This window comes from Heteronotia binoei, chromosome 8 (genome assembly GCF_032191835.1).
Source record: "Heteronotia binoei isolate CCM8104 ecotype False Entrance Well chromosome 8, APGP_CSIRO_Hbin_v1, whole genome shotgun sequence".
In the NCBI taxonomy this organism is placed as follows: domain Eukaryota; kingdom Metazoa; phylum Chordata; class Lepidosauria; order Squamata; family Gekkonidae; genus Heteronotia; species Heteronotia binoei.
The window spans coordinates 67961076-68033164 of record NC_083230.1 but is presented as its reverse complement, the minus strand read 5'-3'; the positions used below and the strand labels follow the sequence as shown (position 1 = coordinate 68033164).

The 72089-nt window shown below is 42.5% G+C and overlaps 1 protein-coding gene across 1 annotated transcript; it reads left to right on the top strand.

The window, feature by feature from the left end:
- Window positions 1-15429: 15429 nt before the first annotated feature.
- On the top strand, window positions 15430-68487 carry EPYC (epiphycan). Its single transcript, XM_060245170.1, has 7 exons — window positions 15430-15579; window positions 20530-20711; window positions 50777-50930; window positions 59025-59183; window positions 59464-59666; window positions 63965-64060; window positions 67671-68487. Exons 2-7 carry the CDS (start codon window positions 20544-20546, stop codon window positions 67839-67841), a joined length of 951 nt encoding a protein of 316 aa, XP_060101153.1. The 5' UTR covers window positions 15430-15579; window positions 20530-20543; the 3' UTR covers window positions 67842-68487.
- The last annotated feature ends 3602 nt before the right edge of the window (window positions 68488-72089 follow it).

Sequence of the window (72089 nt, the reverse complement as noted above, 5' to 3'; positions counted from 1 at the left end):
CGCCATGTGGTCCCTTCGATCCCCCCCCCATCATGGTGGGTGTTAACGGTTGTTTGTGCAAGGTTTGGAGATATGGGACACCTTCCTTGAGGGGTTTTGAGACTGTTTTGTTTGCGCAAGGATATGAAGGGGAGGCTGACCTGCAGATACCCTCAGATTATGATGATCGCTCGGTATTGGGTTTTTCTGGGGGCACCAGTGCGCCGGTCGGCGGCACCAGGACGAGCGGGACAGTGGGTTTCTCAGGAACTTAACAATTTTGGAGTTCTTTCCTATTGTTATGGCGGTAGGGATCTGGGGTGAGCAGCTGGTTAAGAAGTCGTACATTTTGGTGATAACTGGCTGGTGGTGAACGTTGTTACTCAGTGATATTAAGTCCATGCCAGTAATGAATGTGGTAAGGGCTTTACGCTACGGTGCCTTTCAGTTAAATGTGTTGTGTTTGAATAAGCGCGTACCTCATGTTTGTAATGGGGCGTCGGACGCCCTGTCTAGTTGATGGATGAGCGTGTCACCTGCTGGCCTCGGAGGTAAATTTTCTGCTGCAACAAATGCTCTAGGACTTGTTGCACTTTGGTAGGCCGTAGCGGCAGGGCGATTACTTTAGCATTGTCCCCGAGCACATGGAAAGGGTATGAGCGTGTCGCTTGGCAATTTAGAATGTGTAGACATTTTGCTTTGGGGGTTAGCCGGCCCATTCTGCGGTTGCATGGATGCAGTTCTGAGTGCATCCAAAAGATATGGGGCCTAAGGGTTAAGTTTATCCGGGAGCAGTTGGCTGCCTTAGCTTCTGTAGCAAGGCGCTTGGGTTTTTTCCAGCCGCAGTTCAGGATTTAGGTCTAAGATGCTGGAAGGTCGGTCACGCGAGTGGGGTGTGGGAGGATGCCCAGCAACCCATCTCGCCCTTCCATGCTTAGGGGGTCGGGCCGTGTTTTACCTGAAGTGGGTGGCTATGTCTAGGAGATGGCACTATTTTGTGCGGACATACTGATTCCTTTTTCAGGCGCCCTTCGGGTAGGAGAATCGACTGGCTTCCACGGAACGACTAGTTGGTAGGGGGCGTCGCAGGATAGCGATGTCAAATTTATGGGAAGAGATGTTGGGCTGCATGTATGGTGATCCAAACGGATCAGTGGTGTTGCAGCTCTTGTATGCAATTGGTCCCTGAGCAGTGGCCGGTGTTGCTGGTGCAAGCGTTTAGCGCTATGAGGCAGTAGGGCGGAGTGCCCTGGGCCCCTCGGGGCCACAAGGAGGGCCCTATCCCCTCACTAAGTTTCAAATTTGAGCACTTACGGCTTTGGCCCGGGATAAGCGGGGATGGGCTGGATTCAAGTTTGGCAACCATTCTTGTGAATTGGGGCCGCATCCACTGCTGCACCACGTGCTATCCAGGCCTGATGATCGAAAGGTGCTGTGTCTCACCTAGGGAGGTTGCCCACTCGGCTGCGCGAGCAGTTTGATATGGGGAGGCCCATTATGCAAGGAGATCGCCAACGGCACCCTTAGGGCTGAGCGAGTGGGCTGTGGCGGAATGGCAGGGGTGCCGGGGGGCCTAATTTGGCCAGGGCTCTAGCCATTGTCGTGCGGAGGGGCCGGTTCCCCGTCCCATGGTCATACACCCTGGTGGGAATGATCGGGGATATGTAAGGGAAGCCCCCCCTTTCATTGCAGGCGGTTGGCGGAGCTCCAGACCATAGTGCGGGGGTGGCCTGGAGTCCGACTAAGCTCGCTGCTATCCTATCGTAAAGTGCCTAGCTGGCTGCTGGGGACCCGGCTCGGGTCGAGCAGGCCAGACGGATGGCTAATCTGGCCCTGTGGCGGCCTTGGCTGATGGTCTGGGTACCTACCTTCTTCATCATTCCCCTTGGGGGGAGTGATTGGGGCTGTGTAAGGAAAAGCCCCCTTTCATTGCAGGCAGTGGCGGAGCTCCGAGCCATCATGCGGAGGTGGCCTGGAGTCCGACTAATCTGCCCAACATCTTATTGTGAAGAGTTTGGCTGTCTGCTTGAGACCCGGCTTGGGTCGGGCAGGCCAGACAGAATGGCTTAGCTGGCCCTGCAGTGGCCTTGGCGGATGGTCTGGGTACCTTCCTTCTTTATCCCGGAATTAGGAGGGGGGCATGGGGAATCAGTACCGGCCGGATGTGAGCCATCTGCCGAAGTGGGTAATAGGGCCTTCTTCAACATTCGGCAAGGGCTTCGGGTGGCCTTGGCTGCTCGGTGGGGCGCTAATGCCTAAGCAGAGGCTTGGCATTGGCAGTGGCAGAAGGAGCAAGGGGTTTATACCTTGCAGGTGAGCACCCAGGCATCTGCACCTGTTAGTGCAGTCGACACACAGGAGCAGCAGATGGGCTTTACGGCTCAATGCTGTATAATGCGGATCGTAGTCATGCCTCCTCCTAAATTCGCCTCCTTCTGGGTATCAAGGCGAAAGTTTAGGGGAGGGTTTTTGGCCTGGCCAACCCGGCATTAGCCATAGTCTTATGGCTCATGCTGGGGGCAGGGTGACTTGCCCTTTGTGGGACTTGGCGGGGTCTGAGGAAGACCCCAGGGCTCGTCCCATTGCAGATTGCCCTTGCCATGTTAATTGTGTTAATTAAATAAAGTGGTCCGTTTCCCAATATTCTGTGTCAGCCTCTTTATTCCAACTAGGGGGGCAATTCGGCCCCGCTCAGGCCGCGCTGCAAAGTGGCTGCGCGCCGCGGGGCCGCTCTTTGCCTCCCCAGAAGGAGGAGAGGCTGCTGGAGAGCTTCCTGCCCATCCGGGTATTGCAAAGCGTCAGGGCTATTTGTAGTTTCGCCCCCGCCCTCCTGGCAGTCCAGATTCTGCTCTCGGCCCACCCACCCACCCACCCTGTGCAGTACAGGTTTGACCGGTCGTCTTATTAGGGGCCAGGTAGGAATTTTTCATCTCACCTGATTGGCCTGAGGTGGGGTGTTTTTTCGCCTACCTTGTACTGCTAACAGTGGTGTGGAATTTAGGTAAGGGGGGGGGGTTAGTTTGGTCACTTGGCAGAAGGAGCAAGGGGTTTATACCTTGCAGGTGAGCACCTAGGCATCTGCACCTGTTAGTGCAGTTGATACGCAGGAGCGGCAAATGGGCTTTATGGCTCAATGCAGTATAATGCGGATCGTAGTCATGCCTCCTCCTAAATTCGCCTCCTTCTGGGTATCGAGGCGGAAGTTTAGGGGAGGGTTTTTGGCCTGGCCGGCCCGGCTTTAGCCATAATCTTATGGCTCATGCTGGGGGCAGGGTGACTCGCCCTTGTGGGACTTGGCGGGGTCTGAGGAAGACCCCAGGGCTCGTCCCATTGCAGATTGCCCTTGCCATGTTAATTGTGTTAATTAAATAAAGTGGCCCATTTCCCAATATTCTGTGTCAGCCTCTTTATTCCGACTGGGGGGGGGGGCAAGTGAGGGTAGCACTAGAGACCAAGAAAGTATCTGTGAACAGTAGCCTGGCAACAGAGGTGTAGAACTGCCTGATGTGAGAGAGAAGGCAGCATACAATGTTTCCTAAAATAGCTGAGGTGGTATCTGTTGAGATGCAGATAAGAGCTGAAATGCGACTGTCTAAATGTGAATTAGACATTCCTTAAAAAAAAAAAAAAAGCTGAGTCCAAGTTCCCTGGATGCAATTCTCTCTCCCTGCAGCCATGTACAAGTTGCAGGGACTGTGAGAAAATAAAGGAGAGCTTGAATGGATTAGGTCCAGGTGAGCAGCTGTGTTTGCTTGCTTGCACACGAACCCTCATACCTTGATTAAATTTTTGTTTATTTTAAACACTGATTCTGCACTAGCCTTTGTCCTGGTCTCATTCTCAGCTCTCAAGTTTGTGTGGGGCAGGGAGGAAGCAGGGAGCATGCAACCCTGCCCCAGAAATGCCAATGCAAGGTCTGGAAATAAGAGCCACAGAAGGGAGGAAAGTGCTAAATGCAGAATCAGTCTCAGTTCTCTCCCCAATTCTCTACATTTGCAATATATCTGATTTTCTCTCTTTCACTGTCACTACCCATATGTCCAGCACCCCATAGTTCTCTTCAAAAGAGAGCTTAGCTGGCATTGCCACCCTATAGCTAGATAACTGCTAACTTTCAGCCTTAAAGCAACATTCTATCTGCTCTTATTGGTTGCACTTTGAGAGAGGCAGAATAGAACCTGTTCAGTGCAGCATGTTTCATGCTTGTTTTGCTCCTGCCATTTTAGCACTTAGCACTTTTCTAATTCATTTTAACATCTCCTGATGTGTATACTATGTCAACAGCTGCATAACTGCTTTAAGTCGAAAGTGAAATACTTTACTTTAAACCACCCATAGGTGGCAAAGGAACCATGCAGAGGCTTATGCTCATGTGGGATCACAGGTCTTGTCATTCCAGGGCTGGGAAAGGTTTCATCTGTCCACAGGCAGGTCGCCCAATGTCTGGATCTGTATCCTATGTCATTTCAATGTTCAAGCAGCTGTAATCAATAAAACTGTGGCCTGTTTCACTTCAAGTTGGTTGTAGCATGTATGCTTTCTCTACCCTGTCTTCTCCCCCACCCCACCTGCCCTTAGGACCACAAGTATTAAACATAGCACATTAAGCAGTAACTGGTATTACAGAAATAAAAATACAATGCACTGAGAAAGAGATAATGCATAAAGCAAGGGATAACACAACATACATAGTAGTAAATTCCACAGATTTCCTGAACCATTCCATTATACTATAGTACTATTGCTTGAACTATATTATTTTACATGGTTTGCAGAATGCCAGAACTGTGGGAACCTTCCTGGCTTCCTCAGACAGGCCATTCCACCACAACAGATAAGATATTTATACAGACAGTTGCTGATCTTATTGTATGTATGTATGTGGATGATTGCTGATCTTGCCACAGTACCTGCAGAAGGCACTACTTAGGGCAGCAAAGTTGCTGCAGTGGAGCATAAGAAGAGAGGCAGTCCTGATGACATGAGAGATCAAGGTATGGTTGCCATGTGCCTGCTGGGGGTGAGAGGCCTCCTGCCCACAGAGGGCCTTGTCCACTGGCACTCCAGTAGGCTTCCTAATCCCCAGGTCCCAGTGGGGGATCCCCTGGTTTTTCAGGTTTCCCCCCACCCCCAGCCAGCTGGCCGGTGGGGGAAGTCCCGCCCCCACAGCCACCATGCAGCTCTAGAGCTTGTGCAGGTTTAGAAACCTGAAAACAGGTCTGTTTCAAAATGTGTGTGTGTGCCTTTAAAGTTGAGCAGGAAGTACTTCATGGGAAGGGTCAGCAACACAGTTTTACTTTCATTTCAGAGCAACTAAATGTGTGTGTATATGTGTGTGTGTGTGTGTGTGTGTGTGAGAGAGAGAGAGAGAGAGAGAGCACAGCATAGCCCCTGTTCTTTTCAGATGTCATTGTGGAGGAACCAAACCCAGTAAGTGTGTGTGTGTGTGTGAGAGAGAGAGAGAGAGAGGGAGGGTTGCCAATCCCCAGGTTTGGGGGCCCTCCCCCCCCCACTTTAGGGTCATCAGAAAGCAGCAGGGGGGCCGGGAGAGGGAAATGTCTACTGGGCAATTATTCCCTTTGGAGAATGATTCCCATAGGGACTAATGGGGAATTGATCCACGGGTATCGGGGGCTCTGGGGGGTGGCTGTTTTTTGAGGTAGAGGAACCAAATTTTTAGTATAGCATTTAGTGCCTCTCCCCAAAATACCTCCCAAGTTCAAAACGATTGGACCAGGGGGTCCAATTCTATGAGCCCCAAAAGAAGGTGCCCTTATCCTTCATTATTTCCTATTGAAGGAAGGCATTTAAAAAGGTGTGCTGTCCATTTAAACATAATGGCCAGAACTCCCTTGGAGTTCATTTATGCTTGTCACACCCTTGCTCCTGGCTCCGCCCCCAATGTCTCCTGGCGCCACCCTCAAAGTCCCCAGATATTTCTTGAATTGGTGGCTGGCAAAAAAAAAATTCTTTACACCATCATAGAGTGGTGTGGTATTCTTACTGGGCTTTCCCAGAAGTGCTGTCACCTTATTGCTGACAGCCCCCCCACCATGTTCCTGCTCCACTCAGTCTCCTGGTCATTATCAAGGCCAGTGCTGGCAACCCTAGTCCAAGGCCATGAAGGGTTTTATACAGGGGTGGAATTCTAGCAGGAGCTCCTTTGCATATTAGGCCACACACCCTTGATGTAGCCAGTCCTCCAAGAGCTTACAAAAAAGAGCTCTTGGAGGACTGGCTACATCAGGTGGTGTGACCTGATACGCAAAGGAGCTCCTGCTAGAATTTCACCCTTCGTTTTATATGTGATGGCCAGTAAGGTGAATTGAACCCAGTTGTTGATGGAGTGATTGCAGAATGGGTATAATATGTACAATTTGCCTAGCTGCTGATAATAATTGAGCAGTGGAATTCTACAACAGGTTGAGACTCTGAGTTGACTTTGAGAGAATATCTATGTAGTCTAGTCTCAATGTTATTGTGTCACATTGGCAGGGGACCAGGAAGGGCCTTCTACTGGCTGTTAAGGGTTTGTCAGGAAGGGCTCAGAGCACCATCCAACCTGTGTCTTCCTTCTTAACAAAACACCTATTAATGACCAACAAGATGTGAGGACCCAAGTGGTATAACAATAATAAGTTCATTGTAAGTGATTGAAACAAACAAGTGGTTTTAATTATTAATGTAATAGTGAAAGTGGAAAAACAGTAAAAGGTGGTGCAAAGCAAAAATAAAAGCCGTAATGCAACTAGCTATATGTTCCCTTCTTCTAATTCCAACAGACCCACCATTCCTTGGGTGAGGGAATCCTCCTGCTGCAGCCTTTCTCGAGAGAACCCTCCTTACTGTAGCCTCTCCAGAGAGAATGCCTTCCCTTTCCATCAAGGCCTATTTATACCTTCTTCACAGGTCCCCACCCCTCTGTTCTTCACTAGGCAAGTTTCCCTCCTAAATCTCTGCCACCCAATCAGAGGGACAGAAGGAATCCTGGGAAATGTAGGCCCTGTAGCTACTCTTATACAGACGTCCCTGGAGCCTGTAGGTCTCACTTGGTCTAGGAATCCTAAGAATCCTCATTAAGCTAGGAACATGATACCGTGGCATAGATCTAAATGGCCTGATCAGCCAAGTCAAGGTAGAGGGCCATCTTCCATACTAAACTAAGTTGGAAGAAAGCATTTTTTTTTGGGGGGGGAGGGGGTGGCAGCATTAACTTGCTTCTCCAGCAATCATGCTGGGCCCATTATAATCCCACCTTGTAAACCCTATTTGGGTGGAAATGTGACATAAAAATGTTTTAAATAAATTTAAAATGAAACTGAAGACCACACTGAAAGTGGGAAGCACAATATCCTTCAAGATCTCATGCTTCCAAGGCAGCATTACCTCTGTCTTATCAGGATTCAGTTTCAATTGCCCATGATGTTTGGCTGGTTGGAATATTTATCTGCTTGTGCAAATAGTTTATCAGGGCACCATGCACACAAACACTAATTGAGGGGAGACAGACTTCAGCACACAGGAGGACTTCTGGAATACCCTGAAGCAGAGCCAAAGTTCTCTTTAGAAAAAGGTTGGGTCATTCTCTGTGTTCATGACAATTCTATCAAACCAGTCCTATATTTCATATAGAGTTGTTGTACAAGGGCCTTACTCTGAAGCAATTAGCAGCATTTTATTATACTATATTTTATCCGTTTGATTTGTAAGTAACCTTAAGTACATTATCCACAAAATGGTGGCCTAGGATTATCTTAAAAATTAATAAATGAATGTAAGAATAAATAAATAAAATGTGTAAAGGAACCCCACTTAGCAGTTGCCATTTGTGATTACCATATTTTTGCTGTTAATTACCACATTCATGACAGTTTAAAAGTATACATCATATGTGAAGTGTACTATGTCAGGTTTAGTTATTACAATAATTTGTCCCCGCCCCAGCCAGGCTGCGAAAGTGGCTATGCACCGCGGGGACGTTCTTTGCCTCACCAGAAGGATGTGAGGCTAGAGAGAGTTTCCCGGGCATCCGGGTGCTGCCAGTGGGCGGAGGGTTGAAGCTATATATAGCCTCGGCCCCGCCCAAACTGCACAGTTTCTTTTGGCTCTCGGCCAGGTCGAAGGCATGCCAGGCTTCCGAGGCTGAGAGTGGGGGCAACGATTTGGTCGGGCCTGTGGCCCGGGCAGACAAATGGGCGGAGGCAGCAGCGGGCTGCAGAGCGGCATTGGGGAGCATCATTGATATGCTACGGGTCTGTGGCCCGGACGGGCAAGCGTGAGGCGGCAGCAATGACCCATGGTGCAGTGACAGGGAGCATCTTCGGTAGTGCAAGGCTGCAAGTGCTTGCAACAAGCCCCTGGAGGGGCAGTAGTAAAGAGCGGGAGCGGGGGGCTGTCTGGGAGCAGCTGCCCCTGCGTTGCTTTATTGGGGGGTGAAGAGGGGATGATTAGCCTGGTGTGGGGTGGAGCAGGAACAGTGGGAGGTGGTGTGGGGGAGAGTGGCCTTTGTGCAGGTTTGCTCACACGGCCCGCTCTCTCCCCCCAACCCCCCACATATATAGAAAATAGTGATTGAACCACTAGTGGTGTTGGGGGTTCATTGGGGCGGGTAAGTGAGTTAACTGCTTCTGCCCCCCACGCATTTTCTTCGGCTGGCAGTAGGCCTCTGGGACTATGGTTGTAATGGGTCCAAAGAGGGGGAGCGGGGGGCTTTCTGGGAGCGGTGGCTGCTGCATTGCTTTATTGGGGGGTGAAGAGGGGGTGATTAGCTTGGTTTGGGGTGGAGCAGGAATAGCGGGAGGTGGTGTGGGGGCCAGTGGCCTTTGTGCAGGTTTGCACACACGGCCCTCTCCCCCCCACACATATATAGAAAATAGTGATTGAACCACTAGTGGTGTTGGGGGTTCATTGGGGCGGGTGAGGGAGTTAACTGCTACCGCCCCCCCACGCATTTTCTTCGGCTGGGGGTAGGCCTCTGGGACTATGGCTGCAATGGGTCCAAAGAAGAGGCAGGGCCCTTCTAAGGGCAAACAGCCCACTAAAGGTCCCAAAAAACGGGTTCACCTGGGTACTCCGGGGGAGGACCAGTTGGATGGTAGCGAGATGCGCCATGCAATAATGGATCTTTTGGGCACCTTAGAGAGAGAGTGGGGTGCAGCTGGGGTATCCACAGTTTGGCCAGGCATCGCAGTGCCACAGGGAGGTCGGGCCCCTTTACTTTTGAAAGGGAGGACTTGGCAAGACTCTCTGCATTGCAGGAAGGTATGAGTTCGAGGACAGCGCTGGATCGAAGCCAGGTGGCAGGGACAAGCAAGGATGCATTGACGGGCGATGAAATTGAGGAGGAGGAGGTCGTGGAGGAGAGGCAACAACCAGCTCAACCAGTTGCGGTGGCTGTGATGCCGGCAGGTGTCGAAGGTAAGATGATATTGACACAGCATGCACCCACATGGCCATGGGGAACATGGGGTCACAGCATTTTGCCTGGGCCTGGTGGGGCGGGGCATGTTACTACACAGACAGAGCAAGGTGGACACTGGATTTTTCCGGCTCAGCCTGGGCCATCATGGGCATCAGGGAGTTCAGTTGCGAGGTGGGTACAGGGCACCCCAGTGGGTTTGTGCCAGCCGCCCCCTGATTTGTTGGGGGCGGAGCCCGCCCAGGGGTCGTCTGCATCGTCACCATCGATGGGGGTGCTCCCATGGGGGGGCCCAGTGCACCTTGGAATGCTTGGAGTTATCCCCCAAATCCTTACGGGTCTGTGCCTTTTCTGGCACTCCCCTTTGGAGATACGGCAATGCCATTGGGGGATCATTTGACCCCCGCGACATGGGAAAAAATTCTGAGGGGAGAATACGTCGATGTATTCAGTCTCCTTTATAGGGAGTTAGAGAAGAAGAGTAAGGAGGAAATGGACGAGAAGGAGAAAGAGAAGCTGCGGCGTAGGAAGGTGGACAGGACCTGGGCCAACTGGCTGCCGGGTTTTCTTATATACACAGGAGTGCTTGCTAGGGCATAGCCATGTAGGGCTGCGCCTTTGTTTCAGTATTGTGACATTATTGTGACATTATTGTGACGCATTTTCGGCTTGCAGTAAAGCCAAGCAAAAAGGGGGGACAAAATGCACCGGAGGAGGGGGCAATTCTCAGATGCCTGGAAAAGGGGCCCAGTCCCATTCAACTGAGAGTACTTAGGCGTTTCTTGGAAGGTTATCCCAGGGTCGCTGACAGAGTATATTTGTGGGAAGGGTTCTCCTTGGGGTTTCGGATCCCATTCCAGGGGCCTAGGTCGCCCTGTAGGGCATATAGTGATTTCGTGGGAGCTGCCTGGTTGCAATACGACGAGACTTTCCGGATGAGGGCAGCAATTAATCTGATGTTGCCATGGGACCAAATTAATCAGCAGTTATGGCTACAGCTGATGGCCCCGGCAAAACCCAATGCAGGTGACAGGGCAGATAGTGGTCATTTGGTGCATAGGCACCCAAGTGCCTCAGTAGCCCGCTCTATGGCAGGCCAGTTGGTTCAACCCCGACTGCTATGCTGGGAGTTCACATCTCAAGGAGTGTGATCACGAAAAGTATGTAAGTTCAGGCATGTGTGCCCATTATGCGGTGGGTCACACGCATTTTCGGCTTGCAGTAAAGCCAAGCAAAAAGGGGGGACAAAGTGCCCCGGAGGAGGGGGCAATTCTCAGATGCCTGGAAAAGGAACCCAGTCCCATTCGACTGAGAGTACTTAGGCATTTCTTGGAAAGTTATCCCAGGGTCGCTGACAGAGTATATTTGTGGGAAGGGTTCACCTTGGGGTTTCGGATCCCATTCCAGGGGCCTAGGGTGCCCTGTAGGGCATCCAACTTGCGTTCCGTTGTTGGGCTGGAGCAAATGGTTAGAGCTAAGATAGCGAAGGAGTGCATGGAGGGGCGGGTCATTGGTCCTTTTGAGGCCCCCCCAGTTCCATGTTTATGGGTTTCCCCATTAGGAGTGGTGCCCAAGAAGGCAGAGGGTGAATATAGGCTGATTCATCACCTTTCATACCCCAGTGGTGGGTCGGTGAATGACAGAATTCCCGACCACCTTTCTTCAGTTAGGTACACCTCCTTTGACCAAGCGGTCAAGGTTGTGAGAGGGTGCAGGCTGGGTGCAGAAATGGCCAAATGCGACATCAAGTCAGCATTTTGCCTATTACCAGTGCACCCTGAGGATTTCGAGTTATTGGGGTTTAAATTTGAGGGAAAGTACTATATGGATAGAGCCCTGCCTATGGGGTGTTCGGTATCCTGCGTGGCCTTTGAGAGGTTCAGTTCCTTTTTGGAATGGCTGCTGAAGGATAGATCGGAGCATATGGAGATGGTTCATTACCTGGATGATTTTTTGTTTGTGGGTGCTGCAGGGACCGGGCAGTGTGCCAAGCTTTTGGAGCTTTTTATGGAACTGGCAGCAGAGCTTGGAGTGCCGCTGGCACATGAAAAGATGGAGGGGCCAGGTACACAGCTTACATATTTGGGTATCAAGTTGGATACCTTTAGGCAGGCTTCTCAGCTGCCGGAGGAAAAGGTTCGGCAGCTGAGAGATAGGCTGGCAGCTCTAAAGCAGAAATGCAAGGTGTCGTGCTGGAGCAGCTCGTGGGGCATCTCAATTTTGCCTGCAGAGTGATAGCACCAGGTAGGACACATTCCTTTTGCACCATGGGGTCCCTGCGCTTACCTCATCATAGAGCGCGCATAACGGCTAATAGTGATTTGGAGGTGTGGGAGAACTTTCTGGAATCATTTAATGGCGTTTCCTTTTGGCAGGAGGATATGAAGGTTGAAGCCGACCTACAGATATCCTTGGACACAGCGGATTCTACTGGCGTTGGGGTTTTCTTTCAGGGGCACTGGTGTGCGGAGAAGTAGCCTACGGATTGGCAAGTAGGAACTTAACATTTGTAGGAACTTAACATTTTTGGAGTTTTTTCCAATTGTTGTGGCAGTGTGGATTTGGGGGGAGCAGTTGGCCAACCAAGTTGTGCACTTTTGGTGTGACAACTTGTCAGTGGTGCACGTCAACAACTCCTTGTCCTCTAGGTCTATACCAGTTATGAACCTGGTAAGGCCGTTCATGCTATGTTGCTTGCGATTAAACATGTTGTTTTTAGCAAAGCACGTGCCCGGAGTTAATAACGGGGTGGCGGACACTCTGTTTCGCCGACAGATGGAGCACTTTCGCCAGTTGGCCCCGAAGGCTGATCTTCAGCCGGCTCGAATGCCTCTGGACCTGTGGCAGCTTGACAGGTGGAAGCTGGTAGGGCAATTATTTTAGCATTGGCCCTGAGTACCCGGAAAGCATATGAGCATGCCACCTTACAGTTTAGTATATTCAGGAGTTCTGCTGATTTGGGGGATAGCTGGCCCATTCTGGTCTCCCACCTTATGCAGTTTTGCGTGCATCAGAAGGGGAGGGGCCTAGCGATTAAATCCATTCGGGGCCAGTTGTCCAACTTAGCTTTTATAAGAAAGGCACAGGGGTTCCCGGCAGCTGTGGAGGATTTTAGAGTGAAAAAGATGCTTGAAGGCTGGTCTGGGGAACGGGGGGTGAGGGCAGACACCCGACAGCCCATATCCCCTTCCATACTTCGGGGGTTGAGCCAGGTTTGGCCCGAGGTGTGTAGTTTGGATTACGAAATTGCTCTGTTCCACGCAGCTGCACTGATGGCATTTTTCGGGGCCTTAAGGGTCTGTGAGTTGGTGCAGCTGTCACGGAATGACCAATCAGATTGGGCATTGCAGAGCAGCGATGTGAAATATGAGGGTAAACACGTTGTGCTGCAAATGAGGCGGTCCAAAACAGACCAAGGGCATAAGGGTACCAAGGTTACTCTTGGTCCCTGTAAGGAGACTGGTTTATGTCCAGTGCAAGCATTGCAGCAGTACGTGGCGGCTAGGGGGGATGCCCGAGGGCCGCTTTTTTGCCATAAAGCGGGGGCCCCTCTCACTAAGTATCAGTTTTGGATGGTTACGTCACAGGCATTGGATAGGTTAGGTTTCGAGAAGTTTAAATTTGGGACACATTCCTTTCTAATTGAGGCCTCATCGACTGCTGCTGCAATGGGCTATCCAGAACCGGCCATACAATGGGTTGGCCGTTGGCACTCAGCTGCTTACCAAGCCTACGTTCGCCCATTGGTGTTTCCCTAAAGGGTTAGGGGTGGACTGGGTGTGTTATGTTTGTTTGAAGTGGGCACAGCATGATATTCTGGGCTGTCCATTATGCAAAGAGATCGCCAGTCAGTTCCCAGTTGGGGATGAGCGAGTGGGCTGCTGTTGAATGGCAGGGGCAACGGGGGCTTAGGTGGCCAGGGCTGCTGCCATTGTTGTTTTCAGGAAGGGCCGGTCCTCCGCCTCACATACTTGTCATTCACCTTGGTGGGAATGACTTGGGGATAATGAAGGGGAAGGCCCTTTCCTTGCAGGTGGTGGCAGATCTTCGGGCAATCGTGAGGAGGTGGCCGGGGGTCTGCCTGATTTGGTCTGCCATCTTACCTTGTAGAGTCTGGTGGGCCGCCTGGGACCCTGCGGGTATTGAGCAGACCAGACGAAAGATGAATCAGGCCCTGCGGAAGGCCTTAGAAGGGGGTCTGGGTACCTTCCTTCCTCACCCAGGTATTAGGGTGGATATGGTAGAGTTGTACCGACCAGATAGGGTCCATCTGTCTGACGTGGGTAATCGGGCTTTTTTAAGTGAACTGCGGCAAGGGCTTCGGGCAGCTCTGGGCCGTCCGGGGGGTGCTAATGCCTAAGCAGAGCCTTGGCATTGCCGGTGGCAGAAGGAGCAAGGGGTTTATATCTTGCAGGTGAGCACCCAGGCCTCTGCACTTGTTTAGTGTAGTCGATCCACAGGAACGGCAGATGGGCTTTGTGGCTCAATGCTGTATAATGCGGATCGTGTTTATGCCTCCCCCAAATTCGCCTCCTTCTGGTGATCGGGGCTGAAGCTGAAGGGAAGGGCTGTTTGGCCTGGCCTGTCCGGCATAAACCACATTCATGTGGATCATGCTGGGGGCAGGGTGGCTCGCCCATTTTGGACTAGGTGGGGTCAGAGGAAGACCCCAGGGCTGGTTCAGATGTAGGTTCCCCTTGCCGCGTAAGTTGTTAATTTAATAAAGTAGCCCATATCCCAACAATTTGTGTCAGCCTCTTTATTCCGACTGGGGGGGGGGGGCAATTCGTCCCCACTCTGGCCAGGTCGCGAAAGTGGCTACGCACCGTGGGGACATCCTTTGCCTCAAAGGAAGGATGTGAGGCTGGAGAGAGCTTCCCGGGCATCCGGGTGCTGCCAGTGGGTGGAGGGTTGAGGTTATATTTAGCCTCGGCCCCGCCCAAACTGCAGTTTCTTTTGGCTCTCGGCCCGCCCACCCACCTTGCAGTAATACAGGTCTGACCGGTCATCTTATTGGGGGCCAGGTAGGAATTTTTTCACTCTCACCTGATTGGCTGGTGGTGAGGTGTTTTTCGCCTACCTTGTACTGTGGGCAGTGGTGTGGTAGTTAGGTAGGGAGTGTTTAGTTCGGTCGCTTGGCAGAAAGAGCAAGGGGTTTATACCTTGCAGGTGAGCACCCAGGCCTCTGCACTTGTTTAGTGCAGTTGATCCACAGGAATGGCAGATGGGCTTTACGGCTCAATGCTGTATAATGCGGATCGTGTTTATGCCTCCCCCAGATTTGCCTCCTTCTGGTGATCAGGGCTGAAGTTGAAGGGGAGGGCTGTTTGGCCTGGCCAACCCGGCATAAACCACATTCATGTGGATCATGCTGAGGGCAGGATGGCTCGCCCATTTTGGACTAGGTGGGGTTGGAGGAAGACCCCAGGGCTGGTCCAGATGTAGGTTCCCCTTGCTGCATTAGTTGTTAATTTAATAAAGTGGCTCATTTCCCAACAATTTGTGTCAGCCTCTTTATTCTGACTGCGGGGGGGGGGGGGGGGCGGGGCAATTAGCAAAGAGGAAAAATTCTGTGGCCATTAGACAAAACCTTGTTGTAATTTTTAGCTATGGATAATTGGGTTCAAATGGTTTAGCTGTGAGCTCTTTGGATGGCCTTCAGCAAGTCATTTTCTCTTAGCCTCAAATGAGAATATTAACCTTTCTCACAGAGTTTTCATCCAGATGGATGAGCAAATTACTGTAAAACACTTTATAAAGTCACACTGACATGATAACATAACGAATAATAATTTTATAAACAACAAAGCACTATCTTGTATACAATTTATGAAGTGAATGTAGACATTTCTACCTTATTCTGGTTTAAAACCTTTTCTTGTATGTGCAAGCTCTGAAAATGATGTATTGGCTGATGAAGTCATGGGTTTTATTTATTTATTTTTTAAAAATACATCCTTCAAAAATGAATTGCACCCAGTTGCAGCACTAGCTTGGGCATTCAGATGCCTTTCAGCATATGTGATATGAAGGTGTTTAAGCAGCAAGAAATTTCTCAGGATTAGAGCTTCCTGTTCCACCCTCCCACCAAGCCAGCATCCCACTACCATTGGTTAGGGTCAAATACCAGAGTCTCTGCATTCAGAATAACTCTGTGCCATTTGAGAAAGCAGGAGCCAAAGGTAAGTTTTCTGTTACTTTCTCCCTCATTAATTAGTAAACTGGAATTTTGGAAATGGTTAATGCTTAAATCATGTTTTAATATTTATAACAGAATGGTACCATAATTACAAAGCTTGACGTTGCTATTTGTTTTTTACTTGCTTTTCTAAGAGCATTCCTGTGAAAAGTACATAAACCTCCATCAAAATATTTGACAGCTCTTGGAGATGCCAATATAATTACAGTCTGTTCCAATATCTTGCATATAAAATAAGAACATAAAATTCACAGGTTTCACAAGTAGGTTTTAGAAGAGCAAGAAGATTTAAAGACATATATAAAAGGTTATAATGTTTATAGCTAGATACAGATGTATGGCACTGTCGTTTAAGCTGAAGACTTTTCCAGCCAGATATATTTCAAAATTATATTTCTGTGACAAAAACATCATTAATTCCCATGAATATCTTCAGTTCATACTACTATAATAATAACTGTTGATAATTTAGTGCCATTTCCTAATATGTTTTTTATCCTGTATAGTCCCATATTTCTCTTTTTCTAGTGAAGCAAGATGTTATCATTCAGCAAACTAGTACAATGGAGTTGGGTCTGGGAAACCCAGATCTAGTTCTCTGTCAAGTCATGCATTCATGGCACAGTCTCGCAGTGTCACCTTTCCATTTGTACCACTAGTTCAGTAATGAGCTACCTTAGAAATGCTTTGTGAAAATGTCAAGATAAATGTTGTCCAGAGACTTGGATAAGTCCCAGGCAACATGAGTAATAGTAATAAGAGTACTAGCCATGATATGCCTTACACTTTGGAAATATATAATATCAGTTTAGAATTGTTTTCTAAGTATTCCAACAATGAGCGTATATATGTGTCAAGCCATTGACTGGTGTGTGTACTCTAATTTATCCACATGATATCAGTAATGTTTTAGGCAAAACCAAAAACTTTAAATTTTGTTGAAGATTAATGAGTGCTGTGAAGGTGCAATACAATTAACCCTTGGTTAAAGGGAAAGAGGGCTGCCTGGAGTGTCTGTGTGCTAGCTATTTTTTTTTTTTAAGAAAAAGAAACCCTATATAAGAGAAAAATGAGAGCCTTGTGCTATTCACCATTCCCACTGGAATTTCATGCCTCCATGTGTAAACCTACTTCACAAAGGCCTTCTTTCAAGAGGCAAAATATCAGTTTGTCTCAGTCTAGGCAGTCTCAAAAGGAAAAGCCTCTCATGAATTTCTAATATCAGGCACAGTGTGTTGCTCTTGAAGCACATTTTGTACATAAATAAAACCATGTGTGAAATCCTCAGTATTTAATCCTTCAGTTGTTGTCTTTAGCACATCTTCTCCCATCCATGACCCCAGTGTTCATCAGGGGAAGTTATCTGCAAGTAAAGATTTAATGAAAAGCAATAACTGGATTCTGTATAGGAATATATAAAAACTGGGAAGGGTTGTTTAAAAATCAGGATACGCCAAAGCTCATTAAAAAATTAAAGGGACATTTCTAAATCCCATTGAGTGCAATTAAAATTATAGACACAAACTGAACCAATCCAGCATGCAAAATAGTTGCTTGGCGTAGCAAAAGAAATGTGTGGGCCAGATCATATAAACCTGCAACCAGGAGTCCCCTCTCTCCAATTACTCAATGTGTCAAAGATATGCTAACTGAGCTCTCATGCAGTTATTTCCATAAGTTATTTAGCATCCTGGTTGCGCACTAGGGATGGACATGAACCGAAACACAAAGCATGATCTGTGCTAAAAATGGCTGATTCGTAGTTTGTTCCAAATTGGTTCATCTGATCCCATCCCACCTGAATACGAAACAAACTGGTTTTTTTTTTTTGGCATGTTGTTTAGTTCATGTTTGCACTGGCAAGTGCACTTCTGAAACTGACTAGAAGCAGCAGCTGTGCTCTCCCCAGTGGCCTGCACTTCCACTGAAACTGACTACACTGCAACTCTGCTCTACCCACCCCCTCTACTTCTAGTCAGTTTCCAGTGAAACTGACTAGATGCTGCAGCTCTGCTCTCCCTGCCCCCTGCAGTGTCTAGCCAGTTTCACAGGAAACTGGGGCCGGGAGAGCAGAGCTGTGGTGTCTGGTCAGTTTCCGAGCTTCCTGGGATGAAACTGACTGGAAGCTACAGGGTGGCCACTGGCCTCCCTTTCTTTCCCCAGCTCCTAAGACAGCACCTGGAGGTACCTGCTTTAGGGGCTTGTAGCTCAGCCCTTCAAAATCCAATTCACATCAAACCAGGAAACCAGGTAGAGGAGAGCCTGCTGAAGAGTTTGCTGCATCTCTAGCCCATTCAGGAGCTGTTCTATGCCTTTCCAAAATGAACAAACCAATGAACCATGATTTATTCAGGATTTTTTTTTAAAAAAAGGAACAAACCAAACCACCAATTTGGGTAACCCAACGAACCACGAAAAGAAATGAACCACTATTTTCACATTCCATATCCATCTATATCCCACACATGCACAAGTTACTCTACTTTAAGCCATATGTAATATATAGCTGATTCATATTCATAATTCCACAACTTCTTGTCCTGATGTCCATCCCTGAATGGTCTATACTCTAATTGCCTTCAATAAGCAGAGTTCCTAAACAGCAATGACTCTGAATTTTGTGCTGCCTGCAGAGAAGTACATTGTCCCTTATATTAACTTTTCCATAAAGCTTATAAGTAGCATATTTCGTACTTCTTTAACAGAGTTAAGAGGACATTAGTCATATCTATCAATTCCTTTTCTTATAAAGAATTCAAATTATATATTCTAAATCAGAGACAAATAATAGAAACTAGGGTTTCCAGTCTTGAAAGGCATATATCTGGAAAAGAGCAGAGCCTACCAGTATCTGAAAAGGAACAGAGTTCATACAAGTACATATGCTGTTCACCTTGCCACACCTGGGCTACCCCTGCAAGAGGCAAGACTCTCCAGTGTGCAAGACAGGACTCTCCATACCTTACCCAGGCCAGCTCCCCATCAATCTTTGCCACCACCTAGCCCTTTCTCCTTTGATGGCATGGCCAGGGACTGATGTGGTCATCTAGGGGGCATGTTCTTTTCCAAGGCCATTTTACCTTCCCATTCTGTCCCTGCGCCTGGGGCATAGCCAGAGGGACAAAGGTGTACAGACCATGTGCACAAGTGAATTAGTGAAGTGTTAAAGGGAGAACCCAATGGAAAACACTCTATCAGTTAAAACACATGGCAATTCTATGTGCTTATAAGGTCCCCAAATGATACATAAAAAAAGGTAAAGGTAGTCCCCTGTGCAAGCACCAGTCATTTCCGACTCTGGAATGACGTTGCTTTCACAACGTTTTCACGGCAGACTTTTTACGGGGTGGTTTGCCATTGCCTTCCCCAGTCATCTACACTTTCCCCCAGCAAGTTGGGTACTCATTTTACTAACCTTGGAAGGATGGAAGCCTGAGTCAACCTGAGCCAGCTACCTGAATCCAGCTTCTGCAGGGATCAAACTCAGGTCGTGAACAGAACTTAGGACTGCAGTACTGCAGCTTTACCACTCTGTGCCATGGTGCTTTTCAAATGATACATAGATACATGCTAACAGCCAAGAAATATAACCCTATTTCAAGGCCACAGCTTGAGTTTAAAATTCATGTAACTCAAACAGGCAAGAGCACTTTCATTGACATTGAATAACTGAAAAAGGTTCAGAAGACATCAACTAAATGATTCTGGGACAGGAGGACTTTTCCAATAAGGAAGGGTAAAGAGTCTGAAACCTATGCATTTGTGGCTAGAAGTGTCACTATAATGCTTTAAGTTTTCATCCAAATATATTTATTACAAAGGTGAAAAAAATGACAAATTTTCCAAGAACAAGGAGTTCTGTCTCATCTTAGAGATTAAAGCATTTTTTGTAACAGGAGTTCACAGAGAAGGACCCATTTTTTCAGATACAAGGTTGCCAATTTAGAAGGGGGTAGCCTAGTTGAAGAGGTCATTCTTGGAATACAGATTCCCAGGTTAACAGCATTTCTGAGAAAGATCTGTAGTTGAGATCCAGAAACCCACTGCCATTTAGGATCAGGCTAAATGAACCAAAGGAGTCACTTAGTAAAGCTGCTTCATATATTCAAGTCTTCAGTCCTATCCATAGTTACATGGGAATAAGCCTCATTATACCTAGAATTTATTTCCAAACAAATGATCAGTAAACATTCAGGGGGTTATTGGGTTTGAAAAGCTTTTTAACTGAAATAGCAAATCATAGTTTAAAATAACTCCCCCTATATTCTTACCTGCCAGGCAACACATAAGTTTGCCAGCCTCCAGGTGAGGCCCATATATCTTGTAAAATTAAAACTGATCTCCAGTTCCCCTGGAGAAAATGGGTGCTTTGGAAGGTGGATTCTATGGTGTTCTATTGGAAGGTGGATTCTATATCCCAAGGAGGTCACTCCTCTCCCAAAACTCAGCCCACCCTGGCCCCATTCCCAAATATCCAGGAGTTTCCCAACCCAGAGTTGGCAGCCTCTCATTTACTCGCACAATTAGGAGGGGGTTCATCTGGCTCCTGACCAGAAGCAGCAATATTCATCCCTGGTGGTAGGAAACAGGGTCAATCAAGTTGACCATTCTAGTAAGAACATAATTTGGAAAGAGATTACTGCACTTGGATAAATGAGGCCTACTACAGCTTGTTTATGTTGTTTTTTTCACAGCAGGTAGAAAGCTTTCTCCTTTGTCTTTTTCCTGCTTTTCATCTGTCAGTTTGAATGACTGGTTGTGCTGTAGGTGAAAATATAATTACTTTTTACTCTCTGATTACTAATTACTTTCTCCTTTACTTTTTGCCATCTACTTATCAAACTTCTAGTTAACATTGTTAAATATTGAATATCTAAAATTACATATTTACCACTAGATTTTAATGACTTTTTTCTCCTGTTTTTTTTACTAGAACAAGATTGAAGAATGAAGAACTTGGCAAGGATTTTTGTGGGATTTATAATCTTCAACATTATTGCAGCTGCTCCTACCATGAGTTCCATAACTTATGACTCTGAAACATATGACATTGCTCTGGAAGATCTGGATAACCTATATGACTATGATGACAATCTGTCAGTTGATCAGGCACAGGTAATTCACAAGCAGTGTATCTGACTCTGTATTCTGCAATCTCTTTTTTTCCCCCCACAGAAAAGTCACTACCACTAGAGATTGGCAACCCAGAACTCTAGTAGCTCTTCTGTGAAACATAACTTTAACACATGATGTAATCCACACTGAGGCTTCTTACAGGAAGGGCAGGATAGAAATCAAATCAATAAATAATAAAAATAAATAAACAGAACTATCCATCCAATTATATAAGCAACAGTTTGTCAGTTTGGGCTATGACTACAGGAAGACCCAGTTCCAGATGATTTCAAAGACACTGGCTTGGGATAGTCAGCAAAGTGCTTAAAATCTAATGTGTGTTAAATTGCACAGCCATTAACTGACCATATATGTATTCTTATCTAAATGTATGTTCAATCATGGGCATTAATTGGCCATATATGTATTCTTATCATAATAAAGCTAGATTACAGCCCACTGGAGAATACAAACAGGTTACTAAGCAATGATTAAACAACTAAAATCCAGGAAAAGATCTATAATGTCCAGATTTAATAATACAAACAACAACTTGCAGAAGCTCAGAATCCATTCCATTCAGTTGTACTAAAGCAAAATGCAACTTCAGTTAAGGTTGACAACTCCCAATTTCTGGAGATTTTGGGGATGCAGCCTGGCAATAGGTAGGATTTAGGGAGGTGAGGAACACCAACAGTATATAATGCCATAGAAGGTATTCTCTAAAGCATCCATTCTCTTCAAGGAAACTTTAGTCTGAGACAGTTATCATTATAAGAGATATCCAGGTTCAACTTGCAAGCTGCCAGCCTTAGCATCACTGCAACTTAATTTTTGGATACTCTTCTTTTTGACTGAGCACATGAAGAAGCAAATTTTGCTTGGCCTATTCATGCAAAACAACTCATAGGAGCATGAATTTGATGCCCCCTAAGAGCATGTTCCTTAAATTAGACTGTGAAAGCTTAATGGAGGGAAGGGAACCATTCAGGTGTGACATTTGGCAACTGGAAGAGATATCAAGATCAGGAGAATTTAGTTTCTAATGCAATGTAGGAGTCCCAAATGTGGGATCTCTGGGCACCATGGCACCTGCCAACATCTTTCTTGGTGTCCGTCAAATGTTTTTCAGAATGTGAACAGGGCCAAGTGGACCTTTTTTTTAAAAAAAAAAATTGTGTTTATGGGATAATGATGACAGTGTTTTTAGGTAAAGTGTAAACAGCCAAATGATATTCTAAAAACATGGTGGGACTTTCTTCTGGTTAAACATGATAGGTCAGTATGGCTAAAATGCTCAATGTACCTAATTGGAACTTCTACTGAAGTCATCAGATCTTTCCAATTTGAATATATATTTTATAATTCAGGTAGAAGTTGATAATAATATCACCACATCATTTTTGGTAACTTTTCAACAATCATTTATGTTCCTATCAAAATCTGGCTAAAATTTTCTCTACTCTACACATTGCATGTGTCATGAGCTGTCTTCCAGGCCCATCAGCAACAACTGCATTGCTTCAAGAAACAGTGAAGGCTCAAAATGTCCAGGCTCATGAAAGAAGAGCTCATCTAAAGTGGAGAAGTCCCCCCCTTTAGTTTTACATAACCATGTTAGATGCCTGCAAAATGAAGAAAGATGCTGTGAGATAAGTGATATTGAGCTATATGTATACTTATTTTGAGTGTATGCAAGAAAATATTTTAAACAATATGTTAATTTTTTAAATACAGAGCTTAAACAGAGCTTCCAAATGCATAACTTCACTCACTGACGTAACTTCACTCACTTCACCTGACTCCACCTCCCCCAGCAGCAGAAGTGGTTGAGCCCACTTTCCTCTGTCAGGTTTTCAAATGTGCCCACAAGTTCAAAAAGGCTGGGGACACTTACTTAGTGGTTTGGGCCAATATACTTATTTTTGTATGGTATACCTTGTAGAAGAAAATCTGATTATAGTACAGAAGTTTCCTATTTTTAAAAAACAGGATCCTAAAATACTCTAAATTGTTGAATTTATTTGGTTTTGAGTTCGACGTAAGATTGATTTTTTTTTTTTTGCCTCAGTGTTTATCAGTGAGAGGTCATTTCACACAGACGGTTTTGTTTTACAAGTAAGGGCATATTTTAAAAATCTCATGTATATCCTAGCCAGGTATTTTGTATGAAAGTATTATATACCCTGCCTCTCTGATAATATATGTTCAAGCCATCTTCCAAGCTTGAAAGAGTGTTTACATTTTGTATAGGTCTGCATCCTACAGAAGACATTCAGCGCCTCCTCTTGCAAACTGCTTTCTGGTATTACTGTTACTCTTTCGAATAGGAAACGAGCACATCTAAATAGAAGTATGGATTTATTTTAATTATCCTAAAACAATATTTCAGAATACTAGAGGTGAATGTGCTGGAAGTTACATACTATTCTGTATAAATGTGCAGATGAGGTAAATTTCTGGCTTTCATTTCTCCTGTAACTTCAAATTCCAGGAATTTGAAACTTTTTTTGAAAGACATCCTAAGGGATCTTATTGTTGAGAAGAGCCTTAAGCACAAAAAAGATGTCATTGAAGTTGAGATAATTTATGTGGCTGTTTCAGAGCAGAGACAACAGGAAGAAGGAAATGTGCAAAGAAAATAAACATGAGAACAAGGAAGATATGGTTAGGTCCAGCAGGAGAAAGGGATTAGGAAGGAGTACAATTTCAGCTGAATTTATTCATTTTCACGAAAGGTTTTGTGTGTCTTTGAGGTCAACTTCTAAATGTAGTATTTTTGTGACACAAACATTTATCTCTTATTAGGTGTGGTGTAGCAGACATATTTCAGAAATTTAGCCATGTTAGCCTGTTGCTGTTAGAAAATTATTGACTAGGTGATATTGTCCATGTGTTGCATTCAAAGCATAAGACATAAAGACTGCCAAGATAGCATTCTGGGCATAAAGTAAACTGAACTACATGCCCACAGAATGAAATGGTGAAAGAATCCCATTTTCACACCTTTGAATTGATCTCTGAATGGATTAAAGTGCTGGTCAGGAGTATAAGACTGGGAACCAAGAGAGGCCATATATGGGTTGAAACAGACTGGGTGTGAAACTTCCTGCTTTGATCTTTAACAATATCCAGGTCAAGCAATTCACTCACTCTGAATCTGAATCTTCACTCAGAATCTCAGAGTGGCTTATAATCTCCTTTACCTTCCTCCCCCACAAGGTAGGTGGGGCTGAGAGAGCACTCACAGAAGCTGCCCTTTCAATGTCAGCTCTGCAAGAGCTATGGCTGACCCAAAGCCATTCCAGCAGCTGCAAGTGGAGGAGTGGGGAATTAAATCCAGTCCTCCCAGATAAGAGTCCACACACTTAACCACTACACCAAACTGGAAGGGCAATTTCCACTGGGTGTATGTAGAATGTAAGCTGCACTTATGAATTCATTTATTTTTTCACATGCACAGAAATACAATAACAGAAAAATACAATAACAGAAAATTATTGCACCTTAGCTGTCTTACTTCAGGTAAAAAAACCCGACTGAAGTAAATTGTTTTACCTTAGAGCCAGTGAGACATACTTGTTAGAGCAGGGTTCCCCAACATGGTATCTATGGGCACTATTGCATCTGATGAGTGTTCCCTCTAAAATGAGTTAGTGTGAGCTAGCTCACAGTTTTTTTAGCCTCTGGCTCACACATTTTTGCTTTGCTCAGGAAAAATGACCCCAGAACAAATAATTTATGCTGTAGCTTACAACTTTAATGACAGTAGCTCACAAAGTAGAACTTTTACTCACAAGATTCCACAGCTTAGAAGTAGTTTTGCGTGACACCATTCCTGGTGCTGCCAAGTATTTTTAGAAAGTTGGGGGGGGGGGCGAGCTTTGGCTCTGATAAATTTCTGATCAGCCACTGAAGATTTGATTGACTTCATAGATATTTAAAAACATTGGTTTGGTGGCAGCTGCCCACCACAGTGCAAGAAGCTTCATAGTGTGACTAAAGGTAAACTACAGCAGCCATTTTGTGGCTGTCTTCAACTCCTGTTGCAGCCATTTTGTGTCAGCAATTTTGTAACTGAACCCACCATGCTATGCCATAGAATCATAGAGCTGGAAGGGATCTCCAGGGTCAAAATGGTTGGGAACTCCTATGTTAAGAGTTTGGGGCTGAGACCTGGGTGATTCTGATTCAAATCACCATTCTGCCATGGAAGTTTGCTGGGTAACCTTGAGCCAGTCACTTGCTCTTAGCCTAGGTTACCTCACAGGGTTGCTGAGGAGGAGTAGAATATGACGTTTCTTTGGTTACCCATCTGGGAATAAGTAGGGTGTAAATATTTAAATTGAAATAAATGACTTGTGGTTTTCATTCAGCCTCCTTCAACCCATCACACTCTCTTTGCCTGATTTTTATAAAGTAAGTTATTTTTTCCAAAAGCTTACAGCACCATAATATACTTTATAAGTTACTACTCAATGTTTCACTTCAGTTTAGAACACCCTATGTTTATTCTCATAGAAGTAATCATTAGATAATGAGATAAAATTAAAGGGAAAAGATGCTGGTGGGTAAAGAAACTGAATATCTGACAGTAAAATGTGAATAAAATGCTGAAAGCAGAGTTACTAGAAAAAAAAACTTTTAAATGGATCTTGACTTGGGATAGCATGGGAATAAATGTAAAGACATCTTGGGTTTTGCATATTTGGAATATGAAAAGGGAATGGAAATCCTAGTGTAATCACTGTGATCAAAAAGCTGACGAACATAATCATTTTCTCTTCTTTGACATTAAAAAAACCCCAAATAATAGCTATCTGGATGGGAGAGATGTGTTTTCAGATGGGGTAGTATGAGTCTGATTTTAACAGAAAGACAAAATTATAAAGAAGAAAAGAACTTCTATATTACTGCATGGAAGAAACATGTAGTGATTCTTCATACATACATATAGGGCTTTTTTTTTGCAGAAAAAGTCCAGCAGGAATTCATTTGCATATTAGGCCACACCCCTGACATCACCATTGTTTCACACAGTTTTTTGTAGAAAAAGCCCAGCAGGAACTCATTTGCATATTAGGCCATACCCCTGATGCCAAGCCAGCCCAAATTGCATTCCTGCTAAAAAAAAAGCCCTGCATACAATCCAGAAAGCAGCTCTCTGCATTAAGTGAACCATCACTTTACATTAAGTGATTCACATTAATTCACATTAAGTGAACAATGCAATTCTGATTTAAAAACAAAAACAGTTCTGCGTCATAAAATATAAAACCAGTCACTGATACCAGTTATGTAACTGCATACATTTCACTTAATTTCCAGTCTTGAAGTGTTGTTCGAAACTTTTATGTGAGAAAAAAGATAAAGAATTTGGGGATACAGGTGGAATACATGCATGGAAATCAATTGACCTTTTGTGAGAATTCTGGTGCTATCACTTTGCACCTTGTTTCAAGCAGGATCCTTTCCCCTACTATATGAGTCCAGAGAAGACAAGAGCAGAAAAGGAGAAGAAATTATATTAATTTTTTTAAAAAAACTTTAATGAAATGAAAGCAGCCAACTCAGTTCTGACTCAAGATTTACCCAAATAGCTTCCAGCACCTCCAGCACCCATGCAGTTCTCTGAGCCCAGTGCTTGTGGGGGATGAGCTCAACTGATGTGCTAGCATGAGGAACTTTTTGACTTGATTGTTTTCATATTACATTGACAAGTAAATGGACCGTATTTGTATTTACATACTGCAATGAATATAAAGGAACTATTATTTTAGCCATAAGTGACATTATTAAAGTATATTACCAAAATTTGTAATATTAGAATGTTAGCTCAACATGCTTGCTTCTGGATGACAAAGGTTCACATAAGTCTTTGGTTTCTGTTGCCAGAGTTAACAGGGGAAAATCTGAGTGCTAGGGAAGAAAAATGAGCTTCCATCATCATCAACTAGGGTTGCCAAGTCCAATTCAAGAAATATCTGGGGACTTTGGGGGTGGAGCCAGGAGACTTTGGGGGTGGAGCCAGGAACAAGGGTGTGACAAGCATAATTGAACTCCAAATACCTTCCTTTCATAGAAAATAATGGATAGTGGTACTTTCATTTTGGGGCTCATAGAATTAGGCCCCCTGGTCCAATCCTTTTGAAACTTGGAGGGTATTTTGGGGAGAGGCACTGGATTCTATATTGAAAATTTGGTGCATCTACTTCAAAAAACAGCCCTCCTAGAGTCCCAGATACCTGCGGATCAATTCTTCATTCTATAGGGAATAAGTCTCTATAGAGTTCCCAGCAGACATATCCCCCTCTCCCTCCCCCCCCCCCGCTTTCTGATGACCCTGAAGCGGGGGGGAGGGCCTTCAAACTGGGGGATCCCCTGCCCCCACCTGGGGATTGGGAACCCTATCATCAACCATGGAGGCTAATTTCTGCAGTTAGGTTGTTTGTACAATCTCATAATATGCAAATGAGTTCCAGCTGGCCTGCCATGTAAACAGGAGTGTCTGCCGTCACCAAAGAATTTAAATTATCAATATATATTATATGAATATGTAATTTTTTAGACTTTCTCGGTCTCAGATTGGAGGTTTTGTCAGAGTGAGTCAACAAGTATTTAAGGGAAACCACTCATGAAACCATTTCAAAATAAAATTCCCTTTCATCAGCAAAAACCAAAATAGCAGCTTCCTTTGAAAGAAACTTCTAAATATCCAGTTGGCTGAGTAGTTGAGTGGGAAGAACCATATAGTGTGATAGGCAACTGAAATTTGTCACAACAATAATGTCTAATATTTTATTTTTGCAGTTTTATTCATAATATGTAACTGCCCCTTGAATAGACATTACATTGAAAATACAGCAATATTATTTATTTAGATAACATATCCTCTGTCAATTTCTTTGTTTTAAAAAAAAGACAGTAAAAGAAACTTACAATCATAAAATAAACATAGACAGAGTAAAATATTAAGAGTAATATGTCAAAATAAATTAACACTAGGAATTGGTGTAAACATATCTTGTCTGACATAAAAGTACTTTTGGAACAAATAGGTGTGACAGTAGGGCAGTGCTTCGAGAAAAAACAGTTGCAATAATTTTACATATGGGATTCAGGAAGGACACCATTACCATTTATCCCTTATTTGGGGGTGGGATAGTACCACTTCAAGATTCAGATTTGTGGCTTGTTTGTTTCTCGGTTCTGGAATTTGGCTGCTGTTATTTTCAATAAGTAGTCTTGTGCAGCTGTTTTTAAAGACAGTGGCATCACAATTGACCAGAACATAGTCTTCCCACTAATCTAAAGATCATCTAAGTTTCAAGTCAAATGGACAAAGGGGTTCAGTTTTACACACCCCAAGTATGTGTCCCTCACTGTACTTTTCTCCATCGTTTCATTTAACAAAAATCTGTCTACATCAAGTTTCTTTATGTACTCTTACAGTAACTGACTATATATATATATATATATATATATATATATATATATATATATATATATATATATATATATATATATATATATATATATATAGTTGTTCAGTCGCATAGTCAAGTCTGACTTGTTGTGACCCCATGGACAAAGTCATGCCAGGCCCTCCTGTCTTCCACCATCCTCCGAAGTCTGCTCAAATTCATGTTAGTTACATCAGTAATGCTGTCCAGCCACCTCATCTTTTGCCATCCCCTTCTTCTTTTGCCTTCTGTCTTTCCCAGCATCAGGATCTTCTCCAGTGAGTGCTCCCTTCTCATTTGGTGGCCAAAGTATTTGAGTTTAAGCTTCAGCATATGACTTTCCAGGAAACAGTCAGGGCTAATTTCCCTTAGGACTGACTGATTTGATCTTCTTGCAGTCTAAGGGACTCTCAAGATTCTTCTCCAGAACCATAACTTGAAAGCATCTATTCTTCTGTGCTCTTGATTGGCTAAGAGTGCTCCAGATCCTTGCAAGGATCCAATTGGAAGGAGAAAAACAAGATGCCTGCTGCTGATAACAGTAAGAATACAAACAAGAACAACACAGAATTTTTTCCAGGTGTTTTCTATAATGCCTAAAAATCTCAGGTTTGTGTTTAGCATTCCAGGAATCATAGTAATGACCCAAAACAGCAATAAATTTTCAATTCAGGAATTCTGGGATACACTGCCCTATTCACTAGGACAAAATAGGTGGGGCCAAATTAACCCTAGTGCTTTATATATTCCATATCTTGGAAGGAACAGCCAAAAGCACCTGTCTTGTATGCTCACCAGTCTAATTTCAGATAATGCAATGGTTCATCATTGACATCAAATGCTCAAAATTGTAGCAGGCTCATGTGGGAGGAGGGGCTCTACACATCTTGATAAGAATAATTGATACACATCCAAAAGTGTTTTTTAAGAGATCCTCTATAGAAAATCAGTAAGTTCCCCAACTCTGTTTGATGACCAATAAGAACATAATTAGATCCAACATACATTGAAACCTACTGATTTCAACATAAAGTGATTGCAAAATTATATTTCATAATCAAATCAGATTCCCCACCCTTTTATCAGCTCATATTCCTATGGCATTTCTAATGAGGGAAAAAAGGGAAAGGGAGGAGGTTTTGACTTCCATGGGTACATATTTCAATGATCTGACAATGTAAGAATCATGCAGAAAGCATTTTTGTGGTTTTCTTGAGGTTGCACAATGCCTACCAAGTGTTAGGTCCCTGAGTGAACATAAGAACATAAGAGAAGCCCTCTTGAAGCTGGCTATGCTTGTAGCCACCACCACCTCCTGTGGCAGTGAATTCCATATGTTAATCACCCTTTGGGTGAAGAAGTATCTCCTTTTATCTGTTCTAACCCGACTGCTCAGCAATTTCATTGAATGCCCATGAGTTCTTGTATTGTGAGAAAGCGAGAAAAGTACTTCTTTCTCTATCTTCTCCATCCCATGCATAATCTTGTAAACCTCTATCATGTCACCCCGCAGTTGACATTTCTCCAAGCTAAAGAGCCCCAAGTGTTTTGATCTTTCTTCATAGGGAAAGTGTTCCAAACCTGTAATCATTCTAGTTGCCCTTTTCTGCACTTTTTCCAATGCTATAATATCCTTTTTGAGGTGCGGTGACCAGAATTGCACACAGTATTCCAAATGAGACCGCACCATCAATTCCCTTCCTAATAATACCCAGCATGGTGTTGGCCTTTTTTATTGCAATCGCACACTGTCTTGGCATTTTCAGTGAGTTATCTACCACGACCCCAAGATCTCTCTCTTGGTCAGTCTCTGCCAATTCACACCCCATCAACTTGTATTTGCAGCTGGGATTCTTGGTTCCAATGTGCATTATTTTGCATTTGGCACATTGAACCTCATCTGCCACGTTGACGCCCACTCACCCAGCCTCAACAGATCCCTTTGGAGTTCCTCACAATCCTCTCTGGTTCTTACCACCCTGAACAATGTAGTGTCATCCGCAAACTTGGCCACTTCACTGCTTACTCGCAACTCCAAATCATTTATGAACAAGTTAAAGAGCATGGGACTTTGTACTGAGCCCTGCGGCACCCCACTGTTTACCGTCCTCCACTGCAAAGACTGCCCATTTATACTCACTCTGCTTCCTATTAATTAGCCAGTTTTTGATCCACAAGAGGACCTGTCCTTTTACTCAATGACTCTCAAGCTTACTAAGGAGCCTTTGATGAGGAACTTCATCAAAAGCTTTCTGGAAGTCAAGGTAAACAATATCTATTGGGTCTCCTTTGTCCACATGTTTGTTCACCCCCTCAAAGAAATGTAACAGGTTAGTGAGGCAAGATCTTCCCTTACAGAACCCATGCTAACTTGTGTTCATCAGTGTGCTTACTCATTCTGTCCTTGATAATGGTTTCTACCAACTTTCCCGGTATTGAAGTCAGACTGACTGGCCTGTAGTTACCTGGATCTCCTCTGGAACCCTTTTTAAAGATGGGGGTGACATTTCCTACCTTCCAGTCCTCAGAAACGGAGGAAGAGGTCAATGAAAGTTTACATATTTTTGCCAGGAGATTCACAAGTTCAACTTTGAGTTCTTTCAGAACTCTTGGATGTATGCCATCCGGACCTGGTGACTTAGTTTTTAATTCATCCATCAGTTATAGGACCTCCTCTCTTGTCACCTCAATCTGGCTCAGGTCTTTCAACACCCCTTCCAATAGAAATGGTTCCGGAGCAGGCAAACATTCTCTTCTCCCACAGTGAAGACGGAGGCAAAAAATTCATTTACCTTCTCAGCCATTTCCCTATCCTCCTATAGTAATCCTTTAACCCCTTGGTCATCCAAGGGCCCCACTGCCTCCCTGGCTGGTTTCCTGATTCTAATATATTTGAAGAAATTTTTATTGTTGGTCTTTATGTTTTTTTGCAATATGCTCCTCATAGCCATTTTTGCCTGCCTGATCACAGTCTTGCATTTGATTTGTCATTGCCTGTGTTCCCTTTTATTAATTTATTAATGGACCAGCTTTCCACTGCTTAAAGGAGTCCTTCTTACCTTTTACAGCTTCCATTACTTTGTTTGTTAACCATGCAGGCCTTCTCTTATACCTGTTTGTACCTTTCCTAACTTGTGATATATATTTTATCTGTGCTTCTAGGATTGTAGTTCTAAATAGCCTCCAAGCTTCCCCAAGGGTTTTGACTGTATTTACCTTTCCTTTCAGTTTCCTCTTCACATACCTCCGCATCTCAGAGAATTTACCCCTTTTAAAGTTAAACGTGGTTGTGCTGGTCTTTTGGGGCAACTCCCTATTTATACAAATAGTGAAATCAATAACATTATGGTCACTGCTCCCAAGCGGTGCGATCACTTTTACATCTCTCACCAGGTCTTGAGCATTACTTAGGACGATATCCAGGATCGCCCCACCCCTGGTAAGTTCTGTGACCATCTGCTCCATAGCACAGTCATTGAGAACATCTAGAAACTCAGTCTCTTTCTCTTGACCAGAACACATATTGACCCAATCAAGCTGCGGGTAGTTAAAATCACCTAGCCACCATCTAGCCACCATCTTTAAGCCTTCATCATATTATAGTCATACTCTGTCTTTTGATTTGGTGGGCGATAACAAACTCCCATAGTTAAATTTCCTTTTGGGCCCTCTATTTCAACCCAAAGCATTTCTATAAAAGTATCTAATTCTCTGACCTCAGTCTTACTGGACCGAATGCCCTCTCCGACATACAGAGCCACCCCACCTCCAACACTTCCCTCCCTATCCTTCCGGTATCAGTTATATCCAGGAATCACTGTGTCCCATTGATTCTCCTCATTCCACCAAGTTTCTGAAATTTCCACAATGTCTATGTTTTCTCTCAACACTAAACATTCCAACTCACCAATTTTACTTCGAAGACTTCTAGTATTTGCATACAAACATCTATAATTTCCTAGGCAAGCTAGGCCCGCCACCTTCCTCCTGCCACCTCGAGACTCTGGCAGGCCGTCCATTCTGTTTGTCACCATCTCAGTGGACAACTCTGTTCCATTACCTGGTAGAAAAGTATCAGCTAACCCTTCATCTCTTTGAGATGAGTCTTTCCGAACCAGAGACATTTCATCTCCTGTTAACTTTCCCCCTAGATTTAGTTTAAAAACTGCTCTGCCACCTTTTTGATTTTAAGCGCCAGCAGCCTGGTTCCATTCGGGGACAAATGGAGACCGTCTTTTTTGTACAGCTCCCGCTAGTTCCAGAAAGCATCGCAGTGCCTAACAAACTTAAACCCTTCCTCCTTGCACAATCGTCTCATCCACACATTGAGACTTCTAATTTGTGCCTGTCTCTCCAGCTCTGCACGTGGAACAGGTAGCACTTCCAAGAAGGCTACCTTGGAGGTCCTGGCCTTAAGTCTTCCACCTAGCAGCCTAAATTTTTCCTCCAGGACCTCACGACTGCATTTTCCCACATCATTGGTGCCAACATGCACCATGACCACTGGCTCCTCCCCAGCACTGTCTATCAGCCTATCTACTACATGTGTAATGTCCGCTACCTTCGCACCAGGCAGGCAAGTCACCATACGGTCAGTACACGGTTTTGCCACCCAGCTGTCTACTTGCCTAAGGATTGAATCACCAACTACCAAGACCCTCCCTCTCTCCCCACCCAGGAATGGTTCCTTGGCATGAAAGGATTCCCGTTCACCAACTGAAGAAGAGGTCCCTTCTGAGGGCGCATTCCCCTTATCCTCAGCCCGGTGCCCTGTTCCCTCTCGACCCTCATGCTCCCTGGAAGCAACGGGGCTGCCACGTTCAGATTGGGGCTCAACTAACACGTCTCCGAGAGTCTTCCCTGAGTGCCTAACTGACTGTCTCTGCTTCTCCAGGTCAGTCACCTCGGCCTCAAGGGTATGAACTTGTTCCCTGAGGACCAGGAGCTCCTTGCATCAAGCACATACCCAAGATTTCTGTCCTGTGGGCAGATAGTCATACATGTGACACTCAATGCAAAACACTGGAAAGCCCCCACCCCCCTGCTGGCATTCTACCTTCATGATAGCTTTTTTAAAAAATATGCAGTCTCTTTTTAAACCCTGTTTATGTGGCTCCCTGCCTGGAGAGTCTATTTACCTTATTGGGAACACAAGGTAATAGGGATCTGGGTTCCTTACACAGCCCCCAGGCTAAGAGCCACAGGCCAAGAGCCCTTTAGCTCTCATTTGTGCAATTCAAGAAAAACCCATCCAAGTCTTCTATAAAAATGTCTGTGCTGAATTAGATGATTCTCTAATGTGACATGATTTAAAAACAGATTTGAATCTCCTTATGTCAGTTCCCTCTTTTGCATGCTTCAGTAGCATGAGGGAAGGACGGATTGTGTGTCATGAGCATATCTGAAAAGAGATGTGATGCTTACCTTAAATTCTCTTCAAGATCCATGAGAACAGGGTGGAGCAAAAACTCTTTGGTACAAATTACATTACCTTGCCAGTTACAAGCAGCATGTAACAATGCTTAAAAAAAAAAACAGAAAAAGAAAAGATGCTTGCTTTTTGATGTTCCTTATTGGCTCACTCTTTTTTTTCCTTTTTTTTTTTTTTTAAAGGCACAATATTGCAATGTTACTTGGGCACTCTTGTAGACGTGCACAGGAATGTGGCATGTTACCAAAGGAAGTAAGCAATGCTCCCTTCCCTTCTGGGCTCATTGTACATGACCATGATACCATACTTCATGCTCCAACATTCAGTGCAATCCTAAGGAATGCAATACCCTTCTATGGTTATTGAAGTCAATGGCCTTCAAAGGGTTTATGTTAGAAAGGTCATCTTAGAAGTCAATGTCAGGAAGCAGTCCTAAGTAGGTTTATGGAAAAGTAACTCTAAGTTCAATCAGAGTTACTCCCAGGTAAGTGTGCATATGATTGTGACCTCAGTTGCCAACAACATATGCAGTGACAGAAGCTCAAAATACTTATCATTGTTTTATTTTGTAATAATTTTGGGGCAAAGAAGTTGACTTGAAATCAAAGCAATGAACAGGTGGAATTCATATTACAAGCCTTATACACTGCAACAGAGAGAACAAAAATATGAAGTTGTGAAGACAGCACATAACCCCATCTCAGTCATTTAACATGTAGCCAAATACAGAGTTATATTAAAGTAGAAATGACATTTTGGTTAGAATCCTATTATTAGGCATTAGGTTTATGGCACTAGCAATTGAGTAGGGTTAGTTGGCACATCCCATAAAAAGCTGCATGTAAGGTTTGTGTGGTCCTTGTATATGCAATTGACTCCCATTCTACTGAATGTTCAATATAATTCCTACCAGGCTGAGCACATATTTCAAAGATGAAAATGTATAGTTCTTGGATTACATGAATAACACATTCTTATTCAGATGGTGTGAATTTGATTTAGACAGAAGTAAAGCTCTGCATCAACCTTAACAGTGGACACCTATAAGTTATAAAGACAGATGCGTACAAGATTTATGTCTTTTTTTGCTATCAATTTAACAAGTTACATCTCAGTATTCAAAACACACAAATACATACTACATAGCAAGCAGTGAAGCAGATACTGTAATCTCACACATATTATGAATTACAAGGCTTGCTGTTTTTAATTCTTAAAAGCAAGCCTCGGATTCAGCAGGAGCTCACAGGAGCACAGCTCCTGAACCTTTTTGAGGGTTCCCCCTTCTCCTCCCCATCTTGTCCATTGAATAATAGGTGCAGCTGCATAACAGTCCCTGGATGAGCTCCACAACCTGTTTTTCTACAGAGCGACCCCTGCTTAAAAGTATTGTTCTGTTGTGAAGAAGCTCTAAAACAATAGTGCTGCTGATTGGCATGACAGCTACAAGTTGTTTGCACTGCTTTATACCAATATTTTTTGCATGTGTTAAGTGCCATCACTTCCAACTTAAGGCAACCCTATGAATTAATAACCTCCTGAACATCTATTGTTAACAGCCTTGCACAGTTCTTGCAAACTGAGGGTATGGCTTCCATGATTGAGTCCATCAATTTCATGTTGGGTCTTTCTCTCTTTCTGCCATCTTCAACATTTCCTAGCATTGTCTTTTACAATGACTCCTGCCTTTTCATAACATGACTGTATGAGCAGCCAATGAGAGAGGACCTTGAAAAACAGCAGTTGTAAAATGACAGGGGGTTAGCAGCAGAGAGAAGGGTTTTCTGACTTATAGGAGCTGTATAGAAGAGCTGCTTAGAACAGGCTGAAAATAGTAATTTTGTAACTAAAAGATTCTCAGTTGTAGGCATAGGACCTTAGTTCAAAATTTCAATGAAAGTGAAATGCAGTTTGTTCCACTACCACCCCCAGTTAGAAGAAAGAGACAGATGATTGAGTTTAACTAATGAATAACAGATGACACTGTTAAGATTGATGCAGAGCTTTACTTCTGTCTAAATCAAATTCACACCATCTGAATAAGAATGCGTTATTCAGATGATTGAGTTTAACTAATGGACACATTATTAACTATTTACACATTTGCAGCAAGGGAAAACCCGAGTGTGGAATAGGCCAAGGCCAGGAGTTACCCCAGACCCCTCCTTGCCATATATTGGGCAAACCACCTTTTGCCCTAGGAACAAGCCATTCTTTTTGTTTGTCAGCAGCTGGCATAGCAAATGGGGTGCCACCCTGAAGCCACCCTGAAGCTTCCCCCCCAAGCCATGAAACTTAGAAAGGAGAAGTCTAGCCAGGATGGTCCCAAAGACAATCATTATTCCCACCCCTGGGCTGCAAAAACCGAAGGCTGAGCCTGACAGATCCCTTAACCCCCAACATGGAATGTGACATACGGAGCTCACCAGCTCTTTTTCTCCGTTTTCTGCACTAACATGCCAAGTGACCAAGCCTATTTAATGGGATAACTGCATCCAATTCCCCTTAATCCACTGACAACAGTGCCAAGTAGGCAACCCCCTCCCTTACTTGCCGATCCAAGGAGGGGCAAAAAATTCCTACCTGGCCCTCAAAAGGCAACCAGCCAAAGACTACATTGTATACACCAGGGGTGGCCAACGGTAGCTCTCCAGATGTTTTTTGCCTACAACTCCCATCAGCCCCAGCCAGCATGGCCAATGACTGGGGCTGATGGGAATTGTAGACAAAAAGCTACCTTTGGCCACTCCTGGTATACAGCGTGGGAGGGTGAGCCAAGCATGAGGCAAAAGAGGAAGAGGTGGGGGCAGAGCCTTCCTTAAATCCCTGCCAGTTCCATTCATCCACTGCAACACTGTGATACCATGCATCATACTTCCCTGACTCTTCCTCCTTCTGAGGGAGGCAAAGCAGTCCCCACCCTCAGCTCCCATCAGGCTCTGTGGGAGGTAGGAGCTGAGTTCTTAGACTTTACTCTCCTCAATGTTTCCTCAATTTTATAAATAAAAATTACTTGTTTTGATTAAGCCTGTTGGCTGCATGCCTATGGAAAAGAACACACACACACACAATTTAATGTCTTGGTTTATACACATATATATTAGAGGAAATGGATGAATAGTGGCAGTGAATGATTCAAACAGTTTTTGAGCCCCACCCCCAGGGCTTTTTTTTTTGTAGCAGGAACTCCTTTGCATATTAGGCCAAACTCCTCTGATGTAGCCAGTGCTTCAAGAGTTTACAGAGGTCAGTATAGGGCCTACTGTAAGCTCCAAGAGGATTGGCTACATCAGAGGAGTTTGGCCTAATATGCAAAGGAGTTCCTGCTACAAAAAAAGCCCACCCCACCCCTAATAGCTCTGTGTTAGTAAGGGCTGAGTATTAAAGTGGGCTGGGCTACGCTAACTGTGGATGTCTCTGAGAATGAGAGAGGACCTGAAGTGTGAGACACTCATGACACTGCAGATTTTAAGAGATAAAAAGGGCTGTGACTGTGATGCCCTGACTGATGTATAAGCCATAACCTGAAGAAGAGAGATTGTAAAGCACTCTATGAGAGTGGACAAGGGGAGCCACAATGACCAAAGTTTAGTCATTCTAGCTTCTAGGGAGAGTTCAAGCTTGATTTTTTTCTAGAACCCACGTTCTAGATTTGATCTAGAACCAATATGGTTATCCAATATTTTTTTCCAAGCATCTATGTTATAATGTTATTAGTTCCAGTTTTTCTCATCATAGACCAAATTTTATCTTAGATATGTTGATTGTCCCTAATATATTTTTTTTGTGAGATCATGACAATTTAATGGATCAGAACACCCTATTAAAAGTCCTTTGTTTCATTTAGTCTCTTCCTTCCTTCATGTATAAAACATTATTTGAAGAAATTTTGTCTTAGACTAACAAAGGAAATGCACAAAGAAAAGGAGGGGGAAAACATTAAATCAGATGTGTTGTTTTTACATCAGTATCAAATATCTGATAATTCAAGTGTTGCCAAAAACAAACAAATGTGTGGAAGATAAAAGGCCATTTTGTTCATTATTTAAACTGGAAACATCTTTGTTTTGTTAAGGTCTTGTTTGATGGATCAAATATATAAAAAGAGGAATAATGTGTGGCCTAGAAAAGCACTAATGAGAAGCAGATTTTTTATCAATAGGCCACATGTCCTCAGTAATAGTAGCACATTTAACTGTATTTTTAACCAATTGTTATTGGATTGATGCTCAAAAGACTAAGACTAAACAACAATTTCATATCAGTTTTGCTTGTGATGTTTAAGATGCAATGAACAGGAATAATAGAATTGATTGTCATGCTTTGCAAAGGCTCCAGCAGATTTAATTTAGGAAGGCTTGAGTTACATTCTCAAGGAGCAACTAAGGCTCTTGACCACAGAAAAGACATGATGAGAATTCCCATATGATGGAAGTGGTGAATTACTTGTGAGGAGGCTGCACTCTTCAGATACAACCATGAAACCTTCTATTTGCCAGTTTCCTTTGGTTTTCCTCTTTAAAGAGGAACATGGGTGTTGTGCTATTGTTACAGGCAGGATGCTGCAGTAAGAACAAGGAGGAACATGAAGAAAATCACTCAGCTTTATTGAAAAAAACCAGTGAAACACCTATACTACTTAATATTCTGAATATAGCCAAAGTACATGTATAGGCCTTCTTACAAAAACACAAAGGATATAAATATTACCTTCCTCTTTTTGGATACCTGTATGATATTTTATGAATATACCACAATAAAAGCATTTCTGCTCAAAATCTCTGGTCAAAAAAGTAATATTTTCCAGTACTGCACTGAATTTAAAAACAAAACAAAACAGGTTCAGAATTCCTACCACACCAGTGAGTAGGTTGCATATGCTTATGTTAACACTTTTGCCTGATGCTAATGCTGGGCCAATATGTCTGGAACATATCCCTCCCTCTAGGCTTCCTCCATGCAGAAAACATCTGCCTTGATTTCCTGTGTTCTTCAGGTCTTCTTTTGATTTGTCCCCAAGTCCATTTTTTATAAACTGTCTCCCTTTTTAAAATGACAGATGGGAGCAATGTGTTGTTGTAATGCACGTAATATCCTCCATCCTTTCTCTTGACACCCTAGAGGGACAGGAACTCAAGTTAATGTCTCATCAGATACAGATATTCCATGAATTCTTTCTTCAGTAGCTTCATGGTTATGAAAGTAAAACCAAATGGCTTTAATGCTCAGAAGGCCTGGACTTCGGAAATTCAAACCATGATCCTGGAATGGAAATTATTAAGAAGTTTGACACTATTCTCCTTCCCAGGTTTGAACATGGACTGAAGCCTGTGACTTGCCATCCATTACATGGATCAACTAGCAGCACAGTTAGCGATTTATTAATTTAAAACATTTCTATGTTGCTTTCCACCCAAATGGGGTTCCCAAGTCATTAAATATCAAAACATTAAACATTTCAACTTCGAGTTGAGCCATGTGAATCTAAACATTCCTTTTTCCTGAGTGTTAGAAGTGAACTTCTGAGAAGTCGGCCGACACTGAAAGCTGCAAGACACCTATCACACCTGCTGGAGCTTACGGCAGCATAAAAGAACAATATGGATTTCTGAAGTTACTTATGCAGAATTCAGCTCAGATAGACAGATAGATAAACAGGCTGGATTTGGCTGCTATATTCTAAGTCCACAATTCAGTACTCTCCAAAATCAGCCTACTACAAACTGCGTTTTAGTAACTAATATTAGAGTTCTTTGAATTTTTTGCAGTGTTATCATGGCATAAATTGTCAGGATAAATTGAGCAGGATATATTTTCATCATTGCTTTGTTATCTCAACTGGCTCATCTTTTGCCTCTTGGTTTGCATAGGATACATTTGTTCATGTTTTTGAGAGAGACCACAGTATGCAGTCAAGCTACTGAAAAACCTGATGCTTTGCTGGTTCTATTGTGATTTTGATCGTGTATTTTACCAAAAAAACATTTGAAGTAGTTCTGGAGGGTCCTAGAAGCAAAGAGTAGAGCTACTAATTAAATATGCTGTAAAATCTACTGCTGCAACATTTTTATAAAAAATGAAACAGAGAAGTTGTGCTTTTGTTAGCTGTATGGCAGGCAGAAATAAACTGGTGCTATGTTTGTCACTGACTATCCATGTCACAAAGATTCACAGGATTAATGCCTGCCTCTATTGCAGATAGTAAGGGAAGACATCTTCTGTCTATAAAATAGCTGCAATACAGGGCTTTATTTGTAGCAGGAACTCATTTACATATTATGCCACACACTCTGATGTAGCCAATCCTCCAAGAGCTTACAGGGCTCTTAGTACAGGGCCTACTGTAAGCTCCAGGAGGATTGGCTACATCGGGGGGGGGGGGGTGGCCTAATGCAAAGGAGTTCATGCTATAAAAAAGCCCTGTTTGCAAACAAAAATAAATCTGGAGCTAGAAATATAAATGCTTCCCACCCCATTCCTTCTAGAAAGCTCATTAATCTTATTGAAATTATTCAGTTTCAACTACTGATTTTTTTTGTTTACCTCAGCATTCTTTTGTATGTTTTCTTTAGCTAGTCCCTTTAATTTTTTTCATTGTTCACTGAAATGGAATACTGGTTCTTTCTCAAATATCACATCTATTATGCTACAAGTACATTCAATCTCCCCCTACATTTGTTATTAAATTCTTCCTACATCTTTCTATATGCAGGCAGGAAGGCTGCTGATATGGGAAGAAGAGAGACCTTTCATATGCACTATGTACACTTTCATATGTACAAAGGAGAAGAGGGCTAGATGGCCATCTGACAGCGATGAGGATCCTGTGAATTTAGGGGGAGATATTTGTTAATTTCTTGCACTGTGCAGGGGATTGGACTAGATGACCCTGGAGGTCCCTTCTAACTCTATGATTCTAGGGTTGAGAAGAGTGCTGCAATGGCCTGGACAATCCCTATGTTGTCATCTGCCTTTTAGATGTAAATGGATATGCATGCTGTTATATTTTTTTTTTAAAAAAATGGGATTAAATTCAACATTATCCACTTTCAGACTTATCAAACTGCATTTCCCAGTGTCATGCCAATGCCAATGATGCTGTCCAGACTGTCTTTTCCTTGTGGTGCATTCTCTTAGGATTGTCTGTATGGGCTTTCTTAGCAGGAGGTCCGGTTCTACCAGAGTGGATCTAGGGATGCTCTAGATTGGTCTACTAAGGTGGGTGTAGGGAAGCTAGGATTCCTGCTGGTTTGGCTTGTGTCCTTTTTTGCTGACTTCAAACAGGGACCATTTTTTTGCTGATTGTTTTGACAGGTCATCAGTCTGTTCATGGGTGTTTAACAAATTGCTCCATGTATACAGCTAGGAATGGGATTCTAATCCCCCTCTCACCACTGCATTTTGAGAATGCTGAAACATAGCAAGGTTAGAGATCAGAGGTTTAAGATTTACAACTCTGTCATGTTTCATCCTGTCATGTTTCAACTGGTATGTTGAAGAGCCCTGTGGCGCAGAGTGTTAAAGCTGCAGTACTGCAGTCCAAAGCTCTGCTCATGACCTGAGTTCGATCCCCGGTGGAAGCTGGGTTTTCAGGTAGTCGGCTCGAGGTTGACTCAGCCTTCCATCCTTCCGAGGTTGGTAAAATGAGTACCCAGCTTGCTGGGGGGAAAGTGTAGATGACTGGGGAAGGCAATGACAAACCACCCCATAAAAAGTCTGCCATGAAAACGTTGTGAAAGCAACGTCACCCCAGAGTCGGAAATTACTGGTGTTTGCATAAGGGGACCTTTCCTTTCCATGTTTCATCCCCCCCTAAATAAAGTGGGGAAGGAATGGGCTTTTAATCCACCCCCAGCATGGTGCAATAGTTAAGAGCACTGGACTGTAATCTGGAGGACCATCTTTGATTCTCCACTCCGCCCCTTGAAGCCAGCTGGATGACCTCGGGCCAGTCAGTTCCTTCAGAATGGTCTCAATCCTACCTGCCTCACAAGGTACCTGTTGCGGGGAGAGAAAGGGAATGCAATTGTAAGCCGCTTTGAGATCCCTAAGGGTAGAGAAAAGCAGGGTATAAAACCAACTCTTCTTTTCCCCCCATAATTGCTGTGGAAGGGGAATGAATAAATGTCAGATCCAATCATGAGGATCCAATTATGGAATTCTTACACTGTCATGTTAACCAAATTTATTGAATTTTTGCAATATACTGAAATGTATTTCAAATAATAAAAAAGAAAAAAAAGCAATATTTCAATCCTTATCAATACACTACACATTTTCTTTTTTTTTCTCACTTCCCCCACCTCTTTTCTTTGACCTACGTCAGTGCTTCAAGCTATTGAGAAAAAACAATTAAGGTACCATCCGTTTTAGAATCTTGCACTATAAAATTTACATAAAATCTAATAACATCTCTATATCTCTATTTATAATTTGGTCTTCTAGCTTTCCTTCAGGACATTGTTAGCACATCCTGAACTTATTTATCTCAATATACTAAATCAAATCACCTTAACCTTTTAGTTCACCCTTAGTATTACACTTATCTTTCATCTATTATTACACCAGTTATAGCTATTTAATTCTTTTTAAGTATTACACTTATCTTTCATCAATCTATTATCACATCAATTATAACTGTTTGTTGTAATTATCACTATATTTTCTGCTAATAAAAGGAGCTATCGTATATTGATTCAAAAAATTCTAATCACCTGTCTCCCCCATTTTCCCCAATTTCAGGTTATACTTTCAAAAACCACCAAATGTCTCTTAACTCTCCATTCCTTTTCAATATAGTCCTGAAACTTCTTCCATTCATCTTTAAATTTTTCTGCATCACTGTTTTTCAAGATTCTAGTAAGTTCAACAATTGCTTTTCATTTGCCCTTCTGTCTTTATTATTCAATGTAATTAATGTTCCTCTCATCACAGCCTTATAGGCATCCCAAACCGTTTGAAATTGTACCTCTTGGTTGTCATTTATTTGGAAAAAAGCTTTAGTTTCTTTTTCTAGAGATGCCACTACCGCCACTTTCTGTAATAAGTCATCATTTATCTTCCACCTCCTCTCTTTTTTCCTCCCTTTAGCCAACCACATCAACGGGTTATGGTCTGCACCTATTTTTGGAAGAATATCTATTTTTTTTATGTGATCAGTCCCAGCTCTTTTGTAGCCCATACCATATCAATCCTAGAAAAGGTATTATGTCTGGCTGAAAAAAACGTATAGTCTCGTACCCTGGGGTTGAATTTTCTCCACACATCTTCTAAGCTCTCTCGTTTAATTAGTTCAAAAAATGCTTTAGGTAGTTTTCCATCTGCATTTCCCCCCCAGATCTATCTAAAGAGTTGTGAATAGTTCCATTAAAGTCACCCATAAGCATTATCTGATTGTATGTTACTTGTTCCAGTTGTTTCATAATATCATTGAAAAAGTCACTCTTAGCCCCATTAGGAGCATAAAGTCCCAACAACAGAGTCTTTTTGCCATACATCAAAACTTCTACTGCCAAATATCTACTTTCATTATCTTTAAAAAACAGTTTTGGCTCCAGCTCCTTCTTTATGTAAAAAATCACTTCCCTTTTTTTTTCTTTAGCCAATGAACTAAATTCTTCCCCTAAAAAATTGTTACGTAAAAATTTGTAATCCGATTGACTAATGTGTACTTCTTGTAAACAAATTATATTACATTTTTGTTTTGTAATCCAATGAAATATCGCTCTTCATTTCTGCAGCGAATTTAGACCATTAACATTCCAAGAAATTAATATGAAATCCATAATGATTCTTCAGTTAAGCTGTGTCCCCCAAAATCCTTATTGTCCGCCAAAAACCCTTCCATGCCTTGAATGTCTATTATGGAATACTTCAGCCCTTTATACTCAAAAGTAAGTCCGGCTGGTAAAATCCATCTATATCTTGTACCTTTTGCCCTTAATTATCCGTCAAAGGTTTAAATTGTCTTCTGTCACTGATGACCTTCTTTGGTAGTTCCTTCATTATTTTGACTCTGCTCTCCTCCACCACCAATTCTTTTGCAAATTGTTGGCTCAAGATTCTTCCCACTATATCTCTAGTGGTACATTTAGTTACTGTGTCTCTTGGCAATTTACGCCTTCTATCAAACTCTGAATTGACCCTGTACACATAATCACATTGATCTTCAGTTTTCTCTGGATCTTCACCCAAATATTCAGCAATAATAGTTATGATATATTTCTTTAAGTCCTCTTGATTGTTTTCTGGCACCCCCCTCAGACATACAAAGTTCTCCATCAGCTTACAGTCTTGTAGTAGAACTTTTTCTTGAATCTTCTTTATTGTAATATCTTGATTTGTAACTCTGTTTTCCACCTCTTGCATCTTCTGTGTTGTTGCTTGTGACTCCTTCCTCAGGTCTTCAATTTCTTTCTTGATCTCTTTCTTTACAGCTTTAGCACTGGAATTTATTTCTTTTTTTAGCTTCTTAGTTATCTCTTTTGTTATTTCTTTAGTCTCTTTAGTCAACTTTTTCTCACTTGTAGTTATCAGATCTTTCATTGCCTTTGTTAATCTGGCCTCCATAGAATCCAGCTGTTCTTGGGCAGTCTTAGACATTTTGTCCTCTACTGAGCCAGCTCTTCCACGCATTCTTAGTTCGTATTTTGTATCAGACATCATTCTTCCCATAGCATATAATAGACCCCATGTTGACCTCACCAAACTACAAACTGATAACAGAGTTCAATAGATTAGAGCCTGCCCTCTTCAGCAAGCCCAAAATCACCATCCTCAGAGCTTCCTGGGCCAAGATATTAATATTTAAAGTTTTGTAAACATTCAAAATGGTGTCCACAACTTTTTCAGACTCCAACTCTATGATTTTTTTGGGCTAGAGTAGGCCTGGAGGTCTAGGATGTGCCCTCCCAGCGCTGTTTCCTGCCTCTCTGGAAATGAAGTCCCGTTCTCAATGGTTTCCACTCACACAATAGTTTGTCACTTCCTGTTTCCCAGTTGCAAGCCAAGGCTTTGTTATGATGGAGGATTATTTTTTTTTGCAGAAGCCACAAAGGTAAACAAACCTTTTTTTTTTTTTAATTCTACAGTGCCTATTAAAGTCCCAAAGCCATGATTTCACCCCCAGCCTCTGTAACACAGCTTTACTTCTTTGCAAATAGTTCCAAATCTTTGTTTCTTTAGTTTAAAAATGTTCTTTTAATCCCAGAATGAGAGATAAGAATTGTACCTTATCAAGTGTCCAAAACTTCCTTATACCGATCGTTCCAATCTTCAGTAGTCTATAGTCCATAGAAAGTTGGGGTTGGGTGAACTTATATCAGCTTAATGACTCCAAAAAGCCTTTGTAGATGTTGTTATGCGATTTTTCATGGGAGATTCTTCAAAGCCGAAAAGAAGCCCCAGCAGGACTCCTCGCCAGCCAAAGTTAAACTCCTCAAAATCTTGCAAGCATGTCTTGGACTCTTCCCATAATGGGGAGGGTAGACAGTAGGTGATAAAAACACCTTTTATGTCCAGAAGAAAGGCGTTGGTGCACTCCACGAAAGGGAGATGCATTAGTTCCCCATCTTTCCAACTCCGGAAGCCAGAATTCTTACACTGTCAAAACAAAATGGCCATCATAACTTGTCTAGAAGCTTTACCATAAAGATTACCATAAAATTATGGATCCTCATGATTTTAACATAGGGTTGTCCAAAACATTGCCAAATTGTATGTCACATTTATATCTACACAGTGCACAATTTAAAGCACGAATCATTGCTTTGTGTTGTTTAGGAGTGGGCTTCTAATTGACCCCCACCCATTACTTTGTTCAGAGAAAGTTGAAATATGACAGTTAGAGACCTGATCTTCAGACCTCTGATCTTCAGCTTTGCCATATTTCAGCCTGTCCCAAGCTTCAGGGGAAGGGGTTAGAAACCCACTGTGGAATAGCTACCAATCAGTTTGATTTGGCAACATCTTTGAATATACACAGCTTTTTAAAAATACAATGCAAATCAGTTGGCAGACATTCATGGTTGTTCAGTAAGAACCAAATTGATCAGGTGATCTGATCAATATCTTTGAACACGATAATTTGGATTGTTGACTTGTTTGCAGCAAAATTTGCAGCATCCCTAAGTAGATGTGTAAAATGTCTTTATTTGCTACAGTTAGGAAGAGCTGCAAGATAATTCTATTTCAACGGACATTTATTGGAGGGCAAATTACATTGTCAAATTTGCCAGTGGTTTTAATCTGTGTTTGGTTTTAATTTGTGCAGTTGTTTATACTCCCCATGTCCATTCTTCATTTTTAATTTGTATTGGCTAATTTTTATTTTTACTTGTATGAAGAGCTTTTTTGTAGAAAAGGCTCAGCAGGAACTCATTTGCATACTAGGCCACACCCCCTGAAGCCAAGCCAGCTGGAACTGCGTTCCTGTGTGTTCCTGCTAAAAAAAAAGCCTTGCTTGTATGTTTATTTTTATCTTTTTAATAGACTTACATTTTTATTATCTTGCAACTCAGTATTACATTGATAGCTGCTAAGTCTAAGGAGATAATGTGAGATATAAATGCTTTGTTGGAACTTTCTGTCTGGGGCAGTGATGCTCTGTATTCTTGGTGCTTGCGGGAGGCACAGTGGGAGGGCTTCTAGTCCCACTGGTGGACCTCCTGATGGCTCTTGGGTTTTTTGGCCACTGTGTGACACAGAGTGTTGGACTGAATGAGCCATTGACCTGATTCAACATGGCTTTTCATATGTTCTTATGTTTTAAATTTTTAAAAAAGTTAGAACTAGGGTTATAGTTTCAGAATAATCATTACCACTGTAATTTAAAGTGGAAAACAGGGACACAATGTTCTTTGCTTGCTGAAAATCACTTTCTGGACTTTAGGTATTAAAAATGGTGTTAATAAACTACAACCCTAGGCCAGCATTTAGCTCCATGGGCCATTTCAGCCCCCAGCCCCCAAGCAGGTGAAGGAATGGGTTTGTGTGCCCTTCCTAGGGCATGTGAAGCCAAAGGGGCACCCCTTACTGCTCATTCCACTGGAAAGCAGGGGTGGGAGGAACCCTTGTAGTTCCTTCCCCCCCCCAGAGCACTCCCCCCCCCCCAGTGCCAAGCAAATGAGTGCTTTTTAAAGTGAGTTCCCTTAATGTATGCTTGAAACATTATTGAGAGCTGGCATGGGGTAGTGATTGAAATGTTGGATGTGGGCCTAGTCTGCTGAGCCTGCTTCAGCGGGGAGGGCAGGATATAAACCCAATAAAAGAAAATAAAAGAAAGAAAGAAGCTCACCAGTTGACCCTAAGCCCATCACCATCTCTCAGCCTAACCTATCTCACAAGGTTGTTGTTGTGAGGATAGAGTGGAGGAAGGAAGAACAATGTGCTAAGCTGTTTTGTATCCCGTTAGGGAGAGAAACAGGTTATAAATATTTTTTTTTAAATGTAATTATTAGTAGTACATTGGTATCTTACTTTTTCTTGTGGTGCATGCACTCCAGAACTATAGAATGAGATAGGTCAGAATGACTGAAGATTACTTGCCCATGACCAAAACCTTAATATTTAGCTCCAAGTCTTCAATGCTTTTTAAACAACATTCCCATGTATTGTTGGAATTGAGACTGAATATTGACATCATTTTGTCTTATATACATAACCCCAGAAACGCTTTCAGTCATTCAGATTCTTGGAAAAGTTTTGCATTCATAACATTTATTAAAAGTAGCTACTCTCTCACTAACTTTATATCTGTATGCAATCTCATATTCTGAACAAACTTGATTTTTACAGCAGCTTTCTTTTTTTGTGGGATTGATTGCCAGATTTCTCCAGGTTGATTAATATAGCATGAGTGAAAAACAAAGCTTTACCAATAAAAGTTTCATTGTATGTCAAATCTGTGCTGGCTAAATCAAGCAACTGAGACATGTTTCTGCTTTAGACATGTGGGATAGTTACAGAATGGACAACTGTAACAATTGTGTTCTAGAGCTTATGTGCCATCTAGTGGTGGAACAGGATTGTGACTCCACCATCTTTTATTATTGAGACCATTTGTGGTGGATATGTGTAAACCAAAGTTCCAAAAAGTTAATGACTGTGTCCCTAACCATTGGCATGTTATTGGGATTTTTTTTTAACAGGGCCACATCACAAATTGCTTTGGAAAGGTCCTTCACTTAAATCGTAAGCAGAGTTACACCCTTCTGAATACACTGATGCCAACTGTGCTTAGGATGGCACTGACAGGCTCAGCAATAGTTTGTCAAAGCCCCCCTCTCTACATCTTGAGCTAATTATGTTAGCCAGGTGCTGTAACAACAATAATAGTATCACAGAGAGAACCAGTATGATGTCATGTTAAGAGTGTTAGACTAAGACCATGGAGACCTAGAATGAAAGCTCCACATAGCTATAAAGTGACCTTTGCCAGTGTCTCTCACTCTGCTTTAACCTATCACAGTGGGTAGTTGTTTGGATAAACAGAAGTGAAGGAATTTGTTTACTTTTTCCTGAGCTCTTCAGAAGATAAAAAATGAGAGATGGATAATGAGATCATATAAACATAACGAAATAGCACATTCTACAATAAGGAAGTATGGCAATTTTGAATTCAGTGGCACCTTTAAGACCAACAAAGTTTAATCTATGTACAAGCTTTTGTATGCATGCACACTTCTTCAAATACATTGAAACAGTTTTCCTCAAGCCTTACATACAAGTACTGGGGGGAGGGGAGGTTAGTTGCCAGAAAGGGTAGTTAAATTCAATGTGTATAAGTAACTGGGTGATATGTTTAGCTGACATAAAGCAGTTGGTAAGACTGGTGAATGGCAGCAATTAGCATAAAATACATGAGTTAACAAGCATATGTATAAACTAAGTTTGAGACCAGTGGCACCTCCAAGACCAACAAAGTTCAATTCTGGGTATAAGTAAGAACTGAGAGACTTAATATGTGTAGATGCACACTTCTTTAGATACATTGAAAAATTTCCTCAAGCACTACATATAGGTGTGTGAGGGGTGGAGGTGGGGTGAGTTGCCAGGATTGGCCAATTAGAATCAAGGTGCATAAATACAGCTACGATTGGAATAACACAGTTGGTGTTACCAGAATTGCTGTGGTCTCCTTTTTTATGGGGGGAATTAGCAGAGGTAGACCATAGGTAGAGCTATTTTGGAGTGGTATCTCACCAGGTAAATACCAACATCCAGTTTCAGAAAGAAGACTCCAGATTTAAAATACTTTAAACTGGTTACTTAGAAAAATATGTTAAATACAATCACACTTAAAACAATCAAAATACACACAATCAAGAACTAGGAAAATCAGAAGGGAAAATAGTGACTTTGAGGAATAGTTACAGAGGTGATACTAGCTTTCCAGATGTGCAGATGTAACCTTGTTGTGACATCATGCTGTACTATTGTGCTATCTTATTTATTATTACCATCATTTTATTATTGGTCAGATAGTTGTTTATTCTATAAAATGTGCCCTTCCTGCCTGTGATGCACTTTAATTATTGTTTCTGGTTTTGTTAATTTTATTGCATTGCTTTTAGACTTGATTTGTGGGTTTTTATTGTTACTTAAATTATGCTGTGATCCACCCTGAGCCCGTTTACAGGAAAGGGTGGAATATAAGCCTACAAAATAAATAAATAAAAATAAATGAGGGGAGCGACAAGATGGCCAGCATCTTGGGTGTGTGGTTGGATCCAGGAACACACAACACACTGAGCATGGACAAAATTGGGTATATTTGTACCCCCAAAATATATCCTGAAGGCATGGCTGGGTGTGTTAACTGGTTTATACAATTGTTTGATGGAATCCCCATTGTGTGGTGAGGGTGAGCTGAATGTTTCCTGAGTGCTGGACACAAAAGTATAATGTCCTCTGTTTGCTCTGAGAATGAAGCCAGAAGAGATGGGGGGAGGTATTTGTGAAATTCCTGCATTGTGCAGGGGGTTGGACTAGATGACCCTGGGGGTGCTTTCCAACTCTATGATTCTCAGTTTGAAACAAAAGGTGGGAATGGTTTCCGGATGGGTGTCAAGAAGGAACATGAGGGTTTGATGGTTGAGATTAATTTTATTTTGGTTTCCTGAGGATGAGGCAGGAAGGAAAGGCGAGTTAGTGCAAAGGGTTTTGCACATTAACACAGAGTAACACAAAAGGTGTTTGGATAGGGTTTTAGCAGGCATGAGAGGATTGGACATATGCTGCCTGCTAGCTATAGAAATGCAGACAGTATACCTGGTAGAACTCATTGCTTCTGAAATTCCATTGCAGGGTGGGGAGGAAGGAGACAGGGGCTAGCCTCAAGGATGCCTGTTTTGCAACCTCAGACAGAAACCCTTTTTAGAGAGCCTTGGCAGGCTTTTAGCTCAAGAAGAGAGTGTTCTCATTTGATCTGGTTTTTTTTGCAGGATTTCTGGTTAAGGTCAGAATATGGAGACCCCATTGTTTATCGGGGTGTTTCCATTTGTCAGGCAGTGCCTCTTGGCTACATTGGTAAGGTCTGTGAATGGCAGCAAATTAGTATACAGATAATAAAAGAGTTAACAACAGATGTGAGAACTGTGTTTGAGTCCAGGGGCACCTTGAAGGCCAATGAAGTTTTATTCTGGGTACAAGTGAGAACTGAGTGACTCAGCTTGTGCAGTGAGATAAGAACCCAATATCTCTGTTAAACCCTGGGGATTCCATTGTCCTGAGTGCTATAAGAACTTGTAATTCAGCAGTCCAGTCTGTTTCTGACATTTCTTTACAATAAACATCTACTCTGAGATTTCCCCATTGAATGCCTCAGAATCGTAGAACTATAGAGTTGGAAGGTATCCCCAGGGTCATCTAGTCCAACCCCCTGCACAATGCAGGAAATTCACAAATACCTTGTTTTAAGAAAGAAACAAAAACAGCAAAGATTCATCTTGCAATCTGCAGAAGGCACTCAACACATTTTTTTTCAAATTGAATGGATGAACCTGAGAATATAACTCACATTCCTGTCTCTTGAGACACAGCATTATCCCAATTGCAAGTCAGAGATGTATATCCAGCTTCTAATGTGAATTAATGGAAAATCAATATTAATGCAGACATCTTAAAACCACAATATTCCCTTTCTCTCTGTGTATGCATATCTTTCTTTCTAGGTAGAGATTGGAACAATGTTCCCATCCATAACTAGAGAAATTTATGTACCTTCACCACTGCCAGAAGAACCTGAAGAAGAAGCATCTACATCCAAACTTATTGATGGTTCCTCACCTCATGAACCAGGAATTCTTGGTCCACATACACATGAAGGTCTGTAAAAAGAAAACTGGGGCATAATTATGTTTTGCTTAGTCTGCCAGATTTAGGGTCTTCAGTTCCAGTCAACATTATCATGCAAGGGGTCTCCAGGTATCTTTTGCATTTTCACTTTACCTTTTTATCTCTCACTCTACTTTGGGGTACTGAAAGAAAATGTTTGGGGTATTGAAAGGACTGCATACCTTCATATGTACTTGCCTGTCAGTTACAGTCTTCCACAATGACTCTGCTCTGTGTTGGTCTCTGTATCAGATGAGAGATAAGTGGCTGCAGTTTCTAGGTAAAATCTTAATCCTTTGTGATTTGTGTTGAAAGACATCTTCTTCTTAATGTCCTGTGTTAAAATAACCTTTTCCCATTCCCCCTTGGGATGGCCTTACTGTGCATTCCTGTCCAAAAGGAAAAATTTGCATTCCACATGTTTCCTCTCTGGCCCCTTTGGGTGTAACAGACAAGCAACATGTGAAATGATTTCGGCCCTGCTCTGGCCTCACCGCAAAGCGGCTGCGCACTGTGGGGCCGTTCTTTGCCTCCTCGGAAGGATGGGAGGCTGGAGAGCCTCCCGCCCATCCGGGTGCTGCAGGCAGGCAGCGCGTCGGGACTATTTATAGCCTCGACCCCGCTCAGCCAACACAGTCTTTTTTGGCTCTCGGCCCACCCACCCACTCTGTGGTAGTACAGGTTTGACCGGTCGTCTTATTAGAGGCCAGGTAGGAATTTTTTCATCTCACCTGATTGGCCTGCAGTGAGGTGTTTTTCGCCTACCTTGTACTGTTGACAGTGGTGTGGAAGTTAGGTAGGGAGGTTTAGTTTGGTCACTTGGCAGAAGGAGCAAGGGGTTTATACCCTGCAGGTGAGCACCCAGGCATCTGCACCTGCTAGTGCAGTCGATACGCAGGAGCAGCAAATGGGCTTTATGGCTCAATGCTGTATAATGTGGATCATAGTCGTGCCTCCCCCTAAATTCACCTCCTTCTGGGTATCGGGGTGGAAGTTTAGGGGAGGGTAGTTTTGGCCTGGCTGGCCCGGCATTAGCCATAGTCTTATGGCTCGTGCTGGGGGCAGTGTAGCTCGCCCCTTTGTTGGACTTGGCGGGGTTGGAGGAAGACCCCAGGGCTTGTCCAACTGCAGGTAGCCCTTGCCATGTTAGTTGTGTTAATTAAATAAAGTGGCCCATTTCCCAATATTCTGTGTCAGCCTCTTTATTCCGACTGGGGCGGGGGGGGGGGGGCAAAAACTTACTTTAGCCAGAGTCATTAGTATAACTAAGACTTTGTGCTTGGAGCTTTATGGTTCTTTCCTTTTCTTTCCTTCAACCACCTCCTTTCTGCCACCTATGAGTTTGGAGGTATGAGTTCAGAGCTGGGTTTTTGTTCATAGATACAAGGCATTTCTCCACAGCCTTTGATTTTCCCTTGGAATGCATCACGATAAGATTTTTTTTGTCCTAAAGAAAGTTTGAGAAAAACAAACAAACCAATTTTTGATAAATTATATTTGCTTTTCAGAAGTGCTGTATACAGAAATGCTATAGCTACTTAGTTGAATTCAACTGGATTTTCAGTTGGCAAAAAAGGGGAGGATAGAGTCTGTTTTACCATCAAAAGGGATTTCCAGGGTATCATGGAACCTTCATGGACAAAAGCCATGTGGAATATGGTATGGCATAAGGAGGGGGATTAGAACTGATCTAGCTGCCTGGATCCAACCCATTACTTCTAAGCAATCCAAGATAACATAAGAACATAAGAGAAGCCATGTTGGATCAGGCCAACAGCCCATCCAGTCCAACACTCTGTGTCACACAGTGGCAAAAATTTTTATATATACACACACACTGTGGCTAATAGCCACTGATGGACCTGTGCTCCATATTTTTATCTAAACCCCTCTTGAAGGTGGCTATACTTGTGGCCACCACCACCTCCTGTGGCAGTGAATTCCACATGTTAATCACCCTTTGGGTGAAGAAGTACTTCCTTTTATCCGTTGTAACCTGTCCGCTCAGCAATTTCATCGAATGCCCACGAGTTCTTGTATTGTGAGAAAGGGAGAAAAGGACTTCTTTCTCTACTTTCTCCATCCCATGCATTATCTTGTAAACCTCTATCATGTCACCCCGCAGTCGACGTTTCTCCAAGCTAAAGAGTCCCAAGTGTTTCAACCTTTCTTCATAGGGAATGTGCTCCAGCCCTTTAATCATTCTAGTTGCCCTTCTCTGGACTTTCTCCAATGCTATAATATCCTTTTTGAGGTGCGGCGACCAGAACTGCACACAGTACTCCAAATGAGACCGCACCATCGATTTATACAGGGGCATTATGATACTGGCTGATTTGTTTTCAATTCCCTTCCTAATAATTCCCAGCATGTCGTTGGCCTTTTTTATTGCAAACGCACACTGTCTTGACATTTTCAGTGAATTATCTACCACGACCCCAAGATCTCTCTCTTGGTCAGTCTCTGCCAGTTCACACCCCATCAACTTGTATTTGTAGCTGGGATTCTTGGCCCCAATGTGCATTACTTTGCACTTGGCCACATTGAACCGCATCTGCCATGTTGACGCCCACTCACCCAGCCTCAACAGATCCCTTTGGAGTGCCTCACAATCCTCTCTGGTTCTCACCACCCTGAACAATGTAGTGTCATCCTCAAACCTGGCCACTTCACTGCTCACTCCCAACTCTAAATCATTTATGAACAAGTTAAAGAGGATGGGACCCAGTACCGAGCCCTGCGGCATCCCACTGCTTACCGTCCTCCACTGCGAAGACTGCCCATTTATACTCACTCTCTGCTTCCTATTACTCAGCCAGTTTTTGATCCATAAGAGGACCTGTCCTTTTAGCAACCTTCTTGCTAAGAAGTGCAATATCAATATAGATCAGTAGTGTGCTCTAAGCAAATATGCTTTTAGTCAATTGTGGAAGGTACTTCAGGACTGGCACCTGGCAGTACTGTTATCAGCTCTAATGGATTCCAGCAACTGTAAGGACACTTAGTTAAAACAGCTACAAGTTTTTTAATGAGTTAAGTAAACAGGAAAGTTTCGGCTGAGAAGGAGTGGGAAGTAATAACTTGGTTCCAAAGATACTTACTCCTTCTCAGTTGAAGACCTTTTAGGTTTGCCAGTAAAACTGCAGGAATGCCCTCCCATGTTCCAGGCCTTTCTTCTCAGGGTTCTCCTGGCAAAGTCTCTACCCAGGGCTGAACCCCCTTCTAGGCAAACTAGGGCATTGCCTAGGGCACAGATGGTCTAGGAGCACAGAATTGGAGGGGGTCATTCCACTTGACTCTCCTAGGCTGGCTACTGCCTCTCTGCTCCCTTCTGGTTGGAGCACATTCAGCTGCCGGCAAGGGAGGTGAGAGTGGCAGGTTTCAGGCTGGGCTTCCCAAAGGCAGCTGGCTTGCTGCCTCAAAGGGGCATGTGAGCATGGCTGGGCCATCCCACCCTCCAGGAGCAAGTCTGAGCAGCCCAGCAAAGGCAGGTGAGGTATGGAGGTGGGGATGGTGCCAGCCAGAGAAAGAGCAGGCTGTTGCTTGTGCGCTGGAGTGCCCTTCCTGGGAGCAGATCCTGCCACTGGACTGGGCAGATGCTGCCACCACTGCCACCATGCTACTTGCCAGGAATTGGAATCCAAATCCTCTTCTTCAGTTTCCACACGCACCCACTGATGTTCTTGCAGCTCTCATAGGCTTGTCTCTCCTGTAGTTTTCCCTTCTCACCTCTCCTCTCTGCTTTCTCTTCCATTTTCTTTGCCCTCTTCCTCTTCCACATCAGAAAAAAAGACAACTGTTACATAGGCCAGGATCAGAACTGTTGGGGAATGTAGTCCCCTCGGTAATTTCATTACATAAGTATCTCACATTGCTTGAGTACTTCCTGTCAGAAGCCCTCCTGCTGCCCCTGTTGCCTTCCTCTCTATTGGTAAGGGGGAGCTGGAGAAAGAGAGAAGAGATGGAAAGAAGGATGGTGTTGAAATCAGAGGGAGAGAGAGTAAAGAAGTGGAGCATGAGGAAGAGGACACAGGCTGGAATAAAAGGAACAGGGAAATGGCACAGGGTTGCCAGGACTCCCCGGCTGCTAGTGGGAGGGGGGGGTAGGATTGCCCACTTTAAGTTGGGAACTCTTGAAGTTTTGGAGGTGGGGTCTGGGGAGGGACCACAGTAGAAATGCCAGACCCCCTTGGTGGAGGTCTCCCACAGAAATTAAAGTGAAATGGCTATATGACCCAGAAGTGACATAGGTACATTGGGGATTTCAGGGGCAATGCTCTGGTTTTTGGGCAAAAACTTCATGATAGAAGTTAATTCTACCATAGAGCTTTGCCCAAAAATCAGAGAGTTGCCCCCCCCCCAAAAAAAACTCCATCCCTAGCATTCCTACATCACTTCTGAATCATTTAGGCATGATACTGAAATGCAGGTGTTCCTCCCTACTCTAGAAAGCACACCTCCTGCTGGCTGCTTGGAGGAAACTGGCAGTTCTAGATCTCAGTGGGATACAATGCAATACAGTTCACCCTCCTATGCAGCTATTTTCTCCAGGGGATCTGATTTCTGTATTCTGCAGGTAAGCTGTAATTCCAGGGATCCCCATGTCCTGCTCAGAGACTGGCATCCCTAACTATGAATGAATGGTCTTCCTCCTCCTCCAAAATGTCATTGGTCATTCAGTAGTAATGCTATATTTGTCAACTCTTTTTTCTGCCCGTCCCAAAGACACAATTGCAGTATCAGCTTTTATCCAATAGCAATGAAAGGTTTTCCAATGTATTTCTACTTTTTCTATAAAAGGTGATACTTTTCAGTTCCCCCATCTCTTTTCAAAATCATTCTCAAATTCACTGTAGATGGTATTTCTATTAACCATTACTGTGTCTTCCTCAAAAAAGACTTGTGAAAATTGCAACATCTACGGTAATTACATCTGCACATGTGCTACAGTGGCAGTTGGGCTGTTCTGTGTAATAGTCCACAGCTTTCAACCAGCTTTAGAGGTTAACAAATAACAGAAATATTTCTTGATGCCATTGTTCTGAGTCAGAAATGATAATTTAAAACAATTCTAAGGAAATTGAGGTCCGTATAAAAAAAATCAATTTCCTCAAAAAATCATCAAAGAGCATTTCAGTTGCATAACTAAATGTAATCAAAATTATTTAGGAATTTTTTTGCAGGCATTCAGATCCTTAAAGTACCATACAGTATGAAGAGGTCACAGGGAATGTGGCCCTAAGAATCTAGGAGAATTTTTTCCCATTATTGATAAGACATTTTTATTATTTGATCAGTGTGGTAAATGTTACTTCACATCATGAGTAATCTCTATAAAATTAACAGTTTTGGGAAGGAAGTTTTGTCAATATTCAGTGTTTAGCTTCCAAACTGCCTCTCCAGATTGGATAAGCAGCAGTGAATCTAGGTTTTTTCAGGTTATATTTCTGTAAGATGCTCAGCTTCTGAGCATTGATATGTTGATGTCTGGCTTGGGTGAGGTAAAATATCTGTACACCTGTGAGTGATAGCAGACTGTCATGTTCACAATAGTTTACAAGAGCACTTAGACTACAATCTCCTGGAAAATCCTTGTCACGTGTTTAAAATGAGGAGAGAACTTTTTCTTTTGGAGAAAAGCAAAACATTTGAGGAGAGGTGAAGCTATTCAACTGAGACTATACCACTGATAGCCATGAGGTAAATGGAAGTAATTATTGAAGTTTATTTATTGGCATATTTAGGGATAAATTTAGACTCAGGGGAATATTTGTATTTATTCTTTTTTGCTCGGTTACTATTCATTTGGTGATGGAAAGTGCTGTCAAGTCACAGCTGACTTATGAAGGCCCTGTGGGGTTTTCAAGGCAAGAGACATTCAGATGTGGTTTGCCATTGTTTGCCTCTGTGACATGACTGTGGTATTTCTTGGAAGTCTCCTATCCAAATACTAGACAGAAATGACCCTGCTGAGCTCCTAGATCTGATGAGATCTGTGGATTTACCTGCTGTTTTTTTTTCTTTTGTAACTAGTAACTTCTGATAAGAAAAACCTATATTTTATTCCATCTGTGTCATGTAATTGCTGTGCACCCTCACAAAAACTTCACCGTTCATCTTAAAAGGAAATGGAGAAGGGAATACATACATAAATATATACCTGTTTCTCTTGCCAACCCTAATTGAAAGAAGAAATGACAAGTCCTGAGTTGGTTAATGGATGGGTGGGTGTGACAAAAAGAATCAAAGCAGGACACATATATACAAAACTCAAACTTAGATAACATGATTTAAAGGTGGAATCCAAGAGGTGTTCAGAGACTTTTACTTTCTCTCTGAGGCCTTCTACAGCTCTACAAGATTCTCACACTCAGTGGTGGTGGTGGTTGTATATAACTGGCTTGTGTTCCAGCAGTTTGCCTTGGACTGGGGAGAAAACTTCCCCTGGCTATTTTTTTCTCTTTGTCCTTGCTAGCAGGGATGAGCATGAATTGGGAAAATCTGGTTCATTATGGTTCATGGCATGTTCATCATGAACTTTTAGGCATTGATTCAGGTTGTGATGAACTGGTTCAGGTTGTGATGCAGTACAATCCCACCCCCCACCCCCACCCCCGGTATGCTAGAGACACCAGACTCAGGAGTTCTCTGGCTGATTATCCTCCAAGTTTGGTGAGGATTGGATTTACGGGGTCTGAGTTATCCTCTTGTTACTTTCCTGCTTTCTCATCTCCCCACTTCCTTAGAGGAAGTGGTTAGTACCAGAGGCAGCCTGCCAGCCTGCCTTGCTAATAAGCCTCTTGCCTGCCCTGCAAACCTGGTCCCAAAGCCAGCAATCAGAGCAAGCTAGTCAGTGAGTCAACAACAAGTAGAGACAGAGACTAGCGTTGCTCCATCCTCAAGGCTTCTGTTTCCCCCTGGTGCAAGCTATTTCCTACCAGTTGCTCCACAGGTGCATTTTGACATGGGGCTCCTTCCAATTGCCTATGTGACATTGCAATTTTTAAAAGACCGTATGACAAAACCGCACAGGGAACTGGAGGGAGCCCTGCATCAAAGTGCGCCCACAGAGCGCACCCCACATTTCCCCGCATCAACTATATACAACTTTGGGTTCCTGCGCAAGCATGGTATTGGTTCATGCAAACCGGATGGGTCCGTGCAATTGGTGCGGGCAGCAGGTATTTGGATCCTGCCGCCCATTGTTTCCAGTTCCCCAAGCTCAGTCCTATGGCTCCAATGAGCGTGGCAGGAACTCACACACAAATAATCTTCCCTTTGGTCCTCATATACAACAACTTCTCTTAGAAGCATAAGGATTCAGAGATACGCATGGACTTAAGTACTTCAGTACTGCCAGTTGCATGCCTCGCATGGGGAAAAAAAAACAACACATGGGGGCCCATTGACAATAGAGTTCTGTGTGCCTAGGGATCTCTGCATCAATGACTATAATTATTTGAGAGCCAGTTTGGTGTAGTGGTTAAGTGTGCAGACTGTTAAGTGGTTAAGTGTGCAGACTTTTATCTGGGAGAACCGGGTTTGATTCCCCACTCCTTCACTTGCACTGCTGGAATGGCCTTGAGCTTGTCCTTGAAAGGGCAGCTTCTGGGAGAGCTCTCTCAGCCCCACCCACCTTACAGGATGTCTGTTGTGAGGAAGGAAGATAAAAGAGATTGTGAGCCGCTCTGAGACTCTTGAATGAAGGGTGGAATATAAATCCAATGTCATCTTCTATTTAAAAATTATAACCAATTTTCTTATTAACCTTTTATGTTTCTCAGCAAACCTAAACTGACAAGGCATTGACATAGATCTATTGCAATAAATAGAATTTTTAAAAATGCTTTTTAAAATCCTAAATTGGATATCCTGTTGGTTCATAAAGTTGATTGTAAAGTGCTGGAATGGCAATGTGTGTATATCTGTGCATCTTCAGAGCTGACTCTAAGATTTAAAAAACTGTATACTCAGATTTCATTGCACAGTTTTTGAAACAGGGTCATTATTTAGATTAGTGCAATTTACGGTGTGTGTGTGTATGTGTGTGCCCCAAAGTAAATTCTTTTTCATTCCATGTTCTAGGCCTTCCAACTTGTCTGCTGTGCACTTGTCTGGGTACTTCTGTGTACTGTGATGACCGTGAACTTGAGGCTCTCCCGTCCTTGCCCAAACAAACCACCCATTTCTACTCCCGCTACAATAGAATCAAAAAGGTCAACAGGGATGACTTTGCTAACCTAAGTATGGATAACTCTGCTGACAAAAACTGGTTATCATTTTCATTTTAGTACATGCTGTGGGAATATTTATTCATCTTGAACAATCTGATGGTAATATACATTTTTAGACTAAAAATCAATAACCTGTTAAATAATGAGGATTAATACTTTAGAAAAAATTATATCTATAAAAATTGCAGTAGTTTTTATTAATTTCATTCTTTTACAAAGGCAGAAATACAATCAAGAGTGCTCTTTAATTTTATTATAATAATATTGTGTTATTCATTTTCTCCTGCCAGGCAACTTAAAGAGGATTGACTTGACTTCTAATTTAATATCTCAAATTGATGAAGATGCCTTCAGAAGTCTGCCGCAACTACAGGAGCTGATACTGCGGGATAACCAGATAAGGCAGCTTCCAGAATTACCCCCAACGTTATCATTCATTGATATTAGTAACAACAGGCTTGGTCGCAAGGGGATAAAACAGGAAGCTTTCAAAGTGAGTTTAGAATTTGATCATTCATTTTTTGAAACATTTATGCTGAAAAAGCATAACAGAACTCCAGATGGACCTCTCGTGAGGCAAGAGAAAGCAGCTTCTTCCAGCAGTGTTCTTGGGTGCTACTCAAGATAGTAGAGTGGGATCCAGACAGAGACGAACTTATACAGCATGCTTTGCTGAAAGTTTTCCTAGTTCTTCTGTGCAGCTATAATATAGTGGGTCCAATGCAAGGAAGAGATGAGTTGATAGTGATCATAGCTCTTTATTAAGTACAGCATAGTATAGGGCTGCACTAAAAAACCCCTGAGGAACTGGGCCAACGGGGCCAACTTATATACACTTCAAGGTTCCCGCGCTAGCACGCCATTGGATCATTCAAACCATCAAGGGGCCAGTGATTGGAGCAGGGCAGCAGGTATTTGGATCCTGCTGCCCATTGTTCCTGAGTCCACAAGCTCAGTCCTTACGGCTCCACTGAACCAGGCAGGAGCACCCATAATAATCTTCACATTGGTCTTCATACATAAGAAGATGAAGAAGATATTGGATTTATATCCTGCCCTCCACTCTGAAAAGTCTCAGAGTGGCTCACAATCTCCTTTACCTTCCTCCCCCACAACAGGCACCCTGTGAGGTGGGTGGGGCTGGAGAGGGCTCTCACAGCAGCTGCCCTTTCAAGGACAACCTCTGCCAGAGCTATGGCTGACCCAAGGCCATTCCAGCAGGTGCAAGTGGAGGAGTGGGGAATCAAACCCTGTTCTCCCAGATAAGAGTCCGCACACTAAACCACTACACCAAACTGGCTCTCCATAACAGCAGCTTTTCTTTATTTTAATGATACCTGAACAGGAAAATGTATTGGTACATTGTGCTCCATTTTATATGGCACATGCATGTGTAGGAAAAGGCAGTAGGAAAAGAGGAAGACCCAGCATGAGATGGACTGACTCAATAAAGGAAGCTATGGCCTTCAGTTTTCAAGATGTGAACTAGGCTGTTAATAATGCAATGTTTTGGAGGTCATTATAATGCATGGGATGGAGAAAGTAGAGAAAGAAGTACTTTTCTCCCTTTCTCACAATACAAGAACTCGTGGGCATTCGCTGAGCAGACAGGTTAAAACGGATAAAAGGAAGTACTTCTTCACCCAAAGGGTGATTAACATGTGGAATTCACTGCCACAGGAGGTGGTGGCGGCCACAAGCATAGCCACCTTCAAGAGGGGGTTAGATAAAAATATGGAGCAGAGGTCCATCAGTGGCTATTAGCCACAGTGTGTGTGTGTGTGTGTGTGTGTATATATATATATATATATATATATATATATATATATATATATATATATATATATATATATATATATATATATATATTTGGCCACTGTATGACACAGAGTGTTGGACTGGATGGGCCATTGGCCTGATCCAACATGGCTTCTCTTATGTTCTTATATTTATTTAAATGACGCAGTGCACTTTGGATCTGCTGGCTCAGATACTGAAAATACTTTGAGATATCCCTGGATAGAAAAATGTAAATAAAGTTAAGCTTTAAGTTAAGTTAAGATGAACCCTTTGGTTCCTACATACTGTTTAGCTTTCACATAGTCAAGGTTTGGTTGTGTGCTGATGCCACCAAGAGCAGATGAAGCTAACAGAAAAGATTCCTTGCACTTTTAGCATGTCAGAAAGAATGATTGTTTTAAAACAGATCCAGGTGTTGGTCTGAAGCAGAACAAAGTTTGAGTCCAGTGGCACCTTTTTTAGATGAACAAAGTTTTATTCAAGATACAAAGTTTTATTCAAGGTGCACGCACAAAACATTTCATACATATAGTTAGACAGTGAACAGTAAATTAGTGTAGAGCAGGGGTGGCCAACGGTAGCGCTCCAGATTTTTTTTGCCTACAACTCCCATCAGCCCCAGCCAGCATGGCCAATGGCTGGGGCTGATGGGAGTTGTAGGCAAAAAACTTCTGGAGAGCTACCATTGGCCACCCCTGGTGTAGAGCATAATGAAGAAGTTTAACAGATTCAAGGACAAACAGGAATAACAAATTTAGTTTATATGGTTATCTTTTATTTGGGTTTAATTCTGGGGGTAAACATAGTGAAGGAAATAAATATGCCAAAATTGAGACTGATGGGCACATGTAACCTTAATTGTGGAATGCTGAAAGTAAGTAACTGAGACCCTGCATTACAACATCTTCTTTGAAGTGGGTGACTGGCTGCGCAGTTATCTTCCCTGTCACCATATCAGAGAACTACATTCTGATCTACCATTCCAATTTACATTGCATTCTGCTATTCATTATGTAACAATACAATCTACTATTCTAATCTATTATTCCAAATAAGAAATAAAATAAAAGAGAATGCATGGTCCTTCAGCAGGTTTGGTGAGAATACAGATGTGAGGGCTGAATGAAGTTAGCATATATAGTGAGATAAGAAACCAGTATCCCTATTAAGTCCTGAGGGTTTCATTGTTCTGAGTGTTGTAATAACCTGCAACTCAGAAATGCCCCTTTCTAGGTCGTTTGTGAAGTTTCTTTGCAATAAAACAACTACGGTGAGGTCACTCATTGAATGTCCTAGAAGACTGAAGTGTTCTCCTAAACGTTTCTCAGTCTTGTGATTCTTGATGTCAGATTTGTGTCCATTATCCTTTGGCATAGGGTTTGACATGTTGCCCTATGTAAAGAACCGAAGGACATTGTTGGCATTTTATGGCATATACAGTGTTAGAAGATGAGCATGTGAATAAGCCTGAGATGATGTAGTTGATATTGTTAGGTCCACTGACTGTGTTGTCTGGGTATATGTGGCAGCAAAGTTGGCATCTGGGTTTATTGCAAGCTACCAGTGTCCAGGTTCAAATTCAATGTTGTATTATTGTGGGAGAGTTGTTTGAGACTGGAAGGCTGTCTGTGTGCAAGAAAAGGTTTGCTCCCTAGTACTTGTGAAAGAAAACTGTCATTATCCAGTAGAGGTTATAAGTCACTGATGATGTATTGAACAGTTTTTAGTTGAGAGCTGTATGTGACCACTAATGGTGTTCTGATATTATTTTTTTGGGCCTCTCTTGCAACAGGTTTCCTCTGGGTGCTCTTATAGCTTTGTTAATCTGTTTCTTGACTTCATCAGTTGGGTACTTTAGTTCTAAAAGGTTTGTTGGATCGTATAAACTAAGCTTGTTATTCCTGTTTGGTCCTTGAATCTGTTAAACATCTTCGTTATGCTGTATGCTAATTTACTGCTCACCCTCTATCTTTATGTAGGGACTGGTAACTCCCATTTCCTTGTATCCAAAGAAGTATGTGCACATGAAAGCTTATACCTTGGATAAAACCTTATTGTTCTTAAGTGTGCCATTGGACTCAAACTTTGTTTTAAAACATAAAATGGTATTGATAGGATTCAGCCAGTGTTCAGGGCTGCAAACAAGCATGGAGTAGGCATAAGAGTTCATTCCCCCTTTAACACCAAAAAATGTTTGATTGATTTTATCTTAATTAATACACACACAAGCTAAAGTGCTGTTCTTTTGCCATTATATGGAACATGTGACAAAGAAATATATGCACATACACTTCTGACATTGGACTCACATCTTTTAAATTGAGACATTATCCTCAAAGAAAAAGGCAGAAGTTATGTGGCTCTATCTTCTAATTCTGCCTTTCCTGTGATGGACAAGGCATGGGAAGAGTAAGAAGTCCACTCTCAAGTCCAGCTCTTAAGATTTGACAAGGCATCTGAACTTGTGGACCAAACTAGATGGACAATAGAAGATTTATGATGGGATGTTGCTCTTTTCCTCATGGGGTCAAACACATAGGCACCGCACATGTACATTCATGTATGTTTTTCCTTGAAGGGCAAATACAGCTTGGGTTTATTTATGTGCATGTGATTAGATAGGGATGATGGCATAGAACAAATGGTTCAACTATGCCTTTTCCAGTGCTCTAATCCGGTTTGTGCTCCCTACAGCTATCTTTCACTTTAAAAAGTGGGAGATGGGTACCCTGCCATCTCACCAAGTCTGACCTGAAGAAATGCAATAATGGTTTTTTTTTCCCAAACACGCTAAGAAAGCAAGCAAATCAAACCCACTGTGCTGAAGTTTTTACACAACTGTGGCCCTGGCATTTTTAGTGACTTCACTAATGCTTCAAAAGAAATAGTACCTTGAAAATGTCTTCATTTGTCCTTCGGACTGGCTTGGAATAAGGCTAAATAAAATCACCATGGGATTGGTGGAAATAATTTTGTTTTTATTTTCTCCAGGATATGATTGATTTGCACCATCTCTACATCACAGATAACAACCTGGATCATATCCCACTTCCACTCCCTGAAAGTCTCCAGTCCCTTCATCTTCAGGTAGGTTACAATTAGGGATGTGCACTCAGCTTAGCAGAGCCAAAAATGAATGAATGAATGAATGAATAACTCATATATTGCCTATATGACACTATACAGGCTCCCCAGAAGTCGGCTACCCAAGATATTGCTGTATACAGCAATCCCAAATGTCAGGCAGAACTCTGGCTTCCCTTTAAGTTTAAGTTTATTAGATTTATATCCCACCGTCCCTGCCGGAGCAGGCTTGGGGCAGCTCACAACCAGTAAAATCAGAACAGTTCACATACATTGCATTATAAATGAAAATAAACAAAACAGTTAAAACAGTCTGGTGCTAATATCAGTAGATATTATTACATTTCAGATGGCATTCAGTATATAAGATGTCATTCCCTACTCCCAAATCAGTCATTCCAGGTAGGACCAGAATCAATGGGTTGAAATTAAATCAAAAGAGTTTCCGGCTCAACTTCCTGACCGTTAGAGTGGTTCCTCAGTGGAACAGACTTCCTTGGAAGGTGGTGGGCTCTCCTTCCTTGGAGGTTTTTAAACAGAAGCTAGATGGCCATCTGACAGCAATGAAGATCCTGTGAATTTAGGGGGAGGTGTTTGTGAGTTTCCTGCATTGTGCAGGGGGTTGGACTAGATGACCCTGGTGGTCCCTTCCAACTCTATGATTCTAAAGGCCAGCTGGAATAGTGTCGTCTTACAGGCCTTGTGGAACTGGGCGAGGTCCTGCAAGGCCCTAACTTCTTCCAGTAACTGATTCCACCAATAGGGGGCAGCAATTGAGAAGGCTCTCTCTCGTAGACTTTAATCTTGCCTCCCTCGGCCTGGGAATCACTAATAGATTTTGCATCCCAGATCTAAGTACCCTCTGGGGGATGTGTGGGGAGAGACAGTCCCTAAGGTAAATAGATCCTCGGCCATATAGGGCTTTAAAGGTGATAACCAGCACCTTTTAGTGAATCCAGTATACTATTGGCAGCCAGTGCAGTTCCCGCAGCTCCAGCTATATGTGCTCCCACTTGGGGAGCCCCAATAGCAGCCTAGCCGCTGCATTCTTCACTAGCTGCAGTTTCTGGGTTCAAGACAGGGGCAGCCCTATGTAGAGGGCATTACAGTAGTCCAGTCTTGAGGTGACCGTTGCATGGATCACAGTTGCTAGGTCACAGTGCTCAAGGGAGGGAACCAACTGCCTCACCCACCTGAGATGAAAAAGGTGGATTTGGCAGTGGCTGCTATCTGGGCCTTCATTGACAAGGATGGTCCCAGCAGCATCCCCAAGCTCCTGACCTTGGACGCCGTTGTCAGTGGTGCCCCATCAAAAGCCAATAAGAGAATTTCCCTGCCTGGACCACCACAATCCAGACAAAGGACCTCTGTCTTTGTCGGATTCAGCTTCAGTCGACTCAGCCTAAGCCATCCTGCCACAGCTTGCAGCAGCAGGTCCAGATTTTCTGGGACACAGTCAGACCAGCCATCCATCAGTAGATAGAGCTGGATGTCATCAGCATACTGATGGCAATCCAGCCCATACCTCTGGGCAATCTGAGCGAGGGGGCGCATGTAGATGTTAAACAACATCGGGGAGAGCACCGCCCCCTGAGGCACACCACAATTAAGTGAGTGTCTCCGAGACGATTGTCCCCGATCACCACCCTTTGTCCCCAACCATAAAGCCACTGTAAGGCCAACCCCTGAATCCCTGCATCAGTGAGACGGTGGGTCAGCAACTGATGGTTGACTGTATCAAACGCAGCCAATAGGTCTAACAACATCAGTACTGCCGAACTGCCTTGGTCTAGATGCTGCTGGAGGTCATCCACTAGGGCAACCAGTACTGTTTCCGTCCCATGACCTGAGCGGAAACCGAACAGATGGGAATCTAGGATGGAAGCATCCGCTAGAAAACTCTGTAACTGTAGTGCTACTGCCCTCTCAATAATCTTTTCCAAAAGGGGCAAGTTCAAGACTGGCTGGTAATGTGCCAATTCAGCTGGGTCCAGTGTGGATTTTTTCAAGAGAGGGCGGACCACTGCCTCTTTCAGAAGTGTTGGAAAAAGCCCTTCGGAGAGGAATCTATTAATGATATCCCATTTAGGACGTCGAAGCTCCATCTGGCAAGCTTTAATCAGCCTTCCCCCTTTCTTTTTTTGCTCCACAGCCACAGAGTGATCTCTCCATTGTACCCTATGGGCCCATAAGGTATAATGGAGAGACTCCAGAGAAGGAATTTAACTTTTAACCCCCTTCTCTCTTTGCTTAAAAAGTCTGTCTGCCTTAATAAGTCAGTTTCACTCCCCTCTACTTGGGAGCATATAGATGCATAGGCAAAGCCAGAAATTTGGGATGTTGTTGAAGAGTAAGAGCACCCTGAAAGTCTTAGAAAATGATGGGGAAATTTAAAGTGAAAAATGAAGAAAATTGCTTACCCCCCTGAGATTCTACTTTATGGCCACAATAATTGATTTCATCGTACTTAGGAGTGCTCCTATATTAGGTTATGGATGCTTCAACTGAGGTTAACTTGTGAATATTCTGATACTTAGACAGTATATAAAACCATAATTCAGAAGCCATCTTGATCTTCCTGAGGAAGAAATTATAATTCAATTTAAATCTGAAAAGATTCTCAAATGAACATGTCTCCTCATTCATAAATCTATTATTTTTAAAAAACACAATTATCCCTTGCTTGTCTCTCACATGGGATACCCACATTAGCTCACAACAACATTCTCCCTGCCTCCATTTTGTTATCACAGTAACCTGGTACTAGAGACAATGACAGGCTCAAGGTTACCCAGTGATTTAGAAAAGCAGGGATTCTAATCTTGGGGTGATTTCCCACACAGCTTACCGAGGAGTGAAGTCCCTCCTCACCGCGCAGCGTCTGCTGGGATTTCCCACCAACTGCTCCACGGAATCAGCAAGTGCCGGACCTTTCACGTCGCTAACGTAAACTAGGTTTTTAGCGATTTCCATTTGAGACGCAAAAGGTCCGGCACTTCCTGATTCTGCGGAGCAGTTGGTGGGAAATCCCAGCAGACGCTGCACGGTGAGGAGGGACTTTGCTCCTCGGTAAGCTGTGTGGGAAATCGCCCTAAGTCTCCCAAGTACTAATCTGACACATTGGTTCCTCCTTTATTACATTATTTAGGATGAGGCCAAGGTCAGTGGAAACTTTTGCATAAACTTGTGCACAAATAAGATCATTCATTCATGGTGTCTGAAGTCCCATGTTGGATTCTGCACCTGTTCAGAGGGAATTCAAGGAATTGTGTAGATACTTCAAATGTCACAAGAGTAAGGGATATCAGTCGAAATATAAATAAATAAATAAATAAATAAATAAATAAATAAATAAATAAATAAATAAATAAGTAAGTAAGTAAGTAAGTAAGTAAGTAAGTAAGTAAGTACCTTAGGTGGCAGGGCAAATGCTCCGTTGCTCAAATGTTGTCTGCTCCTCTATGATTGTAGCAATTGAGAGTTATATAAGCTTTGGATAGCTCCTAAAAGAAAAATGGGATTTTTGGGCTTTATGGAGTAAAAAAAAAAAAGTGACATTAGCTAATTGCATATTACCATGGAATCTTCACAGATGTTCCTGTTTTCTTTTTAGAACAACAACATACAAGAAATGCATGAAGATACTTTCTGCAAAATGAAAGATTATTCTTACATCCGTAAAACTCTGGAAGACATCAGATTAGATGGCAACCCCATTAATCTGAGCAAAACCCCTTATGCCTATATGTGCCTACCACGTTTGCCTGTTGGAAGCCTTTTTTAAGCTTGGACATTAATCAGAATATCAATAGTGCTTCTGTTGAAAATGAGCATGTTGTTACTTTCTGAAGCATACTATATTAAAATTCATAAACATGGAATATGGTTTCATTAATGTAACATAAGGAGCCAATAGCCATAATCCATTGTGTGCAATGCTGAATATAAGCCCATTTTCTGATAAAGAACAATATGCTTCTATGTGATATCCATTTATAGTAGATACAAAAGAGTGCCGATTATCCAATGAGCAGGGCAAAAGAGATTAGTAAACAGAAATTTTAAAGAAGTTGGGTGTTTATGATTCCTGTTCACAGTTTTATCTACATTAATGATAGTAGCAAATTTATAAGAACTGTATGTAAATAGTAACTGATTTATGCTATCTTGGATTTTAATTAGCTTCCCCATCCCTGATATGTGCCAGTCTTTCCTATACTTTTTGTGTCTTACAGGATCAGGTCATTTTTCTGAACTGTTAATATTAAAATGAATATGTTCCTTTGTAAAATGTTGATCATTGTTTTGAACCAGAAAGAAAAATGTTGAAAAGCTACTTAAAAACATATGTAAAAATGTGCACTATGCATATCCATGCTTTTGTTGTAATAACATGACCATATAATAGAGTAAATAACACCAATCTCTGCTTTCTGTATTTCTGCTCAAACAGTTCCCTTACAGCAACAATAAAACAATTTTTGAAATGGTTTTTAAGTGTTGAATATTTCTTAGATAATATAAAAGAGAGTGAACAGTGATGGTACTCTAGAAATTGTACAGAATATTCTTATTTATTTTAATACTACTGTGGGAGAAAGAGTGTTAAAATATGAAGCACCATTCCTTAAAATATGCTTGGCATGGATATAGCCCAAGGATTGTTCCTATAATTTAGTATTCTCCTTCTATACACATAGTATTCTCCTTCTATACACATTCAAAATGTTGAAAAGCTACTTAAAAACATATGTAAAAATGTGCACTATGCATATCCATGCTTTTGTTGTAATAACATGACCATATAATAGAGTAAATAACACCAATCTCTGCTTTCTGTATTTCTGCTCAAACAGTTCCCTTACAGCAACAATAAAACAATTTTTGAAATGGTTTTTAAGTGTTGAATATTTCTTAGATAATATAAAAGAGAGTGAACAGTGATGGTACTCTAGAAATTGTACAGAATATTCTTATTTATTTTAATACTACTGTGGGAGAAAGAGTGTTAAAATATGAAGCACCATTCCTTAAAATATGCTTGGCATGGATATAGCCCAAGGATTGTTCCTATAATTTAGTATTCTCCTTCTATACACATTCATTTCTATCTAACACCCATTACCTAGAATCCTCTGCAAGGCCCTTCAGTGTCCCAGTAAGTGCTGTTCCATGATCTTAATTCCCTGAAACAGATAGGCCATGAGTCTGTGATGAAGCACATGCTTAACTTGCAGGTGGAATGTGAGGGCGATCTGGCTTCAACATCTGTCACCCCATTGATTGCCAGGGTTGATTCGGCTGATCTGGCTGGCTAGGTGTCCCCTACCTCCCTGACCACTTCATGTGCATCCCTCCTGAAGCTGTGTGCTCGGTAGAGGAGGACGACCATCCCAGATAGAAGGAGTGTACCATTCTTCAGTCAAGGGTAACTTGCAGGTGTCCTAGATTCACAGTGCCAACCTAACATTATGGTTTTCAATTAAAATTGAGGGACATAGAAAGATATAGTTCTGCTTAGGATGGCACTTGCAGTTTCTGTCATCTCCAGATGTAGGGTCATACACAACAGATACTGGGAAAGACCTTTGGAGAGGGGAAGCTGGAGAAAGACCTGATTCACTAACACCATCAACAGGGTTTTCTGCTAGACCCATCCCAAGGGGATTGAACTATGTAGTTGCTCAGATTTGGTGCTATAGGTTGATGCCAGTTAAGACAATAAAAGCATAACCAAAATTCTAAAGCCCTAATTCATCTCTAGTCACTTCAGACTATGGCTGTGATCACACATACTAAATAGTGCATTTTTAATCCACTTTCAATGCACTTTCCAACTGGATTTTACAGTGTGAACTGGCAATTCCTGTTGGAAAGTGCATTGAAAGTGGATTGAAAATGCAATATTTAGTGTGTGTGATTACAGCCTAAATGTTTAGATCCTCTTTCCAGTAAGAAACTGGAAGAAACTTTTCCTGTGCATTCCTTGTTCTGTTATGCCAATTTCATTACTACAGCACAGAGCTACAAAACAGGAAGCTTCATCCTGGTCACAGAGGCCACAAGGGAACATTCCTGTGAATCATCCCATGTCTTTTTTAGTGCTTTTCAAAAAATGGCCACAAACAGGAGGCCACTTTTGCAGTTGTGTCAAAATGTTTACTTGGCTCTGGTTAGTATATCAGATGTATTGCATGCATGCTGACAGATGGAATGCTCTTAGACATGGTCTCTGTACATAAGGAGAATCAAAATTACATATGTATAAATAGGAGAGAAAATATAACCAAAGTGAACACAGCTCGTAGTACTTGTGCTTGTGTACAAGTCTTGTTCCTCTTCTTTGGAACAGGATGGGGAGCAGGCCTTAAGAAATCAGCCAACTCCTGGGAAGGGGATATAGACAAATAATATAAAATGCTTTACTTGTTCTTGATCATTTCCTCACATTTGTCATCCCTTTACAGAATGCTACTGCCATCATGTGTTGAAGGAGTGGAATATCTTGCAGAAGCCTTACTTTTTTTTTCAAACCCCCACATTTTGTGTGCTTTTAAAATAGGATTGGTGATCTTATCACAGTAGACCCCAGTTGTGACCAAAATGCCACTACATTACAGAATTTGTATATCATTTAGCTTCCTTTAATTGTCAGGAGAGTAAGATAAAGGAAAGGCGGAGTCCATTGCCTCATTCTAAATATATGATAGTTCATGCACTTATAGGGTTGCCAAGTCCAATTTAAGAAACATCTGGAAACTTTGGGGGTGGAGCCAGGAGACTTTGGGGTAGAGCCAGGAGACATTAGGGGTGGAGCTTAGATCAAGGCTGTGACAAGCATAATTGAATTGGGTTGCTCTGACTTTTCCTGTTTTAGAGCTGAATTGATTTCCCTTTGCTTAATCAGGACTCTTTAGAAACTAAGTCTTCTTGGTTACTAAGGAATGGAAATAAATAAGTAACTTCATGTGGCTAAATTTTGGGTGGCTGTAGTAAAATCATGTAATTCTGTAGCAAATTTTAGGCTTCCCTTTCAGTGTGTGATGACTTATTAATTTTGTTATGGAAACTGCAATTAAGAAGAAGAAGAATCCCCAACAAAATATTGCTTGGATGGAACAGTTTTAAGCAAAGAACTGACAAACAAAGAAAGGATTGGGGCCCCCCTCCCCCCCCCCACACACTGCTTCTCTCCCCAATACACTGTCATCCAAACTGGTTTTACTCAAAACAGAAGAGATATTGGAGCTTAGTTACACACAAAGTTACATAACAGCATTGTAGAATGAATTAACTACATTATCATATCCACTGATAGGGCAAAGCCCTACCAGTTCAAGACTGAATGTTTGACTGTGTTTAAATGCAAACATTTGTAAAATGATGGTTTGTGGCTATAAATTAGGGTAAGCATAAGATTTCCAGAAACATATGGGAACAACAGGGCATGCTACTCGAAAGCAGGAAATAATGTGGCATTTACTCTTTTTTATAGGTTTAAGCATTTTGATCTCAGGCCAAGAATCATTTTAGGAATTGTCCTTATACCTAGCACACACAATAGACAGAGAAGATCATGTGTAAATTTCTGAAACCCTTTGCATTCTGTTTGCAACTGGAAAACTAACTTGACAAGCCTGTTTTTCAGTCTTCTTTAAAAAAAAAAAATAGAATGAGTAATACTTGCTGACATTGATGAAATATTATAAAAGCCAGAATAGGTAGTACAATTTAAACAGCAAGAGCAAGGATTAGCATTCACACTGATTGTTGACCTAGGTTTTGAATGCTAGAAGGAAGGGTTATGAAATCATTACATAGCTCTGACAGTGGCTTGTGCTGAAGTCATAGAGCATTCCTCTTACATAGACTGGGATTTCAGTGATTGCACTGGTTTGGACTATCTGAATTTATTTGGCTTACACCATCTCTATGTAAACCAAGTTCACCATTGTGGCAACCATGATAGGTGTGTGGAACCAGCTGTGTTGGAGCCTAAGGGAGAAAAAACCCACTTATTTAATAAACCCTT

What these genes read in the sequence shown, in the direction of transcription:
- EPYC (XM_060245170.1), top strand. Translation starts at nt 20,544, where the DNA reads ATGAAGAACTTGGCAAGGATTTTTGTGGGATTTATAATCTTCAACATT. An exon ending in TGGTCCACATACACATGAAG is followed by an intron (nt 50,931 to 59,024) that starts GTCTGTAAAAAG and finishes TCCATGTTCTAG; the next exon opens with GCCTTCCAACTTGTCTGCTG. An exon ending in GGATGACTTTGCTAACCTAA is followed by an intron (nt 59,184 to 59,463) that starts GTATGGATAACT and finishes TTCTCCTGCCAG; the next exon opens with GCAACTTAAAGAGGATTGAC.